The sequence below is a fragment of the Lonchura striata genome, chromosome 1 (genome assembly GCF_050655825.1).
Source record: "Lonchura striata isolate lonStrDom1 chromosome 1, ASM5065582v1, whole genome shotgun sequence".
Lineage (NCBI taxonomy): Eukaryota > Metazoa > Chordata > Aves > Passeriformes > Estrildidae > Lonchura > Lonchura striata.
The window spans coordinates 118,210,546-118,279,932 of NC_140703.1; the positions used below are offsets into that span (position 1 = coordinate 118,210,546).

At 48.8% G+C, this 69,387-nt stretch overlaps 4 protein-coding genes and 1 long non-coding RNA gene across 15 annotated transcripts in view; 2 read left to right on the forward strand and 3 right to left on the reverse strand.

Moving 5' to 3' along the window:
* The first annotated feature begins 669 nt into the window (after nt 1-669).
* On the forward strand, nt 670-11,328 carry TMEM50B (transmembrane protein 50B). 2 transcript variants are annotated; one of them, XM_085587640.1, is made up of 7 exons: nt 670-937; nt 6,298-6,515; nt 7,184-7,296; nt 7,871-7,938; nt 8,629-8,721; nt 9,187-9,244; nt 10,655-11,328. In XM_085587640.1, the coding sequence occupies exons 2-7, from the start codon at nt 6,417-6,419 to the stop codon at nt 10,698-10,700; spliced, it is 477 nt and encodes a 158-aa protein (XP_085443766.1). In that variant the 5' UTR covers nt 670-937; nt 6,298-6,416; the 3' UTR covers nt 10,701-11,328. The 2 variants fall into 2 exon arrangements, with proteins under 2 accessions (XP_085443766.1, XP_085443758.1); XM_085587632.1 differs by having other exon boundaries at nt 670-717; nt 6,238-6,515.
* A 1,898-nt stretch (nt 11,329-13,226) lies between these two features.
* On the reverse strand, nt 13,227-32,006 carry IFNGR2 (interferon gamma receptor 2). The gene is made up of 7 exons (XM_077781730.2): nt 31,831-32,006; nt 26,726-26,852; nt 23,540-23,715; nt 20,417-20,565; nt 19,286-19,439; nt 18,380-18,534; nt 13,227-14,395 (listed from the first exon to the last, which is right to left on the reverse strand). The coding sequence occupies exons 1-7, from the start codon at nt 31,910-31,912 to the stop codon at nt 14,234-14,236; spliced, it is 1,005 nt and encodes a 334-aa protein (XP_077637856.2). The 5' UTR covers nt 31,913-32,006; the 3' UTR covers nt 13,227-14,233.
* A 7,579-nt stretch (nt 32,007-39,585) lies between these two features.
* On the reverse strand, nt 39,586-59,943 carry IFNAR1 (interferon alpha and beta receptor subunit 1). 8 transcript variants are annotated; one of them, XR_014957306.1, is made up of 13 exons: nt 59,692-59,942; nt 54,997-55,120; nt 51,121-51,305; nt 49,719-49,876; nt 47,906-48,053; nt 46,586-46,700; nt 45,286-45,482; nt 44,882-45,036; nt 44,015-44,168; nt 42,418-42,572; nt 40,638-41,357; nt 40,574-40,587; nt 39,586-40,536 (listed from the first exon to the last, which is right to left on the reverse strand). XR_014957306.1 is itself a non-coding variant. In XM_085587667.1 (11 exons), exons 1-11 carry the CDS (start codon nt 59,906-59,908, stop codon nt 41,130-41,132), a joined length of 1,833 nt encoding a protein of 610 aa, XP_085443793.1. In that variant the 5' UTR covers nt 59,909-59,943; the 3' UTR covers nt 39,586-41,129. The 8 variants fall into 8 exon arrangements, 2 of the variants coding, with proteins under 2 accessions (XP_085443793.1, XP_085443798.1); XR_014957303.1 differs by having other exon boundaries at nt 39,586-40,587; XR_014957304.1 differs by having other exon boundaries at nt 40,574-41,357.
* On the forward strand, nt 57,389-61,597 carry LOC146768862 (uncharacterized). The gene is made up of 2 exons (XR_014957343.1): nt 57,389-59,467; nt 61,344-61,597. It is a non-coding gene; the product is annotated as an uncharacterized LOC146768862 (long non-coding RNA).
* Nucleotides 61,598-68,334: 6,737 nt separating this feature from the next.
* IL10RB (interleukin 10 receptor subunit beta) overlaps nt 68,335-69,387 on the reverse strand; it is a 10,202-nt gene continuing 9,149 nt past the window's right edge. For all 3 annotated transcript variants that reach the window (XM_021538721.4, XM_085587698.1, XM_085587693.1), the window contains one exon: nt 68,335-69,249. In XM_021538721.4, coding sequence (XP_021394396.4) covers nt 69,055-69,249 — 195 coding nt within the window. In that variant the 3' untranslated portion in view covers nt 68,335-69,054. The remainder of the gene's footprint in view (nt 69,250-69,387) is intronic.

Consider the following 69,387-nt stretch of genomic DNA (forward strand, 5'->3'; position numbering starts at 1 on the left):
ATAACCCTTAAAAGCAACAGCCTGTTGCATATTCATATATCTCATACATGATGCATAAATTCCTTGCAAATTAAGAACTTTTCTGGTTTTTGTCAACTTCTTCCCCTTAATCCTGTGGTTCCATAAAGACGGAGAGAAGGTGGAAGAATGTTATCTGTTCTGATAAGGAGGCAGTAACTCTTTATGTGCCCTGTCACTGTTATCTCTCTGTGAAGAGTTTCTAGATTAGCCCATCTCTTTCTTCAGCTAGTTAAAAAGTACCTTACGCCGCAGAGTTCCTATTTTAACATTGTGTCACAGCCTAAAAATATATTTAACACACTCCTTAAGCAAATTAACACAGCATAACTTTCTAACATGTCACTGTGAAAAACGCATGTTTTATGACTGGCTTTCCGTAAGCGCTACGGTGGCTATTACGCGTGCAGCGTTGGGAAGTTACGCTGTCACTCGGGGCCGTGAGGGGGCGGCCATGGCGGGCGGGGCCGTGCGTGAGGGAGGGGGCGGGGCCAGCGGGAAAAGGCGGGAGAGCGCCGGCCGCGCCTCTTCCCGCCCCGCCCGAGACCGGGGGGCGGGGCTTGCGCCGCATTGACCAATCACGGCGCCCCGCCCTCACCCGGCCCCTGGCTGACGCGCGGCGCTCGGTTGTGATTGGCCAGGGGGCGCGTCAGTCAAGGGGCTCGGTGCCCTCAGGCGGAAGCGTCTCGCTCGGAGCGGGTACGTGCGGCCGGGCCGGGCCGGGCGGGACCGGGACAGGGACCGGGACCGGGACAGGGACCGAGACACGGACACAGAGCGGGATGGGGGCAGACAGAGACAGCGGCACCACGGCCGCTCCCCTGGGACACCGGCACGTCCCGGTGTGGCACGGATCGGCCGGCCCTGAGGACGCGCTGTGGGGAGCAGGGGAAGTTAAAGGAGAAAACGTCTCGGGTTTGTGTCTGGTCGGGCCGCAGGAGCTGCTGGCGGGGCTCGTCCTGCCCCGTCACGGCCCGGTCCCATGGCAGGCACAGCGATGCGCTCGGAGCTGAGTCAAAACCGGCCTCTGGAGAATTGCGAAATCGAGATTTTATTTTTTTTTTTTTTCCTCCTCAAGTCTTCCAACTTTAGTTCTGGGCCTGAGCAGCACATTGCTGTGAAGGGATAAATCATGGATTGGCTTGGCTTGGGAGGACCTTAAATCCCACCCATTCCCACCCGTGCCATGGCAGGGACACTTCCCACTGTGGCTGTTCCTCAATGTCCAACCTGGCCTTGGGCACTGCCAGGGAGGGGGCCTTGTAAGGAGTGTAAATATAATTAATATCACTTTTTAATAAGTCTGCCACACAGCCTTGCTTTTGTCTAAATTCATTTAAAACTTCCTTTCTTTGCTCATGTCTTTCTGTAATCCTTAAAGATTAGACAGCAGAGCCCAGTACTGTGGAACAGGGAGAACTGAAAGTGAAACTGCAGGAAATCACTGAAATAAGTGGGAAAATGACAGTGGGGTGTAGCAGAAATGTTCACATAAAGCCCTGATATACTTCTCATCCTCTGTGCATGTGGGGAAATGTGTGACCTGAAGGATATTCTGATGAGTTGCTTGTAGAAGGTACATCTTCTTCAAGGAAAACTTGAATATTCTTCATGCCTTTAGGTTTCTACCCTTTCTCCTTCTGTCTTTTCCTCTCTTTGGAAACAGGGGTTCTGTTCTTTACTAACCCCACGTTAAGGCATTTTTCTTCCTGCAGACTTTTTGTGTTTCCTTGCAAATGCTTTCAGTGAAATCGGCTCATCTGGGGAGGGATGAGCTGAATTTCGGGTGCAGATGTGGAGCTGCCGTTGTGTTTTCTGTCTGCATAACAGACCGGTGGGTTTGCTCTCAGTGCTGGCATCTGCCAGGGGTGGTTTTCACAGCTCCACTTGTGCTCACCTCGCTCAGAGTCTCCAGTTTGTTCCTGCAGATTTTTATTTGCTGGACAGGGCGAGGAATGTTCCTGCCTGCCCTTGGGAGAGGGGAGGAGGCTGAAGGAGGGAAGGGCACTGAAGGACAGGAATGCCAAGGGCTTTACCTGCTTCCTCCCTGGGAAGTGTGTGGGTGGAAGAGTTTAAACCAGAGACTGAGTCCTGGATTATCCAGGAATTCCAGCTGAAGGCATCTGCCTCCACCAGAGGGCTGTGTGCAGGGAGGTCCCTGGGCTGGCAGCTGTCCATGTGTCCCTGCTAATCCTTCTGGGGACAAACCTCAGCCTGCTTCTTGTGCTGTCTGTGGAGCCTCAGCTTTGCAGTGGGGCTGGGATTTTAAATGCAGTTTATTGTTTTCTTCCTCTTTTTCTAAGGAATTATGGAGAATTATGGGTCATGGAATGTTTGGGTAGGGAGGGAACCTAAATCCCACCCAGTGTCACCCCTGCCATGGTAGGGACACCTCCCACTGTCCCAGGCTGCTCCAGCCCCAGTGTCCAACCTGGCCGTGGGCACTGCCAGGGATCCAGGGAAATCTGGGAATTCCATCCCAGCCCTGCCCACCCTGCCAGGGAACAATTCCCAATTCCCAATCTCCCACCCAGCCCTGCCCTCTGGCAGTGGGAGCCATTCCCTGTGTGCTGTCCCTCCATCCCTGGAAATTGTCTCTCTCCAGCTTTCCTGGGGCTCCTCCAGGCCCTGCCAGGCCACCCTGAGCTCAGCCCAAAGCTTCTCCTGTGCAGGTGAACAATCCCAGCTGTGCCAGCCTTTCCTGCCAGCAGAGCTGCTCCATCCCTCTGCTCATCCTGGAGCCTCCCCTGGGCTCTCTGCAGCAGCTCCAGCTCCTGCTGGGCTGGGGCAGCTCTGCAGGTGGGCTCTCACCTGAGGAGTCAAAATCCCAATCCAAATCCCTTTCCTACTTCTTGTCCCCCAGCCCAGGACACCTCTGCCTCTCTGACTTGCTTCATGGCCCTTTTTCCCACAGGGGTGTTCTCGTAAGGTCCTTGGGAGGATCTCTCCCCTCCTCTGTATCAGTACATTCCTTTTCTCTGCCATATTAAATCCGGGATATTTTAGCTGGATTTCTTGAACACCTTTTGAGGAGTTTCCCACCCCTTTTGGGTTGTCCCTGTCCCAGAGCAGCTGGGGCTGCCCCTGGATCCCTGGCAGTGCCCAAGGCCAGGTTGGACACTGGGGCTGGAGCAGCCTGGCACAGTGGGAGGTGTCCCTGCCATAGCAGGGGTGGCACTGGGTGGGATTTGAGGTCCCTCAAACCCAAAGTATTCCATAATTCCCTGTTTCCCTGCAGCCACTCCCAGGCAAGGCCCCTCAGCTCCACAGTGGGGACAGCAGCAGCAGGAACCGTGAGAGTTCCAGTGTGGGCGGGTGAGGAACTGGGAGGGGAAAGCAGGAACTGCTGCAGGAGAGGGACAGACACAGCTCTGAAGAGGAACCAAGAAAGGGGAGCCATTTAAGAGTGCAGAATGAGGAAGGGCTTCAGGAGCAGTTGTAAACCAGCTGAGGGATCTGGGAAGGGAATGGAGAGTTCCTGAGGGAGCTGGGAAGGGAATGGAGAGTTCCTGAGGGAGCTGGGAAGGGGCTGGAGAGTTCCTGAGGGAGCTGGGAAGGGGCTGGAGAGTTCCTGAGGGAGCTGGGAAGGGGCTGGAGAGTTCCTGAGGGAGCTGGGAAGGGGCTGGAGAGTTCCTGAGGGAGCTGGGAAGGGAATGGAGAGTTCCTGAGGAGCTGGGAAGGGAATGGAGAGTTCCTGAGGGAGCTGGGAAGGGGCTGAGCTGGAGCAAAGGAGGCTCAGGGGGACCTTGTGGCTCTCACAGCTCCTGCCAGGAGGGGACAGCCGGGGGGTCGGGCTCTGCTCCAGGAACAGGGACAGGAGGAGAGGGAACGGCCTCAGGCTGGGCCAGGGCAGGCTCAGCTGGGACAGCAGCAGCAATTTCCCCATGGAAAGGGTGCTCAGGCCCTGGCAGGGGCTGCCCAGGGAGCTTTGGAGTCACTGTGGCAGTGCTCAGGAGGAATCTGGATGTGGCCCTTGGGGACAGGGTTTAGGGCTGGTGCTCTGGGCTGGGACTGGATGATCTCAAAGGTCTTTCCCCACCCTGATGATCCTGGAATTCTGTAGAAGCACAGCAATTCCCTGTGAAAGCTGTGGAATGAGCAGGGATCTGACCATTGCCAGGGAAAGGTGAGAGGAGAATTATTGAGGAGAACAACCAGATGGCTGAGCCCAGATGCTGCACAAATTAAAATAACTTGGGAATTTGAAGCAGTATCACAAGGGTGGGTTTCTGAAGGACAAACTTTTGGATCCTGTTCCAGGAGGTGACCTGTGTTTCTAGCATAGACAAACTGTATATTGATTGAATTTTATTCCACTTCTTCTCACTTCTGTTATTAAGCAGAAAATGTTCTCCATCAGTCTGTGCTGTCACACAGTCATGAAGGACATTTTTGTTAGTCTTTATCAAATGGCTGGAAATGAATTATGACAGGTTGGTAAATGCAGAAGTTGACAGTTCTAAACCAAATTAGAATGGTGCTAAGAGCAGTTGTGTGTCAGTTAATTAACTTTGTTTTCCTCTTCCCATAATTAAGATTGTCTGTGATCTTTTCTCTGTGTAGTGAGATCTTTACCCTCAGAATCAAGGTGTTTTTTTTTTGTTGAGTTGGGCTCTTTTTCTCTGTGTTAAAAAGGCACTAAATCATATTATCTATTAGATTGGAGTCTGGAAACATTAGTGTTTAATTGAGACTCCCTGACATGACTTAAGGACCAAGTTCTGCCATAAGCTTTTGGGTTGTGTGGTGATTTTCTTTTGTAGCTCTGTGTAAGGGAGGTTGTTTTGTGAATATAGCTCAATACAGCATCAACAGAGTTCATCATGGAATGGTTTGGGTTGGGAGGGCTTGAAAACAATCTCGTTCCCTCTCCTGCCATGGTGGGGCAAATTCCTCTGGAAGGTTGTATATAAAAACCTGAATTCTGGAAAAAAACCCCAGACTGTAACTCACCAGAGTTGTCTAACACCTCGAGCTGTTGCTGATTGATTCTGAGAGTCTGCTGGAGCAGAGAATGGACAGAGTCAAAGCAAAAAAGCAGGGATTTATTACAAGTCCTTCACAGGATTCACCTTGGGCAGCACAAGAGCCTGGCTGTGGCTACACCCAGGATGGACTCGGAGTCACATAGAAAAGAGTTCTCACACTTTTATAGTTTTTAGTTTCTCCAGTAAATCTATCCTGTTGTTATTTTCATTGTAATCTTATGTTTTATTATTCCATTGAGTTAATTAAGAGCATTTTTCTGTTAGGATTGATCTCTGTTAAGGTTGATTGTTCTTAAGTTTATTCAGGGTCAGGTCTAATTCTTACTCATTTTAAGATTTCATGTTTTATTCCATTTTTATTAATTTTTATTCAGTGTCAATAATGTCACCTTAAGTTTTCTTAAGCACATTTTGGTTATACATATATATATAGTATACACTATATGTGTACATGTACTTTAACAAGTATATCCTTGGTGTTTAAATTGCTTATCTAAGTTGGGAGATTATTTTGCTTTAGGGACAAGATGAATTTAACCAAGGCACCAGTGACATAGGAGAATGCAGTGTGTTAAACCTTTGCACCTTTAGTGTAAATTCTGCTGCAGACATCCACAGTGTGACTGTAATGCACTGCAGAGTCTGGGAAATAACCTGTGTGAGTGTGTAATGCACTGCAGAGTCTGGAGAATAATCTGTGTGAGTGTGTAATGCACTGCAGAGTCTGGGAAATAACCTGTGTGAGTGTGTAATGCACTGCAGCATCTGGAGAATAATCTGTGTGACTGTGTAATGCACTGCAGCATCTGGGAAATAATCTGTGTGACTGTGTAATGCACTGCAGAGTCTGGGAAATAATCTGACTGTGTAATGCACTGCAGAGTCTGGAGAATAATCTGTGTGACTGTGTAATGCACTGCAGCATCTGGAGAATAATCTGTGTGACTGTGTAATGCACTGCAGCATCTGGGAAATAATCTGACTGTGTAATGCACTGCAGAGTCTGGAGAATAATCTGTGTGAGCGTGTAATGCACTGCAGCATCTGGAGAATAATCTGTGTGACTGTGTAATGCACTGCAGAGTCTGGAGAATAATCTGTGTGAGCGTGTAATGCACTGCAGCATCTGGAGAATAATCTGTGTGAGTGTGTAATGCACTGCAGAGTCTGGGAGATGTGAAAGCTCACACTGAAGGCATCAATCCTGACCTCACCCTTGGCTGTGTTTCAGGTACTCGGGAACGGCTGTTGATGGAAGAGTCCAGGAGAGAGAGCTGGGCCAGCGGGGCAGCGAGAGCCGTGGCCAGGGCGCCGTGAGCCGTGGCCAGGGTGCTGTGAGCCGTGCCCAGGGCGCCGTGAGCCGTGGCCAGGGCACTGTGAGCCGTGCCCAGGGCGCTGTGAGCCGTGGCCATGGCAGGGTTCCTGGACAATTTCCGCTGGCCAGAGTGCGAGTGCATCGACTGGAGCGAGCGCCGCAACGCCATCGCCTCCATCGTGGCCGGGGTGCTGGTGAGCCACAAACAGTCACACTTGTGCCTCGGGTTCTGCCAGTTCTCCCTTTGAACTTCCCCAAAGCCAGCCTGTTCCTGCCAGGGCTCACTGTGGGGTCGTCAGCAGCGTTGTCACAAGTCCTGTGACGTTGCTGATCGTGAGCCGTTTCTGTTCTCTCTTCTTGAAAAGAAGTTCCTTGTGGATTTCCTGCAGAGTTGGGTCTGTTAGAATGGCTCTGTTCTGCACCATCTCCATCTCATGTGTGTTTAGAGTCTGGATTCTTGATCTTAAGGGGAAGAAGGAACAAGGAATTTCACAGAAATTGCACAGGGAATTTCATAGAATCCCAGAAGGGTTTGGGTTGGGAGGGACCTCACAGTCCATCCATGGGCAGGGACACCTTCCACTGTCCCAGGCTGCTCCAAGCCCCAAAGTCCAACCTGACCTTGGACACTGCCACAGCTGCTCTGGGCATAAATTTATCCATACCCCACTCCTTAATTTGCACAGAAAGTGTGGCTGATTCCCAAGCTCTGAAAACAGGAGCGCTGGGATTTGTGGAGGCATTGCCCATCAAACACAATTAGAGCAGAAGAGCTGGTGTTTGTTAGAAGCCAGTTGAGGCAGTGCTGTCCAGCCCACTGGCCTGGCTGCCCCCCGGGCTCACCCCCTGTGTCTGTGGCCAGTTTTTCACAGGCTGGTGGATCATGATCGACGCTGCCGTGGTTTACCCCAAGCCGGAGCAGCTGAACCACGCCTTCCACACCTGCGGGGTCTTCTCCACGCTGGCCTTCTTCATGTGAGTGCTGGGCTCAGGGACTCACCTCAAAACCACCAGGAACTGAACCAGGCCTTGGGACAGTGTGTCCAGCATGGATAAATCAGAGAATCAGGGAATGGCTTGGGTTGGAGGGACTCACAGCCCACCCAGTGCCACCCCTGCCATGGCAGGGACACCTCCCACTGTCCCAGGCTGCTCCAGCCCCAGTGTCCAACCTGGCCTTGGGCACTGCCAGGATGGAGAAATCAGTACTCACCTCAATATGAAACAATTGGCTGTATTTCCCTCAGTTTTTACAATTTTTACAGCTGTTCCTTGCCCAAAACTTCCTCAAACGGGAGGGGTAACAATAGCCTGGCTCTTGTTGTGGAGATGTAAATAAAAGTAACAACTTTTATTGAATCATTCAATATTGGCAAGAAAAAAGGATGACCTGGGATTTGTGACTGCAACAGAGTGCCAGGGAATTTTCCCAGAATTTGTCACATCATTAAAAAAAAAAAAAAAAAAAAAAAAAAAAAGCTGGGGTTTTACTTAGAACTCTGAATTGATTTTCTGTAATCTGAAGAGTAACTCCTTTTTTTGCCCCCAGGATAAATGCTGTATCAAATGCACAGGTGAGAGGAGACAGCTACAGTGATGGATGCTTAGGAAGAACAGGTAAATTAACTCTACAAATCCTGCTCAAGTGAAGAACTGATCATTTACCAGCTGGGTTTTTTTCCAAGTGGTGGTGAAAGAAATAATCATAATGAGGAGTAGGAGAGAACTTCTGAGAATTAATTTCTTTACAGAAATAACCATTGGAGATAAGTGCTGGCTTTGTTAGAAAGGGAACTTGGTGAAATTCAGTTTCTGGATGTTTTGGCTTCCGAAACTTTCCCTGCAAATCCTGGATAGCTGCTGGGAGAAATCAGTTCCTGCCTGGGGGTGGCTCTGGAGCAGGCATTCCCTAGGGATGTGTCACAAACATTTCCATTTCCCCTGTGTCACTGCTGTGGGTGTTCCTGGACCTGCTGTCCCCTCTGCTTCCATTCATAATTCCCTTTCTATTTCCCACATGGATCCCAGCAGCCTTTTCCATGGGATTTGTAAATTTGGAGGGATTTGCTGCTATTTGAAGTGGCCTGTGGTGCTTTTTTGTGTGTCATTCATGGCCCAGCTCCAGAGAACTTTAGCACAGGAATATCTTTCCTTCCCAATGACTGAGCAGGTGGATTTTATCCTTGATCCTTGGGTTTAACCCTTTCCATTTGTGCCTTTAGTGAGATCATGTGTTCCATCCTCCCAGAGGAGCAGCTGCATTGCCTGTCCCTGTGGATAAAAATCCACATTTCACTCTCCCTGCAGGGGCTCGGATCTGGCTCTTCATCGGCTTCATGTTGATGTTTGGATCACTCATTGCTTCCATGTGGATTCTCTTTGGAGCATATGTTACACAGAGTAAGTTTGGGTATTTGATCCTCTAGGAGAGTGCTTTTCTTGCCAGCTTTTGGCAGGAAATCCACAGGGATGGAAGCCTGTGGTCTCTGGAGAATCCAAGCCACAGCATCCAGGTTTTATTCTGAGATTGACACCAGAATATCCCTGTTAAACCCAGCTCCCAGTAAGTGGAATATCCTGTTAAACCCAGCTCCCAGTAACTGGAATATCCTGTTAAACCCAGCTCCCAGTAACTGGAATATCCCGTTAAACCCAGCTCCCAGTAAGTGGAATATCCTGTTAAATCCAGCTCCCAGTAGCTGGAATATCCTGTTAAACCCAGCTCCCAGTAAGTGGAATATCCTGTTAAACCCAGCTCCCTGTAACTGAAATGTCCTGTTCAACCCAGCTCCCAGTAAGTGGAATATCCTGTTAAATCCACCTGCCAGAACTAAAGAGCTGGGTGTTTTCTCTGTTCCTCTGCAGACACTAATGTGTACCCTGGATTAGCAGTGTTTTTCCAGAATGCATTAATATTTTTCAGGTAAGTTACCTGGGCAAATTCCCCCCTTTCCAAAGGGACTTTCCTGCTTCCATACATTGATACTCCTGGAAAAGCAGCTCTGTTTTCTGTTCCCACTGCTGCAGAGCTGAGAGACAGGGTTGATTTGTCCCTGCCCAGGCTCTTTGCTCCCTTCCACTCCTTTTGGTCCAGCTGTCTCTGCTCCCTCTGGACGTGCAGCTCTGGAATGTGGGTGGCCAGGGATGCACAGTTTTCTGGATGAGGGATTGCCAGTTTATTGGGACAATGGCAATCTTTCATCTCTGTCCTGCAATCCCTTGGCTCCCCTCCCAGCAGAGCCAGCTGGGGGATTCCATTCCCCTTTTCCAGACTATTTCACACCAATGGCTCAGGTCTCTGGTACTTGATATTCCCTTATTTCCTTTCACTGGCTGAGCTTGCAGTTATAGAGTGAGAATTCCTTTTTGTCAGAGCATGCTGGTGTGTTTTGTAACAGCACACTGGATTTATTTCAAATAATATTATTAAATCTATCATGTAACAGTTGAAAATCAATTTGGAGTCTCTAATAACTCCTTTTAGCTGTGGAATGCATTTTGCAATCCACAGATTTTATTGATAAAAGGAACTGAAAGTGTTAAACAGTGTCAGTTCCAAGATCAGTCGCTGAAAGTTCATCTCACCTCCTTTCTTCTTCCAATTCCTGGCTGATCCTTTTCCTTCCAGCCCCACACCAGATGCTCTGCAGTGCCCTGGATGGATGGGTTCTGGAAAATGAGGGATATTCCTGCAGGAAAACAGCAGCTCCTAAATCCCCTCTGGGGTTGAAAAGGGAAACTGCTGGAGGCAGATTTTGTGCCTGAAGTTTTTAGTCTTTTTTAGAATCCCAGAAGGTTTGGGGTTGAAGGGACCTTAAATCCCATCCAGTCCCACCTGGGCAGGGACACCTTCCCCTCTCCCAGGTGGCTCCAGCCTGCCCTGGGACACTGCCAGGCATGGGGCAGCCACAACATGTGGCATTTTGGAAATCAAATTGTGATATGGAGCTGATTCTCTACCACAGGCTTAATACTCTTTCTGATTTGTTCATAAAAATGGAATTTTTTAGGTTTTATCCCAGCACATCCTGTCATGTTGAGCTGATTCCCAGCTGCCAGAGTGACACTTGCTACTCTGGACTCTTGAATTTCATAACTCCCAGGCTTTTCCTTCAGAAGGGCTGTGGAAGTGGGTGTTTTTCTGTTTGAGCTTCAGCTGGCTCCCACAGTTCCAGCCATGCACAGGAAACTAATTATAAACACCAAATCCTGATCTGACTAAAAGTTCAGGGCTGGGCTGTTGATTTACACAGGGTAAGATTTAAGGATACTGATAAAATTACCCTATGTGTGGTCTGATTTTTATTTCTTTTCTTTTTTTTTTTCCCCTCAGCACCCTGATCTACAAGTTTGGGAGAACAGAAGAGCTGTGGGGCTGAGCTCCCTGCTGGCTTGGTCCATAGTTGCCATGTGGTTCTTGTCTGTAGATAATTCAACAGTCCTTTGTCCTTGGTTTGCTTCCCAAACTGCTGGAAGTGAGGCAATTGCAGGCTCTGTCCAAGCTCCCCTGGCCATTGACACTTGTGAATATGTACATAGGACAGCACCAAGCATTTCAAAGGGCATGGCAGCTGCCAGGCTTCCCTGCTCCAGGCTTTCTCCTTCATCCCTGCCTTTCCATCAGCTTCCTCTTCCAGAGCTCCACCGTGTCCGGGGCTTTGGTGAGCAGTTAGTGAGCAAACAGGACAGAGCCCATCCCAGAGCAGGGGCCCAGCTGGGATAAAAGCTGATTTTAAACATTTTCTATTATTGTTCAGGTAAATACAAAGTAGATTTTTTTTTTGTCTTCTTTTGGTAAAAGGTTATGGGTTTTTAAGCAAGTCCCTACACTCAGCAGGTTGTGCATGGCAAAGCAAAGTATTCCTGACTCGTGATGGCTCTGGCACAAAGGACATTTTGCTGGCACCACAGTCCTTGGAATTAATTTCATGCTGCTCAGTGTAAGAGATACCAGTTGGTATTTAATGTATTTCCTGATATTAGAATAAAAAAACTCCAACAAACTGATGCCAGTTGTATTTTATATAAAGAATAAATGAGTCAGAGCAATGTAGCAATCTTGCTACTTGGGCAAGTCTCACTGTCTCCAGAGGAAGCTGTTTGCTGATAAATGAGTTTTCCTGACCTGTTCCCTCTCTGCTTAAAAGGACATGGGATATGGATGGATTTATTGCTCAGTCCAACCTTGCAGTAATTTCAAATTTCAATAAATTCTAGGTGTGACACACACCCAGTTTTAGGGCTGCTCTTGCCCCAGCTAAAATGTATTTATCTCTTACATTTTATGGCTGATTCCATTAATGAATTATTGAAATCCAGTTTCAGTGGAGTGAAACAGAAAGTGAGGCTGAGGAGGTTGGAGTCCCTGGAGTGTCCCTGTAGATCCATTTGCTGGGGTGAGTCCTTCTCACGAGTTCTCTGTGGTTTTTACAGCATTACTCTCCCCTGGCTCCCAAGGCTTTTACAGCTTCCCCATATCCAAGCTGCTGCCTCAGTGGTGGCAGGAGCTGAGTGGAAATGCTCTGCTGGGAACTGGGAACTGTTTGGCACCTGCTGGGGCCAGTTTGGAGCTGCCCCTGTGCCCTGGCTGCAGTGAGCCCATCCCACTGCTTGGGATTCCAGCAAGCTGCAGGAAAAGTGAGCTCAGGTGCTCAAAACAGGGACTTTTGGACAGCAACTCACCTTTGCACAAGGCCTGCCCCACACAGTGAAGCCAGGCTTTGGTCCAGGCCTGTCAGGTTTCTTGGCCAGGAGCTCAGAAATTTTTGTTGGGCTCTTTAGGAATTCGGGAAGGAGCCTGGCCTGAAACTGCCACTGCCAGGAGCTTGAACCTGGACTTGCAGCTTGAACGTGGAAACCAGGCTGGGAGAGCTGGGGAGAGGAGAAGCTCCAGGGAGAGCTCAGAGCCCTGCCAGGGCCTGGAGGGGCTCCAGGAGAGCTGCAGAGGGACTGGGGACAAGGATGGAGGGACAGGAGCCAGGGAATGGCTCCCACTGCCACAGGGCACTTCTACACCTCACAAACCAAGGGGACAGGGAGGGCTCAGTGACAACAGCCCTGGAGTTACTCCCACTAAATGCTTTTTAATTGTATAAAAGTACTTAACACCACACTCCCTACCACAAGTCCAGTGCAGGGTTTATTCAGGAATATTCCCAGGGTGTTTTAACCTTATTTCTGTCCTCTGGCTGAGTTTGGTGGTTCCTTTTTGTGAGGTGTGGGTGATTAAAGCAGACCTGGTGCTGACCTGGCAATTCCTACATGAGTCAGGCTTCCCTGGAGCCCCCTTGTCAGCAGCCTAATCCCAAGGGATTAGGTCTGATCTGCAAGGAAACACCTGCTGAAGCTTTTGGCAGCTGCTGGCCTGGGCTGTTCTGGAAAGGCTGGGGCAGTGGCACCCCAGCTCTGCCAGGGCCCTTCAACCAGGCACTTCCAGAAAAAACCCCACCTTTTAAATTGTTTTTTTAAATTATTTATATCAAACCCAGGGGGGAAAAAAATCAAATAATGCCATTTTTTTTAATACAGAAGAAGTTCACTTGTTCTTTGTGCTTTATTGGACTACAGATCCCACAGGGTCTGTAGTGGGGTTTAACCTGGGCTCTTGTGCTTTAAGGCACTAAAACCAGAGCTCTCAATCACCTTCTCTTCTGCTGGTGCTCAGCAAGAGGTTTTAGTGGCTGAGAGCGACTGGAAAAACCCGGAGCAAAATTCCTTTCAGGTGCTTTGTGGTGTGCAGGGCCCTGGCAGCAGCAGATTAATGCTCCCACGAGGGTGGGAGGAGGCAGATAAGAGCAGAGCTCTCTGGGAGGGGCTCTTGGCACAGGTTCATCCCGAGGAAAGTACCCACACATTTGTTTTTAGTTTGTCCTGCACTTAAAATGAATCAGGAAAGCAGACTAGGGTGGGTATAATGGGAGTATTATTGCCAACAGAAACAGAACAGTATAAATGGAATTGCAGCTCTTCACTCCCTGAAAGATCCCAGGTTATCCCACATCAATAAAGTGCAGTTATTCCTCCAAACTGGGGTGGGGATTCACCCCTTGTATCCACCTGTCTGCAGGCAATTTAGTGTTCCTTCCCTTCCCTTTCCACGTTTCCTTTTCTCTCCTTTTGGCAGAGAGAGGAGCTGGGGGAGCTGGGCAGAGGCCCCTGGAGCACCAGGGTCTGTGCTTAGGATGGTGCTGTGATTCCAGGGAATGTCCTCTGATCCCAGAGTCCATGTTCAGGATGGTCCTGTGACCCCAGAGTCTGTGTTCAGGATTGTCCTGTGATCCTAGGGATTGTCCTGTGATCCCAGAGTCTAGGCTCAGGATGGTCCTGTGACCCCAGGACCATGTTCAGGACTCTCCTGTGATCCCAGGGTCCATGTTCAGGACTCTCCTGTGATCCCAGAATCAATGTTTAGGATTTTTCTGTGATCCCAGAATCCCTGTTCAGGACTCTTCTGTGATTCCAAGGTCCATGTTTAGATTCTCCTGTGACCCCAGGGTCTGTGTTTAGATTCTCCTGTGACCCCAGGGTCCATGTTTAGGATTCTCCTGTGACCCCAGGGTCTGTGTTTAGATTCTCCTGTGACCCCAGGGTCCATGTTTAGGATTCTCCTGTGACCCCAGGGTCTGTGTTTAGATTCTCCTGTGACCCCAGGGTCCATGTTTAGATTCTCCTGTGACCCCAGGGTCCGTGTTTAGATTCTCCTGTGACCCCAGGGTCCATGTTTAGATTCTCCTGTGACCCCAGGGTCCATGTTTAGGATTCTCCTGTGACCCCAGGGTCCATGTTTAGATTCTCCTGTGACCCCAGGGTCCATGTTTAGATTGTCCTGAGATCCCAAGGTCCATGTTCAGGACTCTGCTGCCAGCAGCCTCACCATGGCAGCAGCTCTGGCCAGTGCTGGGGCAGGTGACACTCACTGGGGTGGCCCTTCAGAGGCTGCCCCGGCCCTGGAGGTGTTGGGTGAAGGATCTTCACCCTCCTGGCCACTTTCTTCTCCAAGCACAAGAGCCTGGGCCTCCTCCTCAGCAGGACTGTGCAGCTCCTCCAAGCCAGCCACGTCGGGGTCCCTCAGGAACTGGAATAAAACCACAAGCCACCAGGTTAGGTCCTGTTAGAAACCCCAGAGCCAGCAGATTGCTCCAGCCCGGGAGCTGCTACCTGGCCATCCCACCCTGGCCTTCCTTGAAACTACACTAAACAAGGAGAATGTTAAAAAACCTTATTTCTGTGAGGAAAAGAAATAAATTACCCCTCCAATATCCCTTCAAGTGAGTTAAAGCAGCTGCAGTTCCTCTGTTTGGGGTTGGAGTATTTAGGGGTTTTTTTAAAATAAATTTTGCCCAATCTTTCCATGTCAGTTCAAATTCCTTTGAGCTGGGAAGAAACCACTTCCAGCTGGGAGATGCTCAGCTGCAGGAATGCAGCAGCTGCAGCAAGTGGGACCCAGGTGCTGCTCTGATCAGAGCCAGGCCAGTGGGAGCTGCAGCTTCTCCTGTCCCCAGCATCCCCCCTGCTCCCCTTCCCTCCAAACCCAAGCCAGGGAAGAAATCAAATAAAGGTGCTCAGCAGCTCTAGAAAAGTGGGATAGATTAAATCAGGTTTCAATTCAGGCCCTGCTTTCTGTGCAGTCACAACAAGGCCAATGAGGCATGGGGTCCCTTTTCCAAAAACCCAAACAGATCCCCTGCAGGCAATTCCAGACAGGAGCAAAGCTCAGCTTGGCTTTCCTGCTCCCCGAGACTCAGATCCTGCTGGGAAATCCAGGAGTGACCCACAGCCCCACAGGAGTGTCCTGAAACCCACAGGAGTGTCCCACAGACCCACAGGAGTGTCCCACACACCCACAGGAGTGTCCCACAGACCCACAGGAGTGTCCCACACACCCACAGGAGTGTCCTGAAACCCACAGGAGTGACCCACACACCCACAGGAGTGTCCCACACACCCACAGGAGTGTCCTGAAACCCACAGGAGTGTCCACAGACCCACAGGAGTGACCCACAGCCCCACAGGAGTGTCCTGAAACCCACAGGAGTGACCCACAGACCCACAGGAGTGTCCTGAAACCCACAGGAGTGTCCCACAGACCCACAGGAGTGTCCCACAGACCCACAGGAGTGTCCTGAAACCCACAGGAGTGTCCCACACACCCACAGGAGTGTCCCACAGACCCACAGGAGTGTCCACAGACCCACAGGAGTGTCCTGAAACCCACAGGAGTGTCCTGAAACCCACAGGAGTGTCCCACAGACCCACAGGAGTGACCCACACACCCACAGGAGTGACCCACAGGAGTGTCCACAGACCCACAGGAGTGTCCTGAAACCCACAGGAGTGTATCACAGACCCACAGGAGTGTATCACAGACCCACAGGAGTGTCCCACAGACCCACAGGAGTGTCCCACAGACCCACAGGAGTGTCCTGAAACCCACAGGAGTGTCCCACACACCCACAGGAGTGTCCCACAGACCCACAGGAGTGTCCCACAGACCCACAGGAGTGTCCTGAAACCCACAGGAGTGTCCCACAGACCCACAGGAGTGTCCTGAAACCCACAGGAGTGTCCCACAGACCCACAGGAGTGTCCCACAGACCCACAGGAGTGACCACAGACCCACAGGAGTGTCCCACAGACCCACAGGAGTGACCCACAGACCCACAGGAGTGTCCCACAGACCCACAGGAGTGACCCACAGACCCACAGGAGTGTCCTGAAACCCACAGGAGTGACCCACAGACCCACAGGAGTGTCCCACAGACCCACAGGAGTGTCCCACACACCCACAGGAGTGACCCACAGACCCACAGGAGTGACCCACAGACCCACAGGAGTGTCCTGAAACCCACAGGAGTGACCCACAGACCCACAGGAGTGTCCCCACAGACCCACAGGAGTGTCCCACAGACCCACAGGAGTGTCCTGAAACCCACAGGAGTGTCCTGAAACCCACAGGAGTGTCCCACAGCCCCACAGGAGTGTCCCCACAGACCCACAGGAGTGTCCACAGACATATTTTAAACACTCTGCCCTCTCCCTTCTTTCCCTCTCTGCCCCATGCCAGGCTGATCCCTTTTATTAATTCACATTTTAAACACTCTGCCCTCTCCCTTCTTTCCCTCTGCCCCATGCCAGGCTGATCCCATTTATTAATTCACATTTTAAACACTCTGCCCTCTCCCTTCTTTCCCTCTGCCCCATGCCAGGCTGATCCCTTTTATTAATTCACATTTTAAACACTCTGCCCTCTCCCTTCTTTCCCTCTCTGCCCCATGCCAGGCTGATCCCATTTATTAATTCACATTTTAAACACTCTGCCCTCTCCCTTCTTTCCCTCTCTGCCCCATGCCAGGCTGATCCCTTTTATTAATTCACATTTTAAACACTCTGCCCTCTCCCTTCTTTTTCTTCTTTCCCTCTCTGTCCTGCCCCATGCCAGGCTGATCCCTTTTATTAATTCACATTTTAAACACTCTGCCCTCTCCCTTCTTTCCCTCTCTGCCCCATGCCAGGCCCCAGCAGTGCAGGGGATCCACTATTGCTGCTCCTGGATCTGGAAAATTCCTCCTCCAGAACACAGCAGGAGCCCCAGCCCTTGCAGCTCCCTGGCCTGACAGGCTGCACTGTTTGGATACCCTGTGCAATTATTTTTTAATTATTATTTTAATACCCAGAACAACTTTTTTTTATTATTAAGACCCTGTACAGTTATTTTAAAAAGAATTTTAAAACTCAGAACAATTATTTTTTAAACTATTTTAATACCCTGTACAAGGACTTTATTGCTATTTTATTACCCTATAAAATTATTTTTAAATTATTATTATTATTTTAATACCCTGTATAGATTATTTTATTATTAAGGTTTTTTTACTATATTAATACTCTGTACAAAGATTTTTTTACTATTTTCATACCCTGTACAAGGATTTTAAAGTTATTATTATTTTAATACCCTGTATAAGGATTTTTTACTGTTTTAATATACTTACAGGGGTTTTACTCTTAATACACTGAACAATTATTTATTAATTATTTTAATATCTTCTACAAAGAGTTTTTAATTCTTTTAATACCCTACACAATTTACTGTTTAATACTCTTTAAAAGGATCTTTTTACTATTTTAATATTCTGTACAAGTTTTTTCTTTTTGTTATTCTCTTCATACTCTGTACAAGCATTTTTTACTATTTTAATATAATTACAGTGATATATATATATATTTTTACTATTTTAATCATTGTACAAGGACTTTTTTCATTATTTCCATACCCTGTACAAGCATTTTTTTACTATTTTAATATAATTACAGGGATTTTTTTTACCATTTTAATCATTGTACAAGGATTTTTTTTTTCATTATTTTCATACCCTACACAAGGATTTTTTTACTGTTTTAATATAATTACAGGGATATTTTTTTTTACTACAAAATGCTGGGAATTCTCTTCCAGAACTACAGGAGTGCCACAGGGCTCTGGCAGAGACAAAATATTCAGCTCCACGAGCTGCACACAAATAAAAGCTTTAAAACCCCAGAATTTCGTGCTGAATAAGAACTTTTACAGCAAAGCTCTGCTTCAGGGCTGCTTCTTGTGCAAGGACAAAAGAGGAAGAAGAGCAGGACTGAAACCCAGAAATGTCTGAGCTACCAGCAGGAAAATGCCCCAGGGTGAGTTTTGAATCTGAGTCCTGTTTAAAAAAAAATAAATAAATAAAATTTAAAAAGATGAATTGCCCAAGAATATCCCCTTGAGATCATCCTGAGGCGTCAAAACAAGCAATTATAAAAATAAAAAAATAATGTGGGTTTGCTTTTGCGGATCCTGCTGCTGCCCTTGTTCCACAAAACCCCCCGGGAGGAGCAGGGGCCAGGACAGCTGTGCCCCAGGGCACAGGAGGAGCTCTCAGCTCAGCAAAACAGGAAAGCACAGGGAGATCACCACCAGAAAAGGCATTTTTGAGACATCATTTGTTTATCTCCATTTCTAGCAAGTGCTTCTGATGAAAAACAAAGGTTCTCTTCTACAGGAGAAACCCCACAGGTCCCCACCTACCTCCCTGAAGTGTGATGGGATTTCCAGAGGTGGCTGAGCCCAGTATTTGATTTTTTGGTGGTATTTCCACAGGAACAGGGAAGCAACTACCACCAGATTTAAAGCCACAAACCCCAGGGAAAACAGGAGGATGATGTACCAAGCTCGGGTTGCCTCTGGGAAAAAAGGAAAAAAAATCCAAATACAAATGGCAGGTTCACATTTATGGAATCATGGAATGGTTTGGGTTGGAGGGACCCCAAATCCCACCCAGTGCCACCCCTGCTATGGCAGGGACCCCTCCCACTGTCCCAGGCTGCTCCAGCCCCAGTGTCCAACCTGGCCCTGGGCACTGCCAGGGATCCAGGGGAATCTGGGAATTCCATCCCAGCCCTGCCCACCCTGCCAGGGAACAATTCCCAGTTCCCAATCTCCCACCCAGCCCTGCCCTCTGGCAGTGGGAGCCATTCCCTGGCTCCTGTCCCTCCATCCTTGTCCCCAGTCCCTCTGCAGCTCTCCTGGAGCCCCTCCAGGCCCTGGCAGGGCTCTGAGCTCTTCCTGGAACTTCTCCTCTCCAGGTTGAACATTCCCAGCTCTCCCAGCCTGGCTCCAGCTCTGGAGCAGCTCCATTATCCCATTTTACAGCAGGATTAGGAAGGAAAAGGAGAAGGTACCACACGGCCCCTCCATCCCTGATCCTTTTGCCACTAATGCCACGTGTGAAGTCCCCATGGTGCTCTCAGCACTCCTGACACACTGGGGGTGGCAGGGACCAGTTCAGGTGATCCAGGACTCTGTTCCACCCCATTCCCACTCCACACAAACCCCATTCCCTCTCCACACAAACCCCATTCCTCTCCACACAAACCCCATCCCTCTCCACACAAACCCCATTCCTCTCCACACAAACCCCATTCCTCTCCATACCACTGAGGGCAGTTCTGTGACACTCTGGGGCACTTTGCTGCCCTTCTAACAAGTGACCCGAGTAGATCTTCAACTGCACTTGAATGCTGAAGCAATAAAGTGTTGCCTCCTTTAGATTTCCAATTTCGAACCGTGTCTTGCTTTCACTTAGCTTCTGTTGGAAAGAACAGAAAGGTGTAACCAGACCAGTCTTCAACACAAATATCCCTCCCCCATTTAAATTTCTCATTCAAGAAACCAAATTTTAGTTTTTTTTCTCGCTCAGCTTTCCCAAACAACAGAAACAGTGGAATATTTCAGTTTTTCTGGGAGTTTTGGTGCAGCTTCTGCAGCAGCTCAGGCAGGGAGCAAAACACGGAGAAATGGAGGGGAAAATGAAACCACAGTGACTCCTTTCCTGGCTCTCAGCTGAAGGTGTTCTGTGTGTGAGAAAAACACACAGCGCTGCAAGGCAGGAAGGATGTGGAGATGATTGACCAAGGACTCTGAAGCAGAAGGGGGTTGTAAATAATTTTTTTTTTTTGCTTCTGTTTTTTAAATGTTTGACTTCACATTGATGTCATTTGGAAGCTTCCTCTTTTTAATTTTTTTTTTTTTTAAGCCTGGCTTAACCTCCCCTGTGCCTCTGGCCTGTCCAAACACGATTCCCAGGCCCCCAGGCAGCAGCAGGAGCACAGGATGATCCCAAACCTCTGAGCCTCAGGATGAACAGGCCCAGCTCATCCCAGCTCATCCCAGCTCATCCCAGCTCATCCCAGCAGGATCCTGCCACCTCCTCCTCTCCTGCCTGGCACCAGCCCAGCAGCAGCTCCTGCAGCTCCCAGCAAAGCAGCAGGGACATCTCCCAAATTCCTGAGCAAACTGCGGAATCAAAATTCACTTTTGGCAGCAGTGCTGTCCCCGGCTGTGAAATCAGAGGGATTTAATCCCTTTCCAAAGAGGGAGGGAGCTCCCAGGTTTGGAAGTGCAGCAACCCCCGTGCCCAGGCCAGGAGCAGTTTCCCCACAGGCAGGGGTGACCCTCTGGACATGGAATACACGGATTTTCTGCCCCCACTGCCATCCTGCCAAGGGACACCGGCTCCCAGCCCTCGGTCCCCAGGCACCAAAACAAACTGGAGAGAATTCTCACTTTTTCTGTGGGACTGGAGGAGTTCTCCCAGTAGGACACGAGGTACTGGACGAGGTCCCCGGGCTCGGGGGTGAAGGGGGGGCTGACGCCGACGAGCAGAGAGTCGGGTCTGGCGCTGACATTGTTCACCCTGGGGGGACCCAGAGTGGCTGGAAACAAGCAGAGAGAGCAGGGGGAGCCTGGGGGCACAGCTGCCTCCAGCTCCACACAAACCCCAAAATCCCGGGGCTGGCAAAGCCCTCCCAGCCCAGGGAGTCCCAGCTGGGCCCCATGCCCACCTTGTCCCCAGCCCAGAGCACTCAGTGCCACCTCCAGGGGACACCTGCAGGGATGGGCACTGCAAAGCTCCCTGGGCAGCCCCTGCCAGGGCCTGAGCACCCTTTCCATGGGGAAATTGCTGCTGCTGTCCCAGCTGAGCCTGCCCTGGCCCAGCCTGAGGCCGTTCCCTCTCCTCCTGTCCCTGTTCCTGGAGCAGAGCCCGACCCCCCGGCTGTCCCCTCCTGGCAGGAGCTGTGAGAGCCACAAGGTCCCCCTGAGCCTCCTTTGCTCCAGCTCAGCCCCTTCCCAGCTCCCTCAGGAACTCTCCAGCCCCTTCCCAGCTCCCTCAGGGATTCTCCAGCCCCTTCCCAGCTCCCTCAGGAACTCTCCATTCCCTTCCCAGCTCCCTCAGGAACTCTCCAGCCCCTTCCCAGCTCCCTCAGGAACTCTCCATTCCCTTCCCAGCTCCTCAGGAACTCTCCAGCCCCTTCCCAGCTCCCTCAGGAACTCTCCAGCCCCTTCCCAGCTCTGTTCCCTGCCCTGGACACTCTCAGCAAGCACCCCAAATATCGACAGCTTTTCCTCAGGAAAGGACAAGCATTTCCTCACCTACTTGCTGCATTTAGAATATTTGCTTGACTTTTCCCAGAAATTCAATGAATATTAACCAACAGTTGATGCTCTCAAGTATCTCAGTTTATCTGCAGTTACTTGTCATAAAATCATTATCTTTTCCTTTGATCAGCCTGCCATACTTTCCATGCTCCCCAAAACCCCCGTTTGGGCCCTAGATGGGCAGAGGAATAATGAGTTTTCCTCTCCTTGCTTTGATGTCATAAGGGTGGGATGGGGTGGGCTGTGAGTCCTTCCAACCCAACCCTTTTGTGACTTAAAGCGTGGCCTTGACACTTCTACACTGTACTGTAAACAATTTATATTTCTCTGAACGATTTATATTTATCTGAACCATTAATACTTATCAGGACGATTTGTCATGACAATTTATATTTATCTGAACCATTAATACTTATCAGGACGATTTGTCATGACAATTTATATTTATCAGGACACTTTATGTTTATCAGAAGAGGGATCTGTCCAGCAGAAAGAGGTTTTTAGCCTCAGATTGCCACAAACCCGAGAGTTTGTGGTGTGTGTGTGTGGGCAGAGCTAAGCAGGGAAATGAGAAGATGGAAAATCCTCCAGCAGAAGAATGCTGCGGCTCTTTGTGGCTCAGCCACCCCTGGAGGCTCGGAGCCTCTGTGGGCAGAAACAGCTCAATCCTCCTGACACCTTGGTTTTAAGAGTCTCTGTTCTGTTTTGGTGTGCAGCTTTTAGTTTTATATTAAGTGTTACTAGGATCTTTTCACAGTGTGGGGAAGACAAAACAATCCTATTCCAGCTGGAGACTCAAGGACAATCTCTTCAAACTTCAGGCCCAAAGCTCAAATGTGAAAAGAGGACAGGCAAGCGAGCAAGGAGGATGAAACTTCATCATTTGAAGCTTTAATTGGAGAGTTGAGTCCTGTATGCAAATGGACTAATAAAAATGTGAGATCTCCTGACCAAGCCCTCTTGCTGCCATCTTGGAGCCACCTGGGCAGAGCCATAACTGTGGGTCCAGTGCTGCCCTGGATCCCTGGCAGTGCCCAAGGCCAGGTTGGAGCAGCCTGGGACAGTGGGAGGGGTCCCTGCCATGGCAGGGTGGGATTTAAGGTCCCTCCAGCCCACTCTGGGATCCCAAGACTTCACACTGTTGATTTTGCATTTAGAAATGAGTCATTCCCCCTGCCAGCCTCAAAACCATCCAACAGATGTGGGAATCCAGAGCTTCCCTCTGGCTGCCCTGGGACCCTGGCAGGGTCAGGAACCCCCTGGACAGAGCCCCCACAGACACTGGCTGTGATCTCTGTCCATGGAAAAGAGTTTTCAATCTCACAGGATCAATTACCAGCTCTGAGTATTTGATTTAAGTAATAATTAAGTGTGGCATGGGTGCAAAAGTAAAATTTTAGGATTCTAGATGAGGGGTCCAAAGGGGACAAGATGCAGGAAATTGGGTGTGCCTTGTCCTTTTTCTCCTTCTTCATGCCCTCCATGTCTCACTGTGGTGTTGGCATTTTTCTGTTGGTTCAGGCTGGGGACACACTGTCCAACGTAGGTGACAGATATTGGCACGTTCTTGTCAATCCAGCCCAGGGAGTTTCTGGTATTGAATGTTTGTCACATCCCACTGAGGGCAGAGCCCCACACGCTGCCCTGCAGGACAGAGCTGGGCAGGGCAGCAGAACATGTGAGAGATAAACAGAATAAACAACCTGGAACCAGCACAGACCAATTATGGCTTCTGCTCTGGCAGCGGGGCTGACAGACAGAGACTTTCTGTGGGTCTCAGATTCAGTCAAAGAGAGAAACTGAGAGTTTCTAGCCAGGAAAAGCCTGGGAAAGAGCTGGAGAAGAATGCAAATAATTCTTTATCTCTCTTGTTGTTCACATTGTTTATAGTTAAGTTCTATCACTGTGCGTCAAGCACTGTACACCAATGGTTTGGGTTGTTTTCACTTCAGAACCAGTGGAGTTGGTCCTCATGAAGCTCTGTATAAAAGAGCAGTGTATTTTGAATAAATCAGAGTTTTACTCCCAGCAGCTTTTTTGAGTCAGACTCTTCTCATTCCCATCCTGCCTCGACAGCCACAACTTTCTACATCTGAGAATCATCGACAGCACGGATCCCGACGAACAGACCCCTCAGTAAATATCCCCTTTCTCCTGCGAGCTGACTCCAGCTCTGTCCCAGCTGCTCAGGCCCCCTCTCCCAGCAGAGCCCAGCTCCCCAGAGCCCGCGGGGCCGTGCCCAGCACTCACTGTTTGTCTCGGCCACGAAGGGAGCGCTGAGCACCCAGGGCGAGGCCAGCGCGCCGCGCTCGGCGCGCAGCCGCAGCAGGATGGTCCAGCGCCGCCGCCGCAGCTCGGGGGGGAACGAGCACCACGTCCGCGGGGTCTGTGTGCAGCCCATCCCGCTCCAGGCGCCGTAGAAGCCTCTGCAGAGCACAGAGAAACCGTCCTTAGGCTGCAGGGCCGGGGGGGACCCCCACAGCTGCCGCTGCTACCATCCCCTCACTGCGGGAGAGGTTTCACAGCCACTGCTGCCAGCCAGGGAGGAGGCTGGTAACAGGAGCCACGTGTAGCCCTGAAAGAACTTTCACAGAATTCCCAGAATTCACAAAATCATTGGGTTGGAAGAGACCTTCCAGGCATCGAGTCCAGCCCAGCCCAACACCTCAACCCAGCCCTGGCACCCAGTGCCACATCCAGGCTTGGTTAAACACACCCAGGGGTGGTGACTCCACCACCTCCCCGGGCAGCCACTCCAGAACTTTGTCACCATTTCTGTAAAAACTTTTCCCTGATGTCCAGCCTGGATTTCCCTGGGTGCAGCTCGAGGCTGTGAGCTCTGGCTCTGTCAGCTCCTGGAGAAAGAGCCCAGCCCCAGCTGGGCACAGGCACCTTCCAGGAGCTGTGGGCAGTGACAAGGTCACCCCTGAGCCTCCTGTTCTCCAGGCTGGGCACCCCCAGCTCCCTCAGGGTTCCTCACAGGGTTTGTGCTCCCAGCCCCTCTCTGGATGTGCTCAGTGTCCCAAGGTCCTTCCCAAACGGAGGGGCCAGAATTGGACACAGAACTCTACCAAGGTTATTGACATAGAAAACTGCTGCCCTGATTTTTAAAAGCATCAAGTTTTCTTTTATAGTTCTTTTGAAAGTTTTAAAGTTCTCATAAAAATTCTTTAGCCTTCTGATAATGTTTACATATTTGAGAATCAGAGTTCCCACACAATTTCATGGATAAATAGAATAGTTTACATATTTGTGGGTGGAGAGAAATGATTGATTGATCTTTAGACCAGTGTGATTGGAAAGGTAGCAATTCCATCCTCCAATCCAAAACAGTCACCTTTGGAATTCTATAAATACCAGATGTTTCAATAAAACTGGGTCTTTTTCTCTTTTGAACTTACCAAGCTTCTGTGTACTCATTTACTGTCTGAGACAGAGTGAATTTTTTTTATTTCATGTCCAATAGCAACAGAAACCAAGAAAGAAAGAAGGGTAAATAAGATAAACTTGAAACAGCCTGTCCCAATAAACACTTTGTTTGTCTCTGGTGACCAACGAGTAAAGTGTAAACTTAGGAGTTTTGTAAGAATGTATAAAAGCATGCATTAATAAAAAGAGTTTGAAGCCTTCTGCAAATGGAGTGTGGTGCTTTGTATTGCCTCCATCTCAACTACAACATATCACCATCTGTTGAAACCAGGTGGGGCATTGTTCTTCATCTCACCCATGATTATTATCAATGGCAGGCAAAGATTTTAAGGTGATTTACCTGCCCTTGAAAAAGGGATATTTTAATTAGGCATGGCAAAAATCAGAGGATTTGCAAATTGCATTATTGAACTTCTCAGCTGTTTGTTCTATTCACTTTCCAAGCTGTTGCAAGCAAAACTCAGCTTCAGAGGAAAACCCACGTTAGGTGAAGTGCCTTTCAGTGCTGTAACAGTATTTACTGATGGCTCTGGGGAAACACACGAATCAGAAATAACACAGCATGACCAGACAACTAAAACCGGGGAATCAGACATCCAAACAGCCAAAGGTTCTCCTCAAATTGTCAAATTACAGCAGTAGTTAAAGATATCCCTCACAACTCCAAGGGGGACAGCCTCTGTGAATGGCCAAAACCAGGTGGGGCAGTTTTCTTTATCTCCTCCACAACCATCCCTCATAACTCTGGGGGAATTTCTTCTGTCCATGGGCCATCAATTATTAAATATCTTCTGTCCATGGCCACTGAGTGTCCCTGCATGGCTGAGAAAATTCCAGCCTCCCAGGGGAGGAACCAAACATTCCTACCTGGATCCAATCTGACCTGGGAACAGCACAGCAGCCTTTGCCCCCTGCATTCCCAGAGGAGCAGCTTTCTTCCCCCTGCATTCCCAGAGGAGCAGCTTCCTTCCCCCTGCATTCCCAGAGGAGCAGCTTTCTTCCCTCTGCATTCCCAGAGGAGCAGCTTTCTTCCCCCTGCATTCCCAGAGGAGCAGCTTTCTTCCCCCTGCATTCCCAGAGGAGCAGCTTTCTTCCCCCTGCATTCCCAGAGGAGCAGCTTCCTTCCCCCTGCATTCCCAGAGGAGCAGCTTTCTCCCCACTGCATTCCCAGAGGAGCAGCTTCCTTCCCCCTGCATTCCCAGAGGAGCCCAGGCCCATCTCCCCCAGCCCTGGAGCTCCAAGGAAAACTCCCCCCTTGTGCAGATCCTGCTCCAGCAGAAGCACAGCTGGCACTGCAGGAGGGCTGAGCCCCCCTGGGATGGGGCTGAGCCACCTCCCTGACACACAGGGGACAGGGCTGCTCTGACCCTGGCAGTGTTTTTTTGTACTATTTCATTTGTATTTTTAATTTTCCTACTAAAGAACTGTTATTCCTATTCCCATATCTTTGCCCGAGACCCCCTTAATTTCAAATTTAGAACAATTCAGAGGGGGTTTGCATTTTCCATGTCAAGGGAGGCTCTGCCTTCCTCAGCAGACACCTGGCTTTTCAAACCAAGAGAACAATAAACCATGAGCAGTGCAGTGCAGCCTCCTGGAGCAGCACCCCCCTCGCAGCCAGCTCTGCTGAGACAAGAACCTGTGACACAGCTGTGGCTTCACAAGGGTTAAACCAACCCCACCCAGCCCCTGGGAGCTGGGGAAATTTAAATTGGCCAGAATCAGGCAAGGTTAAATTCTGTGCAGCATTCCTGGCTGTCCTCAGGGCTTCAATGTCTCCTCAGCTCCTCACGGGCCAAGGGCCTGTCAGTCACAGGAGCTGCTCCTGGAGACACATGAAAACATCTGCGATAAAAAACGCTTTTTATCTTTTTTATTTATATTATCTTTTTAATCTATTTTATTAAAGTCTGTGCTTAATCATTTTCAGTGTTTCTGGGGTTTGTAAAACCAGTTGTTAACCTGCATTAGAACAAAAGGAGTTGGTTTTATTTACTGGTTACTCACGTTTTGTAATGGGCTGTGTACACCACCGAGCCATTCTCCACTGGCACAGGAGACCACCTCAGCAAACTCTGGAAGTTGTAGGAATAAACCTCCACATTTTTCGGTGCTGGTAAATAGGAAGGACTTTCTAAAGGAAGAAGAGGAATTAAATATATATATATATATATTGAAACATTCAAGTGCACAGTAACCAAATTTTGGTCTTCAAATTCCACCGCCATATATTAAATTTGCGCTGATTTGTAGGTAAAACTTTTTCCTCTCCTTCTTCATCTGTTTCCAGGGCTCTGCCATGTTCAGGTGGGCAGGGGCTGGCACAGGGTGCCCAGAGGAGCTGGGGCTGCCCCTGGATCCCTGGCAGTGCCCAAGGCCAGGTTGGACACTGGGGCTGGAGCAGCCTGGCACAGTGGGAGGGGTCCCTGCCATGGCAGGGGTGGCACTGGGTGGGATTTGAGTCTGGGATTCTGTGTATCCATGAATTCCAACTCCCTGTTTTATTCATTCCATAACGAGCACAAAGCTGAAAGTACCAAGCCCAGCACAGAACCATAAACCCCACCCAGACCCCCATGAAGCCATAAATGAAGGTCCCAGGATCACCAAGGCTGGAAGAGCCCCCCAGCATCACCCAAACCCTGTCCCCAAGGGCCACATCCAGACTCGTCCAGACAGTGACTCCAAACCTCCCTGGGCAGCTCATCCCAAGGCCTGACCACTCTGTGAGGAAAAATTATTTATAATTTCTGCTCTGCCCCTCCCCCAGTGCCATTTGAGGCCATTTCCTCTTCTCCTTTCCCCTGGGACACGCAGCAGAGCCCAGCCACCCTCCTGGCAGGGACTGTGCAGAGCACTGAGGTCCCTCTCGAGCCTCCTTTCTCAAGCTGAGCCCCCTTCTGCTCTCCACACCACATTCTTTTTTTTTCTGGAAAGTTTTCCAGCCCTTCCAAGGTTTTCCAGCCCCTTCCCTGCCCACTGGTGATCCCAGCAGCTGACCTGTTCTATCTGCAGCTCACGATTACCTCCCTGCACAACCCAGGTGGGCACCCTGTGCCAGCCCTGCCCACCCTGCCAGGGAACAATTCCCAATTCCCAATCTCCCACCCAGCCCTGCCCACCCTGCCAGGGAACAATTCCCAATTCCCAATCTCCCACCCAGCCCTGCCCACCCTGCCAGGGAACAATTCCCAATTCCCAATCTCCCACCCAGCCCTGCCCACCCTGCCAGGGAACAATTCCCAATCTCCCACCCAGCCCTGCCCTCTGGCAGTGGGAGCCATTCCCTGGCTCCTGTCCCTCCATCCTTGTCCCCAGTCCCTCTGTAGCTCTCCTGGAGCCCCTCCAGGCCCTGGCAGGGCTCTGAGCTCTCCCTGGAGCTCCTCCTCTCCAGGTTGAACATTCCCAGCTCTCCCTGGAGCTTCTCCTCTCTTCTTCTCCCCCATCTCCCTCCTGCTGCCCTGAGGCCATTCCAGGGAATGCCAGGAGCCAGCTGGGACGGAGCCCTCCAGGAGGAGGTGGTGGCCCTGCAGGAGCTGTGGCTGTGCCAGCTCTGGAGGTGATTCCTGCAGCCAGGAAGGGTAGGAGCTCTGGGGCTGGGGAGGGCACGGAACCCGGCAGCGGCGCGGCCACAGCAGCCACATCAGGGACACATCAGGGCCACCATCAGGAGCACATCAGGAGCCACATCAGGAGCCACCATGAGGGGACACCATGAGGGCCACCATGAGGGGACACATGAGGGGACACCATGAGGAGACACATCAGGGCCACCATGAGGGGACACATGAGGGGACACCATGAGGAGACACATCAGGGCCACCATGAGGGGACACATCAAGGACACATCAGAGCCACCATCAGGAGCACATCAGGGGCCACCATGAGGGGACACCATGAGGGGACACCATCAGGGGACACCATCAGGGGACACCATCAGGGCCACCATGAGGGGACACAGTGGCCACATCAGGGCCACCATCAGGGGACACCATGAGGGCCACATCAGGGCCACCATCAGGAGCACATCAGGGGCCACCATGAGGGGACACCATGAGGAGACACATCAGGAGCCACATCAGGGCCACATCAGGGCCACAACAGGGGACACATGAGGGGACACCATGAGGAGACACATCAGGAGCCAAATCAGGGCCACATCAGGGCCACAACAGGGGACACATCAGGGACACATCAGGGGACACATCAGGGACACATCAGGGGCCACCATCAGCCTCCAGCTCCTGGCCAGGAAGGGCAAAGCAAAAGGAAGAGCCGTGTCTGAGGGACAGAAGGACAGACTGACAGGCCAGGAAGGCCAGGAGGAAGATGCCAAAAACATGGCCAAAAAGGGACAGAGGCAGGCAGGGCCTGGAGGGCAGCCAGAGGCCAAGAGGAGGGAAATGGGGGCGCTGATGGAGAGGAGGAAGGGCTGAGGAGGAGGAGGGAGCAGCCGCAGCCAGGGAGGAAGAGCAGAAGCAGAAGCTCTGCAGGACAGGGCCGAGCTCCGGGCTCAGCCCCAGCAGCCCTGGCTGCTCTGGGATCTCTCCTGGAGCCTGCAGGGAGCAGCAGGGATGGAGGGAGGCTTTCCTCCTGCACCCCAGGTGCTTTTCTGGAGTGATTCCCTCACACCGTTGGGGCACAGAATAATCAGGGGGTGGAGGGGGTTGGAAGGGGCTTCACAGGTCACCCAGTGCCACCCCCTGCCAGGGACAGGGACACCTCCCCCCTTGGCCTGACAAAGAACAAAAACAAAATACCCACATCACAGCAGGCAAGTTCCTACTCTGAAGAACAGAGTCTCCTAATTAACAGTCTGTTAATTTTTACATCAACGAGATCAGAAGATCAAGCATTCAAGTCAAATTCTGGCCCAGGCTTCCCCGGGAATTTGAATTAATTTAAAAAGTTTGGGTCCTTTTGATTTCTACATCTAGTTGCATTAAACCCTAAGTCCAAAATACCGAATAATGAGTTGAGCTTTAGCTTTCCAAGAAAAGCTGTGGCTGCCCCATTCCTGGAAGTGTCCAAAGGCCAGGCTGAAGCAACCTGGGATGGGGAAAGCTCTCCCTGCCCACGGCAGGGGGTGGAACAGTGACATCCCTCCCACCCCAAGCCTGGCTGTGTTTCTCTCAAAGCTTTCATCACGCTGTCATTAACCTCTCCCAGGTCTGCCACATTCATTTCCCAGCCTCAGCTCTGGGGCAGCACTCTCAGAACACACACACTGCCTTGGGCCACGCGTGGCTGGTTCAGCTTTGCAAACCCCTGGGAGACTCCTCACAGCTTCCCAAACCATCCTCCTCTCGGGTGCTGGGAAGGCCCCCAAGGAGCCTGCTGGAAACTGGTGAGAAATTTTCACTTCCCAGTCCCACGGGTCCTGTCTTGCACTCTCACTGCTGGTCTGGCACGTGGTGAGGTATCTCACACCATCTGTGCCCTCAGACTCTGCTGCACGCCCTTCTGCAGAATCCCAGGAAGCTCTGAGAGCAAAACACCACAGCAGCAATTCCCAGCACACCTCCAAAGCAAATCGAGAAAAGAGCGATGAAGGACAGGGGGAGGTGGGATTTTGGGAATTAGGAATTGTTCCCTGGCAGGGTGGGCAGTCCTGGCAGAGGTGCCCAGAGCAGCTGGGGCTGCCCCTGGATCCCTGGCAGTGCCCAGGGCCAGGTTGGAACAGCCTGGGGCAGTGGGAGGTGTCCCTGCCATGGCAGGATGGAATTTAAGGTTCCTCCAGCCCAGCCTGGGATCCCATGACTGCACATTGTTTATTTGCATTTGGAAATTAGTCATTTCCCCTCTCGTCCCCAAAAACACTGCAGAGCTCACCAAAAACACTGCAGAGCTCACCAAAAACACTGCAGAACTTATCAGAGCCACCGCAGGGCTCACCAGCCCTCTGAGGCTGCCACGAGGGTGCCACGAGGCTGAGGAACTGCTTTCTCAGCACCCAGAGAAATCCGAATTTCTGTCAGATCCCTCCCTCGCAGGGCAGGGACTGCAGCTGCTGAAATCATGCCCTCAGCTTCCTACTCACCTCCAGTTGGTACGGCCTAAAATAACACAATGAACACTCCAAACACGGCACCCATGGGTCCAAGCACCCTCAAACCCCCAAACTCCCCCAGGCAAAGACAGAGAGGTCCCATCCTTCCTTCCCACCTGGCAGGGCTTTGCACTGGGCTGGTTTCTCAGAGCAGCCGCCCAGGAAGGCTCAGATTGTTTTCTCCTGCTGTGCAGAGGATTAATGGCACTTCAAACCACGAGTCAGAACTTTCACCCGGCAGAGTGTGAAGCCACAATCACTGCCAGCGAAAGCAGCTTGGCTGGGGTGACCCACGCGTGTCCCAGCTCCTGCTGCTCCTCAGGGATTCCCCATCCTCGCCCTGCACCAGCTCCCAGCCGCTCTGCAAAGCTGGCAGAACAGGAAGCTGGGCTTTGGGGGATTTGGGGCGGACTTTCGCTGTTCCAGTGCACCAAAGCGGCTTCTCGGGGGCAGTGTAACATCCCATCCGTGGCAGCGGAAGGTCAGCTACCAGCCCTTCCCGATCCGACCTATTTTGGGACTCTGGGATTCCCGGCGCTCCCTGGGAAGTCGCTCGGCTGCTGGTGGGATGGAGCCGGGCAGCGCTGGCCGCAGGAGCTCCGCCCTGGTCTGCATGCAGCGGGTGCGGACCGCAGAGCCCGCAGGGTCCGGCTGGCCGCGGCCACCGCCGGGACACGGCCACGGGACACGGGACACGGGACACGGCCACGGGACACGGGACACGGCCACGGGACACGGGACACGGCCACGGGCCACGGGACACGGCCACGGGACACGCTGGACCCACCGAGAGCCGCGGGGCGGCACAGGGACACCGGCCCCGGGCCAGCGCGGCGGCCGAGACCGCGCCCGCGGACACCGGGCCCCGCAAACCGAGCCCCGCAAACACCGAACCCCCAAAACACCGAGCCCCGCAAACACCGAACCCCCAAAACACCGAGCCCCGCAAACACCGAACTCTGCATCCCCCGAACCCCGCAAACACCGAACCCCGCAAACACGGAACTCCGCAAACGCCAAACCCCGCAAACACCGAGCCCCGCACCCCGAGCCCCGCACGCACCTGCGGCCGCGGCCCGCGCCGAGCCCAGCAGCAGCAGCAGCAGCAGGAGCGGGAGGGAGCGGAGCGGAGCCCGGCCCCGCATGGCCCCGCTCGGCCGCGGGCCCCCGAGCGCGGCCGGGCCGTGCCGGGCCGTGCCGGGCCGTGCCGGGCCGTGCCGGGGCGGCCGCACGCTCCGCCGCTCCGCCCCGCACCGCCCCCGCTCCGCACCGCCCCGCACCACCCCCGGGGCTGAGCCCGGCCCGGCCCCGCCCGACGGCGCTGCCGGCCCCGGGAGGGCAGGGCAGGGCCGGGCAGGGCGGTGCCGCGGTCCCCTGGCCCTGACCTGCCCCTTCTCCTGCCCCCGGCCTTGTCTCTGTGCCGGCTCCGGCTGCTTCTCCTGAACTGAGTGCCTGCCCCGTCCTTCCCTGCCCCTGCCTTCCTCCCCATCCCCATCCCCAGCCCCAGCCCCATCCCCATCCCCATCCCCATCCCATCCCCAATCCCCATCCCATCCCCATTCCCATCCCCATCCCATCCCCATCCCCATCCGTTCCCCATCGCTATTCTTGTCTCTACCACGGCCCCTGCTCCTGTCCCTGTGGCTGATGTGAGGACACCTCACCCTGGTTTCTCTGGCTTGCACTGGGCACGGCAGCAGCCCCTGGTGACACTGACCTGCAGCCTCTGGTGACACTGACCACACCTGCAGCCCCTGGTGACACTGACCTGCAGCCTCTGGTGACACTGACCCACACCTGCAGCTCGTGGTGACACTGACCCACACCTGCAGCCTCTGGTGACACTGACCTGCAGCCTCTGGTGACACTGACCTGCAGCCCCTGGTGACACTGACCACACCTGCAGCCCCTGGTGACACTGACCACACCTGCAGCTCATGGTGACACTGACCCACACCTGCAGCTCATGGTGACACTGACCTGCAGCCTCTGGTGACACTGACCACACCTGCAGCCTCTGGTGACACTGACCTGCAGCCTCTGGTGACACTGACCTGCAGCCCCTGGTGACACTGACCACACCTGCAGCCCCTGGTGACACTGACCACACCTGCAGCTCATGGTGACACTGACCCACACCTGCAGCTCATGGTGACACTGACCCACACCTGCAGCCTCTGGTGACACTGACCTGCAGCCTCTGGTGACACTGACCACACCTGCAGCCTTTGGTGACACTGACCCACACCTGCAGCTCGTGGTGACACTGACCACACCTGCAGCTGATGCCAGTGACAGCAGATTGTGCCTGAAAACTGCTTTGGTCAAAAGCAACGGAAGCAGAGGGGTATTTCGTGTGTCTCCTGAACACAATCGAAATGCTCTCTCTGAAACACTTCAGAGGGGAAATATTATCATTATCATTGTTATCATCATTCTCATCATTCTCATTAGCATCACTCTCATGATCATCACTGATGGCAGCACTACAGTGTCAGCAGGACTGTGGCTGGCAGGAGTGCCAGCAGAGGAACCCGAGCAAGGTTAGGGCACGTCAAACACTCGAATGAACGCAGCTCACGTTCGGCTGCCTGACGGGTCCCTGGGCAGAGCCGGCACCGGCGCCACGGGATTTCCGAGCAGGGAAGAGCGGCAGGAGCTCACGTTCCGAGCAGCTGTGCTCCCGGCTGGATGAATCACTGGATTTCGCTGCAGTTCAGCTCTTTCTCCATCCAGGGGGAGATTTCTGCCTGTTGCTCGGCCCCGGGCTCTCGGGCGGGGCAGCAATAAAACAGGCGAGAATCTCCTGTAACAGCCTTTAACCGCGCCGCAAAGGATGAAAGAAGCATGGAGGAACTCGAAATTAAAGAAACTCCACTTGTGACTTAGGCAGTGGGGTTCCCCTCCTCCCTTCTGCTAAAGGACGCGTTTGATGACAGAAATCCCAGAATTTGTCGTGTCTGTTTGCCCTTTGCCAGGGCCAGGGTTTTGCAAAGGCCAGGGTTTTGGTTTCAGCCCAGGCAGGGTTTTGGCCCAGCTCTGTCTTATCTGGAGGTTCCTGATAAATCACAGCCCAAGAAATGGCTCTCCTGGAGTCCTCTCGGGTAGGAGGGAGGTCAAAGTGAGAAAAGGTTCGTGGAAGATGTGGTACCCACCATCGGATGATGAGGGAGGGTTTATTAAAGCTGGAGCTTAAGGAGAATGGGGAGAATGGAGAATAAAGTGATTTGATGAAGACAGGGAAGAGAGAGATGGGTTTAATGACATCCGATCAGAAAGAAAATAATATCAATAATCCAGGAAATCTGCAGAACCTACAGAAGTCCAGGGAGATTTCTGTGTATTGCCTTTCTTGTCTTTGAGCCTAGAGAGAGGGAAGCAAAGTCAATGTCAAATCAGACAGTGGGGGATAAATGAGCCCGTGATTTTCCTGCAGCCAAATTTCTGGCACAGAATCTTGAAAAAAAAATCTACAAAAAGATAAAGAAGGTGCCCAAAAATAACAGAGAGGAAGAGGGGAAATGAATCCATTGCCAGACCCAGGGGCAGTTCCACATCAGGCAGTGATCAGGATGTGAACAATTTTAGGACCACAGTGGTCTGGGAGAGAAATCAGCCCAAACCTTGTGTTCCTCAATTGTTCCTCTGTTAAAGAACACAGGTAACTCAGTCAGGAAACTGAAACAAGAAAGGAAAGCAGAAGGGATCCCCTGTCCTATTCAAATTACACTTCAGAAAGTTTTAAACAAATTCCAGACTTATTACACCAAAAGCTCTTCAAACTCTGACCTCAGTCCTTGCCACTCCTGGTGTCTGCTGCTTGGATTTTTAACCTTCTTGCTGGAAGAGAGACAGAATTGAGTTGTTTTATAGTGGCCTGACATGAACAGGAAAAACATTCTTAGAGAAAACCCACATTGGTCTGGTCAGCCACAAAGCCTCCCACTGCAAACTTTGCTGTGGGGGCTCTGCTGATGTTTGGGGATGATCTGGACCCTCATGTGCCAGCTGGGAACTCTTGGAGGTAGATAGAAAATTATTTAGATGTGTAAAGAGGCATCTCCAATTCAGTTTTGGTCTCAGTTTCCAGTCCTACCCTGCCCTCTGGCAGTGGGAGCCATTCCCTGTGTCCTGTCCCTTCAGCCTTTGTCCCCAGTCCCTCTCCTGGAGCCCCTTTAGGTGCCACAGCTACAGAGGGTTAGAGGACATTACCTACAGAGGGTTAAAGGATATTACCTACAGAGGGTTAAAGGAAATTACCTACAGAGGGTTAAAGGATATTACCTACAGAGGGTTAAAGGAAATTACATCACCCTGGGAAGAGATTTGAGTTTTAATGGATGATTTTTAAGGTCCCTTGCAGCCCAAGCCAGCCTGGGATTCTGTGATTTCACCAGGCTCAGGTGACACATCCTGTAAAAGGGAGAGGTCAAAAAGAGATCAGAAAGGAAAAAAGCAACTCCTCCCTCCCTGGGTTGTGTTGGATGTTCTGTGTTCTGGCCTAGAGCAGAATTTTGGGTTTGCTGCTGAATTCAGAGCTGGGCCAGACTTTCCCAGAGCCTTTGGGCTCATTGTGTGTGTGCATTTCACCATGTTGTGAGGCTCAAAGTAAAAAAAAAAAAAAAATGTTGTTAAAAGTTTAAAAAAAAATTATGCCACAGTTAAAAAAAAATGTGTTTAGAGATTCACTTACAGTAAATCTGTGATGAAATCGAGTCTGGGAGACAGAGGAAGTGCAGTCAGGCAGTGCCTGATCAGAGCAGTTTCCGTGAGCAGAGTAAACAGAGCTCTACTCATGTGAGAGATAAACAGCCCATTCTGCCAGGAATGAACTCGTCTGCCAGGTCAGCCCTTCCGAGAAGAGGCTTGTCTTGGGGTATGAAATTCATCCTGAATTTTGGGTGTCTGGGCATGACACTGAGCGTGGCAAAGAGCTCTAGGAACAAAAAGATCACAGTGGCCAAGGGGAGTCAGTTCCTCAAATGGTGACATTTAGGGGGAGTCACAGAATCCCAGACTGGGTTGGGATGGGAGGGATCTTAAAATCCCACCCAGTGTCACCCCTGCCATGGCAGGGACATCTCCCACTGTCCCAGGCTGCTCCAGCCCCAGTGTCCAACCTGGCCCTGGGCACTGCCAGGGATCCAGGGGAATCTGGGAATTCCATCCCAGCCCTGCCCACCCTGCCAGGGAACAATTCCCAATTCCCAACTCCCATCCAGCCCTGCCCTCTGGCCACTGCCCCCTGTCCTACCACTTTCTGCCCACATAAAAATCTCTCCTTCCCTTTTTAGCCCCTCCAGGCCCTGCCAGGGCTCTGAGCTCTCCCTGGAGCTTCTCCTCTCCAGGTTGAACATTCCCAGCTCTGCCAGCCTGGCTCCAGCCCTGGAGCAGCCCCGTGGTCCCCTCTGGATGAGGATCCCTCGTGGGTCAGTTTTTGGTGGAGGGGTTCTCAAGGTGATGTGTGGGAAATGAAAACGTGAATTTAAGGAACACACCCTAAGGCACCTCCTCTGATGGAACATTGGCTCTGGTAACAGAAAACTGCCAGTCCCAGGGTCACCCCAAAGCCTGTCCCCAAGGACACTTCCAGACACCTCTGGGACACTCCCAGAAACTCCAGCAGACCCTGGGAAACTCATTCCAGCACCTCTCCACTCCAGGAGGGAAAAATTCCTTCCAGTCTCTGATGAGAACCTCCCCCATGAGAAAATCAGGGACTGGGGCAAGGTGGGCACAGCAGGGAAGTGAAGCAGCTTCCAGGAGGCCTCCAGGGCCTTGTGGAAAACCCCAACAGCCAAAAAAGGGCATTTTGCTGGGAAAGAGTGACAAAAATTCACTGTGACTCAGTGAAGGAACTCAGCAGAAGTGAGAGGAGGTGAGCACTCCTGCTTTGGTGAGCAAGTCCAGACATAGGGAGGAGGCAGGCAGGGGAAAGAAGAGATTTTCTAAGGGAAAGGAAGAGATTTTCCAGGGGAAAGAAGAGATTTTCCAGGGGAAGGAAGAGATTTTCCAGGGAAAATCTCAACACAGGTGTGCCAATTATAAAAAATAAACAAGGAAAACCGAATAATAAATAAATAAAACCTAATCAATTACAAAGAAATAAATAACCCCCAACAAAGAAAACCTAATCAATTACAAATAATTAAATCCTAATAATAAATAGATCAAGCCTATTCAATTATAACTACATAAAACCCAATAATAAATAAAACATTATAAATTATAAAAAAATAAACAAAACCGAATAAGAAATAAACAAAACCCTAATAATTACAAATAAAACCTAATAAGAAATAAATCAACTATAATCAAATCTAATAAATAAACAATTAAACCCCACCAATAATTCAGGCCAATCCCTGGATCCATTCCAAAGGCAGAAATCCTGGGAAAATCCCAGCACTGGAAAATCCTCCCCATCTGCTGGAGTCCCTCAGCTCGTTCTAAATAACTCTGGAGTTGTTGGCTTTCCCTATTATATATTGGCTTTAAAAAAAAAAAAAAAATTATTACTTTATTTCTTATTATTTTTATTAATAATAATAATTAGAATATGTAAAATGAATTTTATTATTATTATATATAATATTTATAATATATTATATATTATAATTTATTCATATATTAATATAATTTATTATATTATTATATAATGTTTCTAATAATTAAATTATTTACCATAGTTACAAATAATTATATTATTTCTATTATTTAGATATAACTTATAATGATTTTGGTACAGTACAGTCTGTAACCACTTTGAACTGTTTTAACACAGTGTAATTTATCTCCTGGCCCTGTGTAGATTGTATATTTTAGTGTGACAAACATATATATTATATATAGGTTATATTACAAAACACATATTTTATAGTTTAGATGTGGGAACCCTGGCTGCTGAGAATTTCAGATTTCTGTGCTGACAGAATCTGACCTCCCAAAAAAACCACTGCACTGACCTGAGGCTGCGGGGAAGGCTCCCAAAATTGAAATATAGAATTAAGATTATAAGTGTGTAGTTTAAAGAGAAGTGTGTAATATCACATAGGGGAAAACTTCAGAGTTTAAAGTTTTAGAATATAATAATATATATAAAACAAGAGAGGAGTTTTAGGGCAGAGACTAGTCCTTCTTCTTCACCTTCTTCTCCATGGGTTTGAGTGATACTTCATTAAATAAAAAAGTAAGAAAATTAAATGAAATAAATAATTTAAAAAGAAAAATATATTTATTAAAATTAATTATTTTTAAGTATTAATTAAATTAAAAATCCATTAAATAAAAAAGTCTGCATTGCAGACCTCAAGTAGTTAGTTAACAGTTAAAAATAATTTAATGCCATTGCTTAATTAGACAGTTTATCCTTAGAAGATCTTACAGGGAGAGAGATACAACTCCATTTTTAGTTTATTAAAATAAAGTACTATAAAACTCACAGTTTATAAAGCTATAATAAAATCTAATAAACATCTAAATCCAAACAGAAATACCATCTCATAGATTTAATCCCAACCCTAACAGAAAACCCCTAAAACCTCCACATTTAGGCTGTCAGTAAATATTCAAACACAGACTCAGTGTTGTGCAGTGTGGAGTTAAATGCTTTTATTTGTGTAACTCACTGACAATGCTGAAGAGAATTTGGGAAATGGCTAATGTTGCTTTCATGGGCTTGTCTGTACAAAATTGTCTTGTCTGCATGAAATAGTATTGAAAAGAAATAAACTATTGATATAAATAATATAAAATAATATTGACAAGAAATAATATTTAAAAGGGAATAAACAAGGACGCAAGGAAGGATTTAGCACTGACCTTTGGTTATCCAGAACTGTCCAAGCACAGAACAGGGGCCTTGTGGGAACATAAAATAGATAAATTTCACCTGCAGCACTTTAAAAAGATGGATCAAGAACCAGCAAATCAAAGGAATGTTTGAATATGCATAATCTTCATCCACATGCATTGGACCAATGTGCTGAAAAATTATATATTAAATATATGAAAATATTTTATATTTTTTGTATTATATAATATATAATATATATTATATAAAATAGTTTAATTATATATTTATATAATAATATTATATATTATATAATATATGTGAGAATATTATGTAAAATATTTTAATTATATATTATACATTATAATATATAAAATATTATATTAATAGATAATATCGGTAAATATTTATAAATATAATATATAAATTATTCTGAACTAACTGATGTGCTGGGAATATCCTGAGCAAGGCAAAGGAAACCACCCCCAGGGCCACATTCCCCAGAAATACCTTGGAGCTGAACAAATCCAGTTTATTGCACTTCCTTTATACTCTGAGATGAACTGTAAATTCTGGTCAAATCCTTTTTCCAGTATTTCTGGTTACATCTGAAAAATCAGAATGAGGCTGACTTGGGCATTGAGGAACTTAATTTTCCAGTTTAAATATTTGATACACAAACAAACAAATTGTTTTTTTATTATTATTATTAAAATATTGATATTAGATATTTAAATACCCATTGAATCAAGGCGTTTTTCCATCTCACTGTCCTGGTTTTGATGCTTCTGGCCCCACTGGAAAGAGCTGGTACAAGATTTTCTATAAGCACACTTAAGAGCATAAAATACAATAATAATAATAATAAATATCCATTCATTATGATCCATTTGGTTCTGCATTCCAGAGGAAAATGGGGATTGCCTGTGAATTATCCTGCCCCTTTCAGGAACACTCACTGGGTGCTTTGCTTAAAATCTGACAGTGAATTCCTTCCCGTGAATTTTGTCCAAATCATGCCATTAATTCAATTTTTGTATCATTTATATGGGATATTCCATTCGATCCTTCACACTGGGTTTGTCAGGAGGACAGCTCCTCGTGGGAACATCCCAAGTACCCACAGGGCAGCTTCCAGGTCTCCACACCAACAACACACAGAACAAAGAGGGATAAGAAGCAAATGTGCAAAATTTATTATGTCCTTCAATGAACACAGGGAGAGGAAATTTATAAAATTAGGTAATATCTTCAAAATCAAAGAAAAAAAGTTACATAAACACCAAGAGTTCCTAGATAGAACAAACAGCAGCCCATGGGATGCTCAAAGCTGGCTCCAAAGCAGTTTCTTCATAAAAAAATAAGGTATTAAAAAAAAAAAAAGGCTCTGGAAGACAGTGGAGTCAGCATGGAAAACATGGGATATGAAAACTGAAATGTTCCTGCAGCACATCCTGATTGTCCAAAGAAAAGTCTGCTGGCAAAAGAGGGAAAGCCCTGAGTGCCAAGCTCAGCCCCCTGCTAAAGGCATTTCCTCAATTCCACCGGGGCCCTGCTAATTCCAGAAGGAGTTTGGAGAGACCCAAAAACCCATCCCAACCCACCCCTGCCATGGGGACCCCTCCCACTGTGCCAGGCTGCTCCAGCCCCAGTGTCCAACCTGGCCTTGGGCACTGCCAGGGATCCAGGGGAGTGAGGCATGGAACAAGCACTGGGAACATGCCCAGCAACATCCATGAGGAGCCCTGTGAGGAACCTCCTGAGGAATCCTGTGAGGAACCCTGTGAGGAATTCCTGTGAGGAACCTCCTGAGGAATCCTGTGAGGAACCCTGTGAGGAATCCCTGTGAGGAATCCCTGTGAGGAACCTTCTGAGGAACCCTGTGAGGAACCTTCTGACGAATCCCATGAGGAATCCCTGTGAGGAACCTCCTGAGGAACCCTGTGAGGAATCCCTGTGAGGAACCTCCTGAGGAACCTCCTGAGGAACCCTGTGAGGAATCCCTGTGAGGAACCTTCTGAGGAATCCCTGTGAGGAACCTTCTGAGGAATCCCGTGAGGAATCCCTGTGAAGAACACTGTGAGGAACCCTGTGAGGAACCCCAGCCTTCTCACTGCTGCTCCTCTTGCTCCCCTATCACCTTTAGCTCTGGACCTGCTGAGCCAAGCCCTGCCAGGGGCTGGAAGAGCAGGTGAAAATTCCACAGGTTTGTGTCCAGCATGGATTTCCTTTGGCTGTGTAAACACTGTGGGAGTAACTCCACACGGAGCTCTGCTGGAGCAGGCAGGTTTTGCTCAACTCACAGCTTCAAGTAGAGAAGTGCCCAAAGCTGCTCCTGGTGCAGAGGGACAGCCCTGGGTGGGGTGGGGACATCAGGGTCATTTCCAGCCAGGCCTGAGGAGCTCTCCCAGCAAGGGCAGCTCTGGGAACCCAAACCCAGCAATTCCAGAGTGTCCCCCTGAGGGTCCCAAAGGTCACAGTGTCCCCCTCAGGCTGGGACTTCCATCACAAAGAAGTCTGAAGTGCTTGTGAAGTTGACAATCCCATAAAGGAATTCCGATTTCCCAAAGTTACACCATTTCCTTGGCCAGGGTTTCTTTGGATTCTTTGCTCCCAGAAGTGTTGTCGTCGTTGGAATAATTCCCTGAGTCTCGACTGCTCTGCTTGGAATGTTTGTAGTCTGCAAAAACAATCTGATTTCCCTCTTCTGTGACCATGGATTCAATCACACAGCAATTTTCCACGGATTCCTCTGCAGCTGACAGGTAAGGGCTGCTGAAGGGGTGTGCTCCAAATCCCTGAGGACAGAAGCAGAAGGGGAAGAGATGAACATCCATAAATTTTAAATTATATACTGATTTAAATAAATTCTAATTCTGCTTCACACCACAGTCACACAAATGTGATTTATCAGATTCTTTACCGTGAAGGTGGGCAGGCCCTGGCACAGGTGCCCAGAGCAGCTGTGGCTGCCCCTGGATCCCTGGCAGTGCCCAAGGCCAGGTTGAACACTGGGGCTGGAGCAGCCTGGGACAGTGGGAGGTGTCCCCATGGCAGGGGTGGCACTGGGTGGGATTTGAGGTCCCTCCAGCCCAACCAGTCTGGGGCTCCATGCTCATGCTGAGCAGCAATGTGTTGTTTCCTACCCCAACACACCACTTGTTTCCCTAAGGACACCAACTCAGATTTAGGATGAAGTTTAGTTCACACAATCCCCAAATCCCTGGGGCTGGCAAAGCCCTCCCAGCCCAGGGAGTCCCAGCTGGGCCCCATGCCCACCTTGTCCCCAGCCCAGAGCACTCAGTGCCACCTCCAGGGGACACCTGCAGGGATGGGCACTGCAAAGCTCCCTGGGCAGCCCCTGCCAGGGCCTGAGCACCCTTTCCATGGGGAAATTGCTGCTGCTGTCCCAGCTGAGCCTGCCCTGGCCCAGCCTGAGGCCGTTCCCTCTCCTCCTGTCCCTGTCCTTGGGACACCTCCCAGCTGCATTCACAGAATCCAACACTAAAGGGTGACTCCAACATTTTATCTCGGCTCTCTTCCTGCTCTCAGCTGTCATCACCAGAGAATTGTAACATTTCATGGGTTAGAGCCTGAGGAGGACACACAAGAATGAAAAGGAAATCCAGGAATAGAGGTTTCAAGACACACTTGAGTGTTGTCCTTCCATTCCAGAAAAGGATCCCTGCTAAGCAGCACCTGTGCCAAGCTGAGACTGACAAAGCTCTGGAGACCACTGATAAAACCTCTAAAATGAACCCTGACTGACCCATAACAGATAAACATCTTTTTTCCATGATATTTAAAGTTCATTTTCCTACAAAGAAGCTGTGTGATGACTGGGAAGTCAGAGCTCACCTCGATGTTCATGGGGGGCTGGCAGGAGGGGAAGAACACATATTTGATTTTGTTGTAGGCTTGGTAGAGCAATAAAACAAGAGGAGTGACCACCAGCAGGACAAACAGCAGGGCACCCATGAAAATCCCGAAAATGATCAGAGGCAAAGATGTACCTAAAATTGGGAATAAAAACCATTCAGTCGAGGTATTCAGAACCAGGAAAAATTAAAGCACAGCTCCAAATGTGCTGCAGAATTTATCAAATAATTCAACCTTTCCACATCAGGGAAATGTTCTACAACATTTCCACAGCTATGGGCACCAGGGAAAAGTGATGCTGTGCCAGTGTCTGAGACAATTTTGCTTAAAGAAGCCACAAAATATCTCCCAATACAAGGACAGAGAATCACCAAGGTGGGAAGAGACCTCCAAGATGCTCCAGTCTCTCCATCACCCCCACACCAGCAGCTGGGGGGGCTCCCCTGGAGAGGAGAAGCTCCAGGGAGAGCTCAGAGCCCTGCCAGGGCCTGGAGGGGCTCCAGGAGAGCTGCAGAGGGACTGGGGACAAGGATGGAGGGACAGGAGCCAGGGAATGGCTCTCACTGCCAGAGGGCAGGGATGGATGGGAGATTGGGAATTGGGAATTGTTCCCTGGCAGGGTGGGCAGGGCTGGCATGGAATTCCCAGATTCCCCTGGATCCCTGGCAGTGCCCAAGGCCAGGTTGGACACTGGGGCTGGAGCAGCCTGGCACAGTGGCAGGTGTCCCTGCCATGGCAGGGGTGGGATGAAATGATCCTCAAGGTCCTTCCCAGCCAAACCATTCCATGATTTCCTGATTATCTCAACAAACTGAAAGGAGTTTGCTGATACCAAAATTAACAGGCACCAGAAACCCATTTCTAAGGAATACAAAGAACATAATCAGGTCTTATTTTATGATCAAAGAATGGAAGATTTTCACTCTGGGGTATAAGAACCTGGGAAAGACAGAGCATGGTCTGACTTGAAGGTACTGCTTGGATTTAAAGATATTCATTGAAATAGCAGGATAAGGGTAAGAGTAATACCTAGGTAAATAGATTTAAATATTTATCTTTACCCCATTCAGGTAAAAAGTAGCATTTGGTTGTTTTTAGGTTTGATAAGACACAGCAGTGAGGACCACAATATAAATGAATCCTGAATGTGAGCCAGGCATTGCTGTTATTATATTTTCTTGGCTTTAAGGCAGATTGAAGAGTCAGAAATTTTCACAGTGTTCACAGAATTTTATGTGGCTAATTATCTTCACCCTGGTTTGATCTTCTTTTCTGAGTGAGTGCAATCCCCCCACTCTCCCTTGGCACCAAGATGAGCTTCCAGCCCTAACAAATGTGATTTATCTCCTCACTCTTTGGCACAGGAGATTCATTCCCAGAAGGACTAAGTTCCAAGGGTAAAACACCCTGCTAACGTGTAATTTTGTGATTCCTTGCTCCCTCCCAAGATGAAGGGCTGGGAAGTGAAGCTCTCTGCCCAGCCAGCTGCTCCCAGTGCTGGCAGGAGTTCTGAGCTCCCAGTGAAGGGGGAACAATTCCAGCTGCAGAGGGGGAGTTGCTGCCAGGCTGTGCCCACCTGCAGGGGTGTGGATGCATTCCTGCTGGCTGTAGGCACTTCTTTTGTTGTAGGGCTCAGAGATGGCCTGGACTTTGACACAGTACAGGGTGGAGGGGGACACATCAGACACTGTGGCTATGGTCTGCTTCACCTCCTTCTGCTTCACCTCCTCCTGGCAAAAGCAAAAAAAGGGAAAAAGGAGGGATCAGATCCCATGGGCAGCGCAGGAATCTCAAACAGGTGAGTGAGAGCTGCGGCCTCTGATGGAGAAGTGATTCTGTGAAATGTCAGACATTGCTGCAACCCCAGAATCTGCAGGGCTCATCCAGCCCCACATCCAGATGCCTCTGGAACATTTCCAGGAACTCCACCACCTCCCTGGGCACCCAGATTCAATAAAATAAATAAACCACCCCCTTAGCTCCTAAGCAAAACTCAGCAAACACTTCCTGGGCAAGAACCAAGTGCTTCCCCCATTCTGAAATGTCACAATTCCAAGTTTCCAGGAAATTCCTTCCTGCCGCAGTTTGTTTCCCTCTCTTCTGCTCCCCTCTTACCAATTACTGTGAAATATTTTACCCTAAGAAGTATTTAAAAAACATGGAAAGAGCCATTAAAATGTGAACTAAAAGGATGCAGGACTTCAGTGTTTGAGGAGCTTTTTCCATCACATTGCACACAGCCACATCCATAGAAATGGAGATTTTACGTCATCACTGGGAGATAAAAATCACAGTGATCTTTCATTAAAAAACCCAATAAACTGACTTTTTAAAGACTGATATACCACAAATGTGCCACTTTTGGAGAGGAGCTCCTCAGGGAGAACAGAAGCTCAGGATTTAAGTCAGAATCAATTTTATATTGTATGTAATTAGCTCACACCTCCATATCTGAGGAATTCTTCCAGTACAAGATTCTGTAGGACAACTGGTAATGTTCCCTCATGAATTTCTCCTCAGCTCCTCCTGGAGGAGAAATAATGATGTGGAGCAAAGTGTCACTGAGGTCCAGCCTTACACCAGGAGGCCCAATTTCATCTGAAAACAATAAAATAAATAATTAAAATCCCACTAAAAAAAATTGCCTCAAAGACTGTCAATGAAATCCATGATAACTTTGAAGAAACATACAGTTAGAAGTATAATTTCATAGTTTTGTCCTGAGAGACACTTCAATTAATTTCACTCTGTTCTTGTGAAATCCCCTCTCCAGACTCCTGTCAGCTCATGAAGGCATTTGGCACAAGTTTGCTGAGCAATGAGCATTTCAGGAAACCATTTCCTTACTTGTTTGCAGAGGATCCACTTTGACTTCCCTGGAGAAGCAGGATTTGTTGTGCCCCTCCCTGGCCTGCACCCGCAGGTAATAAAATCCAGTGGTGTTGATGGAGGAGAAGTTGCACCAGGTGCTGGTGATGTTCTCACAGCTGGGGACACTGAGCCACTTGTCTGAGTAATCCTCATTGAACTTCTTCCAGAAGCTACTGCAAGAGAGAATTCAAGAGTTTTCATGTCAGCTCCCTCAACTCTCAAGAAAATCGTATTTGTTTGTGCTGCACTTGGCTCAGTTTTGGGCAAAAAGGCCTCTAGTAATTAAAAAAAAAACAACCCCAGCATGTTAATATGAGACATTTCTGAGTGGAACAATGAAGATAAAAGGGCCAGTAAATACAAATCAGGGCTTTAACCAAGCCTCAGCAGAGAAATGAAATGTGGGGTGTGCAGGTTCTGACAATCCAAATGAGAAGTTCTCACGTAGCTCAGTGCAGTCCATTGTTTTTCTGTCATGCCAAAGAATTCCCAAGGAATGCCAGGGGATCCCTCCTCTTCTGTTAGGTGCTGGCCACAGTATTTATGCAACAGCTGGAGATTGAGATACAGGTTTATAGAGCTGCTTCTTAATGGGATTTTATGGATGTGATTCGATGAGTTTTTATGGGACATGATGGGGGTTTTATGGCATTCCTTGTTTTTTGATGCAATATGATTTTTGTCCGGTTTTCTTTATGTGATACAGTGTTTTAGTGTGTGATGCGATGGGGTTTGATGTGATACAAGGGTTATTTCACATGACAGGAGGGGGCTTTCATAGGACTTGATGGGTTTATGTGACACAAGATTTCTCTTAAAGTGACACAACATTTCTTTTATGTGACACAACATTTCTTTTAATATGACACATTTCTTTTAAGGTGACACTATGTGCTACCTTGTATTTTCTCCCGTATTTGGGTCTGCCCAGAACAGATCCAAGCTGCTGACAACTGAAACCTCCAACACCTGTATTTTTGCTCACTTTTACTCATCTCATTTCTTCACAGTCAAAAAGCCACTAAGCAATTCAAGTTTCCCAGCTTTAAAAATGTCCCTCAGCATTTAGGAGTCCCTTCCATCAGGAGTTTAACACCCCCAAAAGCGGCCCAGTCCCCTGAAATTCCAGGCTCAGGTGTCACATGGAATTCTTAAGCTATTCACGTCCCAGTTAGCAGGGGAAGCCAGCAGATATTTCATTTTCAGCTCTAGGAAACACTTGCAGAACACAACAAAGGGCATTTCAGATGGCAGGGGTGGGAATGGCTGAACTCACAGCAGGTACTGCACGTTGTAGTTCACACCCTGGTTTTTCTGGGCATGCCAAAACAGGTGGAATTTCATGTTCAAAGCCAGGACAGTCACGTTGGTTGCACACAGGAGGTCGTTCACTGCTCAGGGGGAGAAGGAAGCCCAAAGTTACCAAAAAACTTCATGTTATGGACAGGGAATGGATATTTCTCATGTCAATAATGAAAACATAAAGATTATTCATTATACAGATTGTAAGTCACAGGCTGTGATATGTAAAGCATCTCATCAAGCCCTTGATTAAAAAATCAGCTAAAAATCAATTCAGAAAAAAATTAAAATACACAAATATTGAGAGGAGCAGAAATAAACTGGTTTGGGAATAACATGAGGAGAAAAATGTAAAAACTACACGTCTGTATTTATTGTACATTTAGATTTTTTGTTTTAATAAAATATGAAAGCAACAATTACTTAATATTTTGGTAAAATAATTAAAACTTGCATGTATCAATTATTGCAATATTTTATTAAGATACACATGTATTAATATTTTAAAAATACACGTGTATTCTTTTAATATTATTAAAGACACAGATGTGTATTAATTAGTGTATTTTGTGTATAAAGAAATTTTCATTTACCATCAGTTACTTACAATTTGATGTACCATCAACTAATTATGATTTACCAACCCTGTCCAATCTAATATTTGCCTTTCTGAAGTTATTTTTTCCTAAAGTAAGCATTTAAAAGCAACAGCACAGCATAAAAAAGAACTTAATTTTACATTATAAGGTGGAAAACTTGCCCCCTCAAAGGCTTTCTTCACCAGCTGTAAAAATCAATTCACCAAGGATTATATAAAACCAGCATTTTTTTTAAGCTCAGCTCAACTTTCTGTGCATTCATTGAGTGCCAAGTATCCCAGAGGCTTTTGGGTTTTTTTACCTCCCGATTCAGCCACTGATTGAAAAATAAGAGTTTTCCAAGGCACACAAATAAGCTTTTGTTCCAAATCAGTGCCAAAATTCACCTCATGGCAAAAACATTTCTGTATTATTAAAACTCTACCCTTGGCATATTTTATGTTGATTGAGAAGGGTAAATGCATATAACACATATATACATATATACACATATATATATACACATATATACACATACATATATATAAATATATATACATATCTCCCATGTATATATATATTTATATGATTTTTTTTTTAATACCAAAGTGAGGAGGAATTTGGCCCTTCTGCCTACTTGTGTTGCTTCAGAGCAACTGACAGTGTGGCAGTTTAAGAGAAGTCATCACTGGCGGATGAGCTGATTTCCTGGGTACCTTTCTGGCTGGTTTTCACACAGCTGACGGGGCTGAAGAAGCCCTGCTTTCCATCACTGGGAAGATTTGCTTGGACCTTGAAGCAATAGGTGCTGTTTGGGGCAAGGTCATCAACGGTGTCAACAGGGAAAATGGTTTTACTCTGCAGCTGGAAGAAACAAGCACAAAGAGCTGTGAGGGGAACTGTGCTTCCCCAGGACCATCTTTAATTATCACTTTGCAGGGTTTCAGCCCATTTGTATCATACCTCACCTAAAAAGGTAAAACAGAGAAAGCAGGAGAGTTTGAGCTGGAGAAACCCAACAGGGAAGTTTGCAGCTTAGCCAGTGACTGACAGGCAGGAGCATTTTGGGCTCCTTTGCCAGGGAAGCGGGGAGGGATTGGGCGTGCCCAGGAATTGACCCCACTGACATTCCAGAATGGAGCAAGACATTCCCATCCCTCCATCACCCAAACACTCCTCTGTCCTCTGCTTTTGGTCTCCCAGACTTGGTGGTGACTGACCATACACAATTGTGGGCCTTGTGCTCCTTCAGTGTATAATCCCAAAATCCCAGAGGTGGGAAGAGCCCTCCAGGACCACCCAGTGCCACCCCAGTATCACCCCAACCCTGTCCCCAAGGCCACATCCAGACTCCTCTGGGACAATTCCAGTGACTCCAAACCTCCCTGGGCAGCTCATCCCATGGCCTGACCACTCTTTGAGGGAAATTTAATTCTGTCTCTAATCGGATCCTCCCCTGGTGCACCTTGAGGCCATTCCCTCTTGTCCTTTCCTCATTCCTGTGTTTCCCTCTGTGTCCCCTCCTGGCAGGAGCTGTGAGAGCCACAAGGTCCCCCTGAGCCTCCTTTGCTCCAGGCTCAGCCCCTTCCCAGCTCCCTCAGGAACTCTCCAGCCCCTTCCCAGCTCCTCAGGAACTCTCCAGCCCCTTCCCAGCTCCCTCAGGAACTCTCCATTCCCTTCCCAGCTCCCTCAGGAACTCTCCAGCCCCTTCCCAGCTCCCTCAGGAACTCTCCAGCCCCTTCCCAGCTCCCTCAGGAACTCTCCATTCCCTTCCCAGCTCCCTCAGGAACTCTCCAGCCCCTTCCCAGCTCCCTCAGGAACTCTCCAGCCCCTTCCCAGCTCCCTCAGGAACTCTCCAGCCCCTTCCCAGCTCCCTCAGGAACTCTTCAGCCCCTTCCCAGCTCCCTCAGGAACTCTCCATTCCCTTCCCAGCTCCCTCAGGAACTCTCCAGCCCCTTCCCAGCTCCCTCAGGAACTCTCCAGCCCCTTCCCAGCTCCCTCAGGAACTCTCCAGTCCCTTCCCAGCTCCCTCAGGAACTCTCCAGCCCCTTCCCAGCTCCCTCAGGAACTCTCCAGCCCCTTCCCAGCCCTGACACACTCCAGCCCTTCAAGGTCCTTTCTGAAGTGATGATTTTGATCTGATCTCCCAAAAGAACACAGATTGCCCTCTGACCCCTGCCCTAACTTAGATGACTCTCACTTCCCTAAAAACGATAAAAAAGGAAGAGTTTCTCCCCTGCTCTTCACAGGAGAGCTCTGGGTGCTCTGCAGGACACACATGCTGCCTTGGAAACCAGTTCACAATGGCAACACCTCAAAAAAGTCCCTGGATCGGGGAAATCCAAATAAAACAATCGTATGGTAAGAACAAAATCATTCCACCAAGAAAAAACCACCTCCCCCAACTTTCAAACCTCACAGGAGCAGTTACACAGTGACAGAACCAAACAATTCCATTTCAGAGCATGAATTAAAGTCCATCTCTGACACTTCTGGTAATGTAAGTAACAAAAAAAGAAGTGCTCATACCTGAGCATGTGATGAGTTTTCCCAGAAGACTAGGTTATATTTAAAACTCAGATCATCGATCCACATTTTTTTCCTCTGATTTGCTTCTGGAGGAGAAACCATAACTTTTATGACTCCATTTGTGGACTGCAATTCCAGTCCTGGTGGACCAATCTGAGCTGCAAATATGGAAAGAAAAAATAAGTTAAACATGTCTACTTGGAGAAAATACACCCCAAAAGCATTATACAATAACAAACCTGAAATACCTGCCGTATGGTTTCTTATTTTTAATTCTTTTGAATAATCACACACAGGATCTTAAGTTCTCATGAATCAGGCAGTTTCTAAAAGAAATTTAACCTAACAACCAACTACCATCACCTGGTTCTAAAAACAGTTAAAATTATATATTACCAGCAAATGTTTTCCAAAAAAATCAGTATAAATTAGTCTAAAACCTGCAAGGAAAGAGACTTAGCTCAGTTCAATAAATGCAACATCAAAGGAGGGCTTCAGTACCACTGGAACTGCTGAAAAGCCACAAACATCCCAAAAACAAGGTTCTTGGAACAACCTGGCCTATGGAAGGTGTTCCTGCCTGATGGGATGGGCTTTAAGGTCCCTCCCAATCCAGACCAGTCTGGGATTCTACAAAAATCTATTGTCAAAAAGGATTTTTCCAATAAGTAATCTGGGAAAATACAGAGTGACAGGAAATTCAGTCAGGAAACCAGCACGACTTGGAATAGTTTTCCCTTTCCAGAAAAGACAGAACTGCATGCCATGACCTGCAGATGCCTGGTCTTGTGTCCCTCTTGGGAAATTCTCCATTCTGCTGTTACCAGCAGTGGAAACCACACGTGGCTTTTCCACACTCCCTCATTCTAGACTGCTTTGGGTTGGGAAGGAGCTTAAATCTCATCCCACCCCACCCCTGCCATGGCAGGGACACCTCCCACTGTCCCAGGCTGCTCCAACCTGGCTTGGGTACTGCCAGGGACCCAGGGGATTCTCTGGGAATTCCATCCCAGCCCTGCCCACCCTGCCAGGGAACAATTCCCAATTCCCAATCTCCCATCCAGCCCTGCCCTCTGGCAGTGGGAGCCATTCCCTGGCTCCTGTCCCTCCATCCTTGTCCCCAGTCCCTCTGCAGCTCTCCTGGAGCCCCTCCAGGCCCTGGCAGGGCTCTGAGCTCTCTCTGGAACTTCTCCTCTCCAGGTTGAACATTCCCAGCTCTCCCAGCCTGGCTCCAGCCCCGGGGGTCCTCCGGGCTCTCTCCAGCAGCTCCAGGTGCTCCTGCTGCTGGATCTCAGGGCTGGAGGCTCTGCAGGTGTGGTCCCACCTGAGCAGGGCAGGGGAGCAGAACCCTCCCCTGAGGTGCTGAAGGAAGCAAAGTGTCCCCAGCCCCCCGGGCTCGTACCGACGTATTCGGGCACCATCTCCAGGACCTCGGACCAGGGGGACAGCAGGGGCCCTGCCTGGGCCCTCACGCGCACGTAGTGGGGATCGTAGTACTCGGAGATGGCCGAGGAGATGTCACAGCCTGTGCCAGCCACGGCCTGGCACCCCGGCAGCTCCTGCCAGCCCGTGTCCTTCAGCTCCGGCCTGCGGGACAGAGAACAGCCGGGAGAGACGGCCCAGGATAAACAACGGCCCGGGATAAACAACATCCCCGGGATAAACGACATCCCCGGGATAAACGACATCCCCGGGATAAACGACATCCCCGGGATAAACCACGGCCCGGGATAAACCACGGCCCGGGATAAACCACGGCCCCGGATAAACCACGGCCCCGGATAAACCACGGCCCCGGGATAAACCACGGCCCCGGGATAAACGACCTAGATTAAACAACACCCCCAGGACAAACAACAACCCTGGATAAACAACACCCCGGGACAAATAACACCCCAGAATAAACACCCCCAGGACAAACACCCTGGAATAAACAACACCCCCAGGACAAACAACAACCCTGGATAAACAACACCCTGGGACAAACAACACCCCAGGATAAATAACACCCGGAGATAAACAGCCCAGAATAAACAACACCCCCAGGACAAACACCCTGGAATAAACAACCCCCAGGACAAACAACACCCGCAGGACAAACAACAATCCCAGGATAAACAACACCCCGGGACAAATAACACCCCAGGATAAATAACACCCGGAGATAAACAACACCCACAGGACAAACAAGATAGATTAAACAACACCCCAGGACAAATAACAGCCCCAGGACAAACAGCCTAGATTAAACAACACCCCAGGATAAACAACAGCCCCAGGACAAACAACACCCCAGCGTGCAGAAGTTTAATAGGGGATAGAAGGGACAGTGCCCAGTGCTGGGGTGCCTGGCAACCTTCACTGTGAGCACACCTTCACTGTAACCACTCTCAGCTGCTCTCTCACTGCATTGCTGATGCATATTCATGAAGCTTATACATATTCAATGTGTCCTTCAGTTTACATGCTCCAGGCATTTTATATTTATATTCTTTTATATAAATAATATATTTATATTATTATATTTTATATTAATTTATATTCAATCTTCCTTTGAGTTTACATGCTCCAGGCATTTTATATTTATATTATTATATATAAATAACATATTTATATTATTTATATTTTATATTAATTTATATTCAATGTTCCCTTGAGTTTACATGCTCCAGGCATTTTATATTTATATTATTTTATATTATTTTATAAAAATAATATATTTATATTATTTATATTTTATATTAATTTATATTCAATGTTCCCTTGAGTTCACATGCTCCAGGAATTCTTTATCTTAGTTTGTCCCTGGCCTCATCTTCTTAGAGCACAATGCAGGTGGGATTTTGAGAGTTTTGTATTTTACTTCCTCACAGATGGGATTTTGAGAGTTTTGTATCTTATTTCCTCATGAGGGCCCCTGCTCTGTGGTTTGACAGTTACTGACAGCCCAAGGGGCAGTGGCAAATTTTTCTTTGGTGCTATTTGTCTGGTTTTTTTCCATGTTTTCTTATCATACAGACATTCCAGCCATTTTTACAAGTAATTTCAATCAATATTAGCTATTTCGCTATTGAATAGATATTGAGTAGATATTTTACTATTTGAATAGATATTTCACTATTATCAGTTACTTACAAAAATAAAGGCATTAGTTATTATTTCAGGACTACAATTACTATTATTTTATTAATTTAATGTTTGTTTTAATTTAATTTTTAATTTTATTAATATTAATACATTAATACATATTAATAAGTTGTTCTATTCATCATCATCATTATTTCACAACTATAATTACTTCTGCAAAAGTTAATGTTATAATACACAGTGCATAATATTTTGCAAAAACCTAAACTATAATATATATTTATCACGCTAAGATATACAATCCACACAGGGATTAGAGTATTAACTATAAAAAGCTGACAAATTATACTATATCAAAAGCAGTTAAAAAGAGATTACCAACTGTACTATATCAGAGTAATTTACAAAAGCCAATAATAGCAAAATACAATAATGACATACTTATTTATAACACACCTCCAGGATAAAATAGTCTGGGAAAAATCCAACCCACAACCACTGAAATTATTCTTATTTTCTTCTTAACTTTAATAAACATCACCCTTTTTCATGCTGCTTTATCATCAGTGCAATCAGTGTTATCTCCTGTAAATTATCCTACAACTGCCAGAACACAGAATTACATCCTCAGGATTATTATATTTCCTAGCCTGGCAAAGGTTTTATAATTCATGGGAAGAAATTTTAAGGTCCTGACAAAAGTTAAAAGAGCATAAAACCAGCAGAACTCCACTAATTATAACATGAGCCAGGAATGGAAATTAAGGGAAAACAAAAACACAGAGGTGAAAAGTGGAGCTCAGCAATAATCAGGTTTTCAGCAGCTCTTTTTAAATCAACACACATCCACACCTCAGTAAAGGAAGAGATTTATAGAGACATTTAAAATGTCCTGGTCAAAAAAAGGAGGCACAGACCTAAAGCAGCAATTGTTTACCCTCAATTCCTACCTTGTCTTTCAGACCAGTCTGACATTTTAAGAAATAAATCTATTTTCAAAGCAGCTGTTCTTATCTATGTATTGGAAAATAGGAACTGGGTTTTTTAAAATCCCAATCCCAGAGTGGTTTGGGTTGGGAGACACCTTAAAGCCCATCCTGTTCCACCCCTGCCACAAACAGGAAACCTTTCACAATCCCAGGTTGCTCAGAATTTCAGTAATTTTGTCTCAGCAATGTTTTTCAATATTTACTTGTCAGGAAAAGTGCCACAGAATGTCTGTGCTAATGTGTGCAAAAGAATGGGGGTATGGAAAAACTGAAGGAAACCAAGGAAATCTTTAAGAATAAACCTTAAATTGTTTCATCTGGGCATTAAACTTGCAGCTGAGAAAGGTGAGTTAATGAACACTGAGAAATTACTTGAAAATTACACTGAAAATTCCCTCAAATCCCTTGTGTGTGGCCACAGCTAGAGAAACCAAACAAAGCAGAGACAAAATAAACATAAATTCCACTTCTGAGTGTTCCAAGAAATCTTCTGCCAGAGCCCTGCTGGTGGTTCAGTGTCTTTATTTCTCTCGGGGTTCCTAAGGGTCAGGGTGACCCCGAGATCGTGCAGAATCTTTGCTCCCTAAGCCCACTCAGCCAAAGGAGGAGCCTGGAATGGTTCTGATTGTGTTTTCAAGGCTTTTTATTTCTTCTTATCTAAACATTCTCTCTCTGACCTGCCCAGCTCTGCCTAGCAAGGAGCCCGTGGCCATCTGCCCTGAGCCTTGGGTGGCTCCCACCTTATATACTCAAAACTACATGTGTGTGTGTGTGTGTGTGCGTGTGTGTGTGTTTACCATTTATTACAAATTCCCATCATCTACGTTGGACAGTGTGTCCCCATCCTAAAGCAATAGGAGAGTGTCACCATCACGCCAAGGACAAGATGAAGGAGAAGAAGGTCACACACGCCCAAATCCCTGGTCACACACGCCCAAATCCCTGGTCACACACGCCCAAATCCCTGGTCACACACGCCCAAATCCCTCCATCTTGACCCCCTGAACTACATTCTAAACACCCCAAAATTCTAGTTTGTTAGCTGAAATATCCCATTACTGAAAGCCTTGTGGCTGCTGATACAGCTTGTCAGAGGCCAGAGTGGGAGGCAGGGGTGCTGTGAGCCCATGGCAGGTCTGGAGGCAGCCGGAGGGGTCCCGGTGTGCCCGGGGCGGTGGCCAGGGACACTCAGGGACACTCACCACTGGAGCTGGGCCGAGAAGGTGACGCCGCGGGCGCTGCCCCCGCGGTGCTCCCAGCTCAGGGAGAAGTTGGTGTTGACGGCGTGCACGCGCAGCCGCGCCGGGCTGGGCAGGCGGCTCTGGCCTGCGGAGACAGAACGGGAAAGGGGAGAGAACTTACGGTGAACGGCCACTCGTACTGTAAGGAGAAAAAACATACCGGGAGGAAAGGAAAAAATGAAGTGTTGTGATGAATAATGATAAAATATCAGGGTAAAATCGAAATAAAATGTTATAGTATTACAACAACAACAAAAAAATAGGATAAAATAAAAATTAAGAAATAAAATAAATGAAGTATAATGATAAAAGGCAAAGAAAATATCAGGGTAAAATTGAAATAAAGTGTTATAGTATTACAACAAAAATAATAAAAAAATTTAGGATAAAATAAAAATAAAAAAATAAAATAAATGAAGTATAACGATAAAAGGCAAAGAAAATATCAGGATAAAATTGAAATAAAATTTTAAAGTATTACAACAATGACACAAAAAAAAATTATGATAAAATAAAAATAAAAAAATAAAATAAATGAAGTATAACGATAAAAGGCAAAGAAAATATCAGGATAAAATTGAAATAAAATGTTATAGTATTACAACAAAAATAATAAAAAATAGCATAAAATTAAAATAAAAAATAAAATAAATGAAGTATAACGATAAAAGGCAAAGAAAATATCAGGATAAAATTGAAATAAAATGTTATAGTATTACAACAAAAATAATAAAAAAATAGCATAAAATTAAAATAAAAAATAAAATAAATGAAGTATAATGATAAAAGGCAAAGAAAATATTAGGAGGAAATGAAAATAAAATATTACAATAAAAAGAAAATATTAAGATAAAATTAAAATAAAATAAAGTATTATGATAAAAAGCAAATAAAATACTAAGATAAAATTAAAATAAAATGTTAAAGTATTACAGTAAAAAGCAAATCAAATATTATGATAAAATTAAAATAAAATAAAGTATTATGATAAAAAGCAAACAAAATACTAAGATAAAATGAAAATAAAATAAATTATTACAATAAAAAGAAAATATTAAGATAAAATGAAAATAAAATGTTAAAGTATTACAGTAAAAAGCAAATCAAATATTAGGATAAAATTAAGATAAAATAAAGTATTATGATAAAATGCAAATAAAATATTAAGATAAAATTAAAATAAAATAAATTATTACAATAAAAATAAAATATTAGGATAAAATGGAGATAAAATATTACAATAAAAATATTATGATAAAATTAAAATAGAATGTGAAAGGAAAGTATAATAAAAAGCAAGTAAAATATTAGGATAAAATGAAGATAAAATATTACAATAAAATAAAATATTATGATAAAATTAAAATAAAATGTGAAAAAATATAATAAAAAGCAAATAAAATATTAGTATATAATTAAGATAAAATATTATAATAAAAAGAAAAGGAAATATGAAGATAAAATTAAAATTAAATGTTAAAGTTTTACAATAAAAAGCAAATAAAATATCAGGATAAAATTCAAATAAAATGTTAAAGTACTATAATAAAATGCAAATAAAATATCAGGATAAAATTCAAATAAAATGTTAAAATACTATAATAAAATGCAAATAAAATGCTAGGATATAATTAAGACAAAATATTACAATAAAGTAAAATCTGAAATAAATAAAATAGTATAATTATTAAAATAAAAATTAAAATAGAATTAAAAGAAAATAAAATTAATAAAATAAAAAATTAAAATAAATATAAAATTAAAATATAAAACAGAATAGAAAAATAATGAAAATAAAAATTAAAATAAAATTAAAATAAAATAAATTAATAAAACACGCGAGCCAAATAATTCACTTAAACCTTGTGGCTCCCGCTAGGGAATTTATTCCCACGAGGCAGGGATTTGCTGCGCTTCTGACAGAGTAAGACAAACCCAGAGAATGCCAAAGGATGTTTGCTTGGAAAATAAGAAAACAAAGGAAAAACCAGATTTTTTTTTCCCAGATATTTATCCAACAGATGGCTACAATTCAGCCAAAACCCTTGTGACAACAAGGGCCCCACAGACTCCAACTGATAAAAACACGAATAAATTCCAATTATTAGAGTATTTGTGTTTGATTTGGGTAGAAATTTAAATATTTAGTGTATCTTTCCTGTCTTTTCAAATCCTTAATTGATAGAGCATGAGGCTTTCCAGTACTCCTGGTTAGACCTCAGCGGGTCAGATGGGAAAAAGGAGGAGTGGAAGCAGGAAGAAGATCCTGTCCAGATCCGTGCTCTGAGCAGAGATCTAAAATCTCTGATTTTTAAAGATCTTTAAGATTTTCTGTGTTTTAACCCAGTCTGTGTTTTAAGCCAGGCCAGTGTTTTGTACAGCTGGGAAATACCCCAGGAAGGTTATTTTCAACACAACTCCCCACCAAGAGAAAGCTGAATGGCAGCAGCAATTCTTGAAGTTTTCCTTTTAAGCCAAATTTCCAGCTTCCTGAGGGAATTTTATTGTTCTCTTCTGTATCCCTTCCAAACGGTTCAACTTGCTTGAAGCAGTGAAACAAAAAATCACAATGAACTGGATGAGGTTACTTAATGGAGGCCTAATTTATATGAGACATGACCTAATCTTTTCCTTCTAATTAGCACTGCTGTGCCCTGATACTTTTGGGGTTTCTAAAAACACCAAACAAACCAATGTAATGTAATTTATGTGTAGAATTTTTTTTTTTTTTTTTTTTTTTTTGCAGGTCTGATATTTTAACCCTCCTGTCTTTGCCCTGCACATTCTCCTGCTCAATATCACTGCACTTGTTTCCTGGAATACTGATGCAGTTTCTCAGGATACTTCTGGATGTTCCACCCTACACACAGGAATAGGTGATTCAGCCATCCACCCTTTCACATATTTCCCTATTTCCAATGAGTTTTGTGCTTGCCTCCCTAAATTAATTCCACAAATCATCCATTTCCCAATGAACAGCTATGCAGGAAGGAAGGAGCAAACTCAGCGACGTTTAATCAGCAGAGAAACTTTGTGATTTATGTAGTAATTTGATATGCAAAGAAAAACCTAAAAAACAACACTTCTTCCTGGCTTATTTTATTAATGATTAAAAGCCAAACATTTAAAACTAATTCCTGTTTGTCCACTTGAGCATGATGATACTTTGGTTCTGAGAAACCATTATAAGGCATTAGGTTTCTGCAGAAAGAAAAGATTAAAAACCAGAAATGCTTTTAGCACATCTGCCTATTTCCTTCCCCTACCAAATTCCAATAAATTAAACCAACCCAACCTGTTCTAATACAGAAAAATTACTGCTTCACTCGGGAGATGTTCAGCAATGTTATCAGTAAACAATGGTTGAAAATAATAATGATTATGTAATAAAATCTATTCAGCAACAGAAGAAAGCAAGAAATGGCAACACAGCAAACCCTGCTGTTGGGGGAAATCCCACGAAGAGCATATGATGCTCGATGCTTACGACATCCCTGGGTGCAGAAGCCAGTGGAAAATTTCAGCCAATATTTCAGTAGAAGGAGGAAGAGGAGGCCCCTTACATGTGACACCAGAAAAAGCTCTGAACGACTTTGATATGCAAAGAAAACCCAGAGCCAGAGCTTTACCCTGGAGCAGCAGCACAGGGAAAAGGAGAGGCCACTGAAGCAGAGCTATTGGAATTCCAGAGTTAGGATCACCCACTGGTTGGGATCTCAGAGCCCACCCAGTCCCAGGCTGCTCCAGCCCCAGTGTCCAGCCTGGCCCTGGGCACTGCCAGGGATCCATGGGCGGCCCCAGCTGCTCTGGGAATTCCATCTCAGCCACTCCGAGCCTGCCAGGGAACAATTCCTAATTCCCAATATCCCAGCCAGCCCTGCCCTCTGGCAGTGTAAAACCATTGTCCCTGGTGCTGTCACTCCCTGCCTGTATAAACAGTCTCTCTGCCCTCCCTTGTGATGCTCCACAACCCTTCCTCTTCCAGTAACAGATTTTGGGCAATAGTTGCTTTTTGCTGTGTAAGGAAAAAAGATAAGGCACAAGCTCGTGCCCTGCGAGCCAAAACCCCCATCCTGCCATTCTACCTATCATGTCGTCATTTATCCTTTAGACTCTGCCAGACTGTGACTTCCAAGCCAAAGAACGGGAATCCAAAGCTGTTTTTCCCACGCCGCGGCTGCAGCCGCTGCAATTCACCGGGAATGGGTGGGACGGGCTGGGGGAGAGGGACAATCCACAGGGACACGGGGGACAGACCCAGGGAATGGCTCCCACTGCCAGAAAGCAGGGCTGGCTGGGAGATTGGGAATTGGGAATTGTTCCCTGGCAGGGTGGGCAGGGCTGGGATGGAATTCCCAGATTCCCCTGGATCCCTGGCAGTGCCCAAGGCCAGGTTGGACACTGGGGCTGGAGCAGCCTGGCACAGTGGGAGGTGTCCCCATGGCAGGGGTGGCACTGGGTGGGATTTGGGGTTCCTCCAGCCCAAACCCCGCTGTGATTCCACGGCAGCCCTGCAAACACCACAGCACATCCTCACCGACACCGTTATGCCAGCCCGCATCCCCGCGGAGCTCCGGGAGCGCAGCGGGCCCGCTCCCCGCTCTCCCGGGGAGGGAGCCCCGCTCCGCTCCGCTCCCTGAGCGCTCCCGGACCCACCTGCGCAGGGCAGCGGGACCAGGAGCAGCGGCAGCGCGGCCGCCAGCCAGAGCGCGCCCGGCTCCCGCAGCCGCTCCGCCGTCCTTCTGCCCCTCGGCCCCTCCGTGCGTCCATCCCTGGGCTCCTCCGGCTCCTCCGTGCGTCCATCCCCGGGCTCCTCCGGCTCCTCCGTGCATCCCTGCCCGGGCTCCGCCGCCCCAGCCCCCGGCTCCGCCATCCCGGGCAGCGCTGCCGGAAGCGGCGGCGGCGGCGCCTGCGCGGAGCGGCCCGGGCGCTCTGAGGGGCGGTCGGGGCGGCGTGAGGGCGGTGTGGGGGCTGTGAGGGCGGTGTGGGGGCGGTGTGGGGGCTGTGAGGGCGGTGTGAGGGCTGTGTCGGAGCTGTGAGGGCGATCAGGGCTGCGTGAGGGCGGTGTCGGAGCTGTGTGAGGGCGATCAGGGCGGTGTGAGGGCGATGTGAGGGCTGTGTCGGAGATGTGTGAGGGCGGTGTCGGGGCTGTGTGAGGGCGATCAGGGCGGTGTGAGGGCGGTGTGAGGGCGGTGTCGGGGCTGTGTGAAGGCGGTCAGGGCTGTGTGAGGGGATGTCGGGGCTGCGTGAGGGCGGTCTGAGGGCGGTGAGGGCTGCGTCGGAGCTGTGGGGGCGGTCAGGGCGGTGTGAGGGCTATGTGAGGGGGTGGTGTCAGAACTCTGTGAGGGCGGCCAGGGCGATGTGAAGGTTCTGAGGGCGGTATCGGAGCTGTATGAGGGCGGTGTGAGGCGGTGTCGGGGCTGCGTGAGGGCGCAGTGAGGGCTCTGTGGGGGCGGTCAGGGCGGTGTGAGGGCGGTGTCAGAGCTCTGTGAGGGCGGTCAGGGCTGCATGAGGGCGATGTGAGGGTTCTGAGGGCGGTGTGAGGCGGTGTCGGAGCTGTATGAGGGGCAGCGTGAGGGCAGTGTGAGGGCGGTGTCAGAGCTCTGTGAGGGCAGTCAGGGCTGGGTGAGGGCGATGTGAGGGTTCTGAGGGCGGTGTCGGAGCTGTCTGGGGCCGGTGTGAGGGCGGTCACGGCTGTGTGGGGCCGGTGTCGGGGCTGTGTGGAGGCAGCCGGAGCTCTGCCGGAGCGGTGTGAGGGCGGTATCGGAGCGGTGTGAGGGTTGTGTCGGAGCTGTGTGAGGGCTGTGAGGGCGGTCGGGGCTGTGTGGAGGCAGCCGGAGCTGTGCCGGGGCTGTGCCGCCGTTCCCTAAGGCGATGTCGGGACCCTCCCGGAGCTCGCGGTGCCGCCCCAGCCCCCGGCCGGTGTCACGCAGGGACAGCGCAGCCCCAGCCGGGGCACACCCGGCACGGGCCAGCCAGGGCCACGGGGCTGCTGCAGGGCCGGAGCCCCTCTGCAGCCAGGCTGGGAGAGCTGGGAATGTTCAACCTGGAGAGGAGAAACTCCAGGGAGAGCTCAGAGCCCTGCCAGGGCCTGGAGGGGCTCCAGGAGAGCTGCAGAGGGACTGGGGACAAGGATGGAGGGACAGGAGCCAGGGAATGGCTCCCACTGCCAGAGGGCAGGGCTGGGTGGGAGATTGGGAATTGGGAATTGTTCCCTGGCAGGGTGGGCAGGGCTGGGATGGAATTCCCAGATTCCCCTGGATCCCTGGCAGTGCCCAAGGCCAGGCTGGACACTGAGACAGTGGGAGGTGTCCCTGCCATGGCAGGGGTGGCACTGGGTGGGATTTGAGGTCCCTCCCAATCCAAACCATTCCCCGATTCTCTGATTGTCTGGGGAGGGAGAACTCTCTCTTTCGCTGCAGTTTGTCCATTTCTGAAATGTTCCATTGAATGCTGCAGTGTGCATTAAATGCAGTGTGTTACAGCCCCTGAACTGGGGCTTGGGTTCAGCTCCCTTTTGCCAGCCACAAGTTCTGATGACAAGATTAAAAGATTAAAGAGCTCCTCTTCTCTTTTTTTTTTTTTTCCATGGCCTGCCCAGCTGCAGGCCTGGGGAGGTAAAGTCAGGTGTTCACCTTTCACTTCCCACCCCCTCAAGCACAGACTCCTCTGTGGGCAGACCAATGTTTTCCGAGAGGAGGATTTGAAACTCTGGGGCACAAAGGTCTGTGGCCTCAACATCCTGACTGTTAACCAGGACAGGCTTTGCTTCTCAGGGAGAGTACAGACTGGCTTTTGGATAAAAATGTTCCTGGCTGCTGCTGCCTCTTGTGTCATGGGGTGCTGCACATACTCTGAGCACTCCTGCTGATCTCAGGTCCCAGAATCCCGGAATCCCAGGATGGCTGAGGTTGGGAGGTGGCACCAAAGTGGCCACTTGGTGCCACCTCCCTGCTCCAGCAGGGCCATCCCAGAGCACAGGGCACAGGGCTGTGTCCAGGTGGCTCTGGAATATCCCAGGGAGGAGCCTCCAGCCCCTCTCTGGGCTCTGTTCCAGCTCAGTCCCTGCCCAGGGCAGGAGTTGTGCCTCCTGTGCAGGGAATTGCTGGGCTCAGCCCCTGCCCGTGGCTCTGGGGCCATCGCTGGGCCTGGAGCAGAGCCTGGATGCTGGGAAGATGAAATGAGAAAGCCTTATAAATATGATTGCTTAGCGAAGGATTTGGAAAATACAGAGACTGTGAGTGAAACTGAGATGAGAACAAGCTTTGAGATTTCGGACCTTGGTTGCTAAGCAGCTGGTGACCAGCGGTGTAGCTGGTAGAAGGTAACTCCCTTTTTTGACCCACAGACAGATGCAAGGGACAGATAAAGTGTTCTGTCTCATCCCTCAGAAATGCATAGTCCCTCCCGCACCTGTAGCCCTCCCCTCAAGTGTCAGGTACCCGTAATCCCGTTGTTCCCAAGTTGAATTCTGCACCCCCTCTGAAACCCCCTCGGTGAGGCGTCCTGGGAGACCGGGGCCCTCTGCCCCCTTGGGCCCTGTCGTGGAGCTCCCTCTCGCTGGCTCATCCTGCCCCCACCCCTCGGGGCTGCTCCGGGCTGGGCCCCGCAATGAACCGTGTGCCCTGAGACCTGACTGCACATCTGTCCCCTCTGTCCGTCCCGAACGGCCAGGACCAGCCCTTGCCATGCCAGGGACAGACAGCCAGGGACAGCCAGGGACAGACAGCCAGGGACACACAGGGACAGCCAGGGACAGACAGGGACAGACAGACAGGGACAGACAGACAGGGACAGACTGGGACAGACTGGGACAGACTGGGACAGACAGGGACAGACAGGGACAGACAGCCAGGGACAGACAGCCAGGGACAGACAGCCAGGGACACACAGGGACAGACAGACAGAGACACACAGGGATAGCCAGGGACAGACAGACAGGGACACACAGGGACAGACAGACAGGGACACACAGGGACAGACAGACAGGGACAGACAGACAGGGACACACAGGGATAGCCAGGGACAGGCAGGGACAGCCAGAGACAGAGAGCCAGAGATAGCCGGGACAAACAGACAGCCAGGGACAGACAGACAGGGACAGTCAGACAGGAACATACAGGAATAGCCAGGGACAGACAGAGACAGACACCCAAGGGCAGACAGACAGGGACAGCCAGGGACACGCAGGGCTCAGGTCCCTCTCCCTGGGGCTCTCTCCAGGCTGAGCAGCCCCAGCTCCCTCAGCCTTTCCTGGGTACGGCACAGGGATGCCCCAGGCTCCCGGGGCTGCTGAGCACGGAGGGATCAATGCTTGGGCTGCAGGGCTGCTGAGCCCGGAGGGATCAATGCTTGGCTCCCAGGGGATTGCTGAGCACAGAGGGATCAATGCTTGGGCCCCAGGGCTGCAGAGCACGGAGGGATCAATGCTTGGGCTGCAGGGCTGCAGAACCCGGAGGGATCAATGCTTGGCCCCCGGGGCTGCTGAACACGGGGGGATCAATGCTTGGCCACCAGGGCTGCTGAGCCCGGAGGGATCAATGCTTGGGCCCCGGGGCTGCTGAGCACGGAGGGATCAATGCTTGGCTCCAGGGGATTGCTGAGCCCGGAGGGATCAATGCTTGGCCCCAGCAGCGTGTGGGGGCATTGCCCAGCGTGTTGCAGGGCACTGCTGAGCCTGAGCCAGACTCGACCTGTGGGCGTTGTGACCTCCTGCCCCACAGCTGATAAGGAAACACGATTGTGGCATTTCTTGGTGTAACCACACCTCAGGGTAACCATTTTGAACTGAAACTGCTGAACCAGTCTGGCACTGCTAGAAACATTTCATAACCTAGGAAATATTTGCAGTTTATCTCCTGCTGAGTTTGAATGCAACTTCCTCACCGATGTGGTAGAAGAAAGGAGCAGAAGCTGGCCATAGGAGAGCAGTGCTATCTGCAGAGCACAGGCAGCCAGGGGAGGATGGTGTGTGTCCCTGTGGCCATTGATGTGTGTCCCAAGCCGCTCCTGTGGTGGAGGAAACGAGGCCTGCTGGAGTTTGGGCTCTGCTGGGTTTGTTTCTGTTGGCTTACACACAAAGGAGACACAATTTGGTGGTTTCTTCTCATGTCAGCTCTGGAACAGCATGAAGGGCAAATACAGCATTTCATCTTGTGTGAACAGTGTAGAAACAGAGGTCCAGGAAGGAAGGAAGGACCCCAGGGAGCCCAAGGGGGGATCGGATCTATCTACCCCTTCCAACGGATTTTTGTAATGTCCCCCTCCTCAGCAATATCACCTGGGGGGTTTATTGGTGTTTCAGCATTAGAAAACTTCCCTGGTCTCTGTTTTATTGCAGTAACTGCTTCCAGCTCCCTCAGGGACACAGAGCACAGGTGATTTATTCCCTGCCCTCAGAAGCCTTTCCCATTTTTAGTTTCTCATTACCCTGCCATCAGACTTCTTTCCCCAGACACATGACGACATCTCCTCTCTGTTCCTTGTCCTCCCCAGGTCTGCTTACAGCTCTCCACAAGGCCTCAGCAGTGCTGAAGAGCAGCAAGGATTCTCTTTGGGGTCAGGCATTGGAATGATTTGCCCAGGGAGGTTTGGACTCAGTCTTTGGAAGTGTCCCAGAGGTTTGCATGTGGCCCCTGGGAACAGGGTTTGGGGTGATGCTGGTGCTGAGGTGGGACTGGATGATCCCCAAGGGTTCTTCCAGCCCTGATGGTCCTGGGATTAGGTTTGGAAGGACAGAAGTGTCCTAGGTAGCATTGACCAGGCTGGAAGAATGAGGAAAGCCTGGCATATAAACCTCTTTATACAGCCTGTGGTGCTTCAAAATATGTAATTTTGAACACATCTGTGACTTCCATCTTCACAGAGAATATTTGGAATCCCAGACAGGTTTGGGTTGGAAGGACCTCAAATCCCACCCAGTGCCTCCCTGCCATGGCAGGGACACCTCCCACTGTGCCAGGCTGCTCCAGCCCCAGTGTCCAACCTGGCCTGGGACACTTCCAGGGATCCAGGGGAATCTGGGAATTCCATCCCAGCCCTGCCCACCCTGCCAGGGAACAATTCCCAATTCCCAATCTCCCAGCCAGCCCTGCCCTCTGGCAGTGGGAGCCATTCCCTGGCTCCTGTCCCTCCATCCTTGTCCCCAGTCCCTCTGCAGCTCTCCTGGAGCCCCTCCAGGCCCTGGCAGGGCTCTGAGCTCTCCCTGGAGCTTCTCCTCTCCAGGTTGGAATTTCTCAGTGATCAGTGAGTTCTGCCCTGTTCAGGGGAGTTCCAGACCCCGGTTTCACCTTTGGGCTGAAAATCCAACCCACTGCAAATCCTCTTGTCAGGACATTCGCCCAGCTGGGAAAACCAAGGCGCTCTCTGAGGAACTGTAACTTGGTTTCAAAAACTGCCACAGAACCAGAGCAGAGAGGGAGGAGTGGAAATTAGAGAGTTGAGTGGCTGCTGGCAGAGGTGATGGGAAAATGGAAAAACTGGAAGTTGTTCATCAGATTCTTTGGTGCTTTCTCCAGTGGGGAATCCTGGGGCTGGTGATGCTCATGGGTGATGCTGGAGCGAGGATTTCCCCTCTCAGGCTTCCCCAGGGGCTTCTCTCTGTCCTTGTGATGCCATCATCATTCCATGCCCCTGGTGTCAATGAATTTCAGGAACTCCAGTCCCTAAGGAAGGGACATTTCCAGTAGACTGCTCACAGGTGGTCCTGTGGGCTTTCACAGCTCTGCCTGGAAAGCAGCTCTTTGCAGCCCTGTTTTCCACAGCAGCACAATCTCAAGGGAAGAGCCTTGCTCTGCATCCCACTTATTCAGTGATACTTTTCTAGGATGATGAATCCTAGAAAATGACATTTTGCCAGGTGATAATGGATCTTTCTGACTCTGCATCAGGGAGAAAAAAGCATGAGGTACAAGCACAAGTGTTTCTGGTTAAGGATCAATTTAAAAGCTTTTCTAGAGCTTGGGATGGATTTTTCTGAAAGCCTCTCTGGCTCTGCTGTTCAGTTGGACTCATTCTGGACTGGGGGGGACCTGCTGGGCAGAAAAGACCCCAAAGTTCCCAACAGGAAATAGAGAGGGACAAAAATGTGGAGCTGGGGGTGACTGTTGGTCCTGGGCTCTGGGTCCTCTTTCTCCCTCCACTGCCATGACTGGAATTCCCTGACCTGTTCCTGTCTGCCCTCCCTCACTGCCCTCTCCTGGAATCTGTTTTACCGACCACAAGCTCAGACTCTTCTCCTTCAGTTTTCCCCACTTCCCTATTCCTTAATTGTTCCACTTTGCATTCCAGGTCTGAAATCTTTTTCCAAGCACTCCCAGGCCTTCAAGGGATCTGTTTTCTTTGTGGCTTTGCCACACACGCTGTGCCAGAGTGAGCAGCCTCCAGCATCGCTCTGTACTTTCAGTTGACATCAGCACACAGTTAAAGTTCACCTGATTTATTGACTTGTCATGGTAAGGTCCAGAAGCTCAGCTCAAGATGAACTCTCCTGGCAATTGCTGCTTCCCTCTAAATGACTGCTCCTCCTCTAAATTTGTGGGCACACAGCCCATGTGGGGACAGGCAGAGGCTGCCCCTCGTCCCCAGGCCTGGCTCACGGGGCTCTCAGGGAAGCTGTGGCAGGGGAAGAGGCCTTTCACCTACCAAAGCCTTCCTGGGCGTGGGCAGGAAGGTTTCTGCAGCAAGCCAAAGTGCACGTCAGCATAAAAAACCACATCTGGGGTGATTTTAGCAGCCCCCAAATCCTGGAGGTGTCCAAGGCTGTGGGGCAGGGACACTTTCCACTGTGCCAGCTGCTCCTGCCCCAGTGTCCAGCCTGGCCCTGGGCACTGCCAGGGATCCAGGGCAGCCCTGGCTGCTCTGGCACCTGTGCCATGATGTCCTTGCAGACACTTGTCCTGCTGCCACCTGAACTCCCAATCCCCCCCAGCAGCCCAAGCTGCCACTCCTGCTCTGCCCTGGCTGCCTGAGGTGGCCCAGCCTTATCTCTCCTTATCAGCCCTGAGCAGAGCCTTGGTGTTGGAAATGCAGGTGAGCCCGGTGGGAAGAAATGCTGATATCTGACTCAGCTCAGAGGCTGAATGATTTCTTTAGTATAACTATGCTAAAATACATTAATATACTATTGAAAGGAGATACTAAAACCACAAACCTACTTTTCTAACTCACATATCTAACTCCCCCACAACTGGTGCCCCTCTCTGAGCCCAGCCCCAGGTGGGTTGGATTGGCCACCAGGCTCAAACAATCCTCACCAGAATCCAACCAAGCAACACCCCAGGGAAACAATTCTCCAAACACATTCCACATGGGAAAACAAAGAGCAGAAACAAATTGTCTTCGCTTTCTTCTCTCTGTGCTGCTCTATGAAAAATCCTGTGAGGGAGAAGGATGTGCCTGAGACATCTTGGAGCTGCCAGGAGCTCACTGGCCTCCTGTGCCAAGCAGCTGCTGGAGAGGGGAAAGCAGCTCCAGGAGCACTGAGGGAAGGGCAGGGATCTCCAGCCCCTCTCAGCTCCACGTGCAGTGGCATTTGCCACTCTGCAAGCCAAAATAAAAGGGGAGAAAAGGGGGGAAAATAAAATATAGAAAGAAGCTGATGCTGTGGCAGGAGGGACAGGGAACACACAGGGAGCTGGGCTTGTTCCTTGGCGTGGTGATCCAGACACAGGATCAGCATTTCCAGAGCAGCCCTGGGGAGAGGTGCAGAAAAGCACCGGTTAAACAAAATACCTTGAAAAAAATCAATTCAGTAAATTCCATATTCCCCAAGAAAGCAGAATATGACCAAAGTTACAGATTCCACAGAATCCCAAATCCCGGGGCTGGCAAAGCCCTCCCAGCCCAGGGAGTCCCAGCTGGGCCCATGCCCACCTTGTCCCCAGCCCAGAGCACTCAGTGCCACCTCCAGGGGACACCTGCAGGGATGGGCACTGCAAAGCTCCCTGGGCAGCCCCTGCCAGGGCCTGAGCACCCTTTCCATGGGGAAATTGCTGCTGCTGTCCCAGCTGAGCCTGCCCTGGCCCAGCCTGAGGCCGTTCCCTCTCCTCCTGTCCCTGTTCCTGGAGCAGAGCCCGACCCCCCGGCTGTCCCCTCCTGGCAGGAGTTGGGGACACTGGGAAGATCCCCCGAGCCTCCTCTGAGGGGAGCTGGGAGATGAAAATTGATGGAATCGATTCCTGATTTCTTCCTGCAACCACTCCCAAAAAGAGACATTTACACACCAGGTAACCAACATCAACCCCCAAACTCTGCAATTCCCACATCAAGCTGAGATGACACAACTTCACTCCTGGAAGGTTCCTTTTGGTGACAGAATTTAATTCCTCACTCTCACCTTGAAGCAATGACACAAACCCAGTCAGTGCCCGTGCAAAGGTCCCACTTCTGCCCCAGGGCTGGGTACAGCCTTTACCCACCTGTGCAGGTGAGGCTGGCCTTGGAACAGGGAGTCACAGCTCCCTGGATTTTTAAAATTAGGAATACAAATGAGCAGATAATTAAAATGAACCTTATTTAACTCAAGTTTCCCACAGACATCAGTTCACCCCACCCTAAAAATTTCACAACTTTGCATCAGGGAAGAATAAATTCCATATAAAGATGATGCCAATGGGGATATCCTTAAAAACACATCATTTCTCATTAGAAAAAAATAAACCAGATCAGGTCTTTCCTTACAAAATACTATTTTCTTTTATAAACATTTTGATTCGTTTTTGCAATAAATAGTTCATCGAAGTTAATTATTATCTATAAATATGACATTTCATTTTTAGTGTCCTAATCAGTGCCAGAATTGCTACAACTCCTAAGGGAGCCACAACCAACAGTTGCAAAAGTTACGGATCTTTTATTTCCCCATTTAGAGCCAAGTTTCTTGTACTTAAAAAAATAAAATTATTCTGTCAAAAGTCTGTGACCCCGTGTTGGTCTGTGGAAATTTCCTGCTGGAGAACAACGAGAGAAACCCAAAAGTCCGTTTGCTTCTCCTTTTCCAAGGAAGAATGGGGAGGATATTTAGGCTTTTCCTGAGTCGGAGTCTCCTTGTGCAGAGTCCTGAGGGAGCTCTGGTGTCCCGCTGGCCTCATCCCCACTCCCTTCACGGAGGGTTTGGGGTTGCTCTGAAATCACTGTCAGCTTGTCACAAACCAGGAGCTCTTCTTGTGGAAGCAGAGGGAAAGGCTGTGGAGCACTGGGAGGCTTGCTCAGAAACTGGGAAACGAAGAGGAAGTGAGGATTAGGTCTCTCCAGCTGTCCCATCCTGTTTGCTCTGAAACACTGGCATTATTAAACATTGGGATTGTTCTGCACACATCAAGTGGATTTCTCAGGCCCTACAAGTCCCACAGG

Coding starts and splice junctions, on each gene's coding strand:
- IFNGR2 (XM_077781730.2), bottom strand. CDS start 31,912: ATGCGGGGCCGGGCTCCGCTCCGCTCCCTCCCGCTCCTGCTGCTGCTG. Junction 23,716..26,725: donor TACACAGCCCATTACAAAAC/GTGAGTAACCAG, acceptor TGTGCTCTGCAG/AGGCTTCTACGGCGCCTGGA. Junction 20,566..23,539: donor CTTCGTGGCCGAGACAAACA/GTGAGTGCTGGG, acceptor GCTTGTTTCCAG/CCACTCTGGGTCCCCCCAGG.
- IFNAR1 (XM_085587667.1), bottom strand. CDS start 59,908: ATGGCGGAGCCGGGGGCTGGGGCGGCGGAGCCCGGGCAGGGATGCACG. Junction 45,037..45,285: donor AGTGGATCCTCTGCAAACAA/GTAAGGAAATGG, acceptor TATTGTTTTCAG/ATGAAATTGGGCCTCCTGGT. Junction 42,573..44,014: donor ATGCATCCACACCCCTGCAG/GTGGGCACAGCC, acceptor TCCCAATTTTAG/GTACATCTTTGCCTCTGATC.
- TMEM50B (XM_085587640.1), top strand. CDS start 6,417: ATGGCAGGGTTCCTGGACAATTTCCGCTGGCCAGAGTGCGAGTGCATC. Junction 6,516..7,183: donor CCATCGTGGCCGGGGTGCTG/GTGAGCCACAAA, acceptor GTCTGTGGCCAG/TTTTTCACAGGCTGGTGGAT. Junction 9,245..10,654: donor AATGCATTAATATTTTTCAG/GTAAGTTACCTG, acceptor TTTTCCCCTCAG/CACCCTGATCTACAAGTTTG.